The sequence below is a fragment of the Blennius ocellaris genome (assembly GCF_963422515.1).
Source record: "Blennius ocellaris genome assembly, chromosome: 10".
Lineage (NCBI taxonomy): Eukaryota > Metazoa > Chordata > Actinopteri > Blenniiformes > Blenniidae > Blennius > Blennius ocellaris.
In genome coordinates, this window is record NC_137659.1 from 2814553 (window position 1) to 2886437 (window position 71885).

At 42.8% G+C, this 71885-nt stretch overlaps 2 protein-coding genes across 6 annotated transcripts; both read right to left on the reverse strand.

The window, feature by feature from the left end:
* Positions 1–7629: 7629 nt before the first annotated feature.
* kctd1 (potassium channel tetramerization domain containing 1) lies at positions 7630–24087 on the reverse strand. 3 transcript variants are annotated; one of them, XM_080503915.1, is made up of 6 exons: positions 23778–24087; positions 16488–16589; positions 16222–16400; positions 14799–14943; positions 12536–12841; positions 7630–8590 (listed from the first exon to the last, which is right to left on the reverse strand). In XM_080503915.1, the coding sequence occupies exons 1-6, from the start codon at positions 23784–23786 to the stop codon at positions 8429–8431; spliced, it is 903 nt and encodes a 300-aa protein (XP_080360041.1). In that variant the 5' UTR covers positions 23787–24087; the 3' UTR covers positions 7630–8428. The 3 variants fall into 3 exon arrangements, with proteins under 3 accessions (XP_080360041.1, XP_080360042.1, XP_080360040.1); XM_080503916.1 differs by lacking the exon at positions 16488–16589 and having other exon boundaries at positions 23778–24086; XM_080503914.1 differs by lacking the exons at positions 16488–16589; positions 23778–24087 and adding an exon at positions 17570–18125.
* An 8261-nt stretch (positions 24088–32348) lies between these two features.
* Positions 32349–38393, reverse strand: aqp4 (aquaporin 4). Of its 3 annotated transcripts, XM_080503262.1 has the most exons (6): positions 38144–38220; positions 38014–38063; positions 35833–36250; positions 35579–35743; positions 34124–34204; positions 32349–33189 (listed from the first exon to the last, which is right to left on the reverse strand). In XM_080503262.1, the coding sequence occupies exons 3-6, from the start codon at positions 36214–36216 to the stop codon at positions 32941–32943; spliced, it is 879 nt and encodes a 292-aa protein (XP_080359388.1). In that variant the 5' UTR covers positions 36217–36250; positions 38014–38063; positions 38144–38220; the 3' UTR covers positions 32349–32940. The 3 variants fall into 3 exon arrangements, with proteins under 3 accessions (XP_080359388.1, XP_080359386.1, XP_080359387.1); XM_080503260.1 differs by lacking the exons at positions 38014–38063; positions 38144–38220 and adding an exon at positions 38264–38393; XM_080503261.1 differs by lacking the exon at positions 38014–38063 and having other exon boundaries at positions 38144–38323.
* Between the last annotated feature and the right edge of the window lie 33492 nt (positions 38394–71885).

Here is a 71885-nt window from a genome sequence, read left to right on the forward strand (position 1 = left end):
TACACTGTATGCCAAGGGGCCTGCAGCCACCGTAGTCCGGTCTAAAATTCCTCACTGCAAGCGCACCATAATTCAAGGCCTGACTGATAAATAAACAATGGGGAGCTCAGCGTGTTGTGGAGCAGTACCACACACTCGCCACATGGAGCGCTGTCATACACCTGGGGGAAGGGAGGGGGGGGTCGGGGGTTAATCCAGCTTTCATTAAATTACCAGAATGTAAATATTTCTAACTATACCTTAATGTTGCTCTTATGTCTCACACGTTCAAGAATGTGAATCTTAAAAAAAAAAAAAAAAAAAGAAGAATTCTGTTAAAAGACCTAAAACTGTTCAAACAAATACAACAACCAATAGCTTAAAAGCTAAAATGGTTAAAAGAGCGTTAACGGCTGAAACTGTTAAAATGCCTATAGCTGGTGAAAGAGCTCAAGCAGCTAAAGGTTCGAATGGCTAAAAGAGCTCAAATTGCTAAAAGAATGAAAAAAGTTCAACGTTAAAACTGCTAAAAGCGCTCAAATGGCTAAAACAGTAAAAATCGCGAAAACTGCTGAAGGAGCTCAAATGGATTAAAAGCTCAAATGGCTAAAAGAATGAAAAAAGGTCAAAAGGCAAATATTGCTAAAAGAGCTTCAAGCGCTCAAACTGTTAAAATGGCCATAACTGCTGGAAGAGCTCAAACAGCTAAAAGTTCAAATGGCTAAAAGAGCTGAAAGACCTACAATAGTTATAAAACTGAAATAGCTAAAAGAATGAAAAAAGCTGAAACTGTTAAAACTGGTATAAAAAAACCAAAAAGAAGCTCATATGGCTAAAAGACCCCAAAGCGGCTAAAAGAGCTCAAATGGCCAAAATAATGAGAAAAGTTAATAGTTAAAACTGCTAAAAGAGCTCAACTGACACTACACAAGGTTGAAGAAAATTAGAAAGGCACACTATGCATGGCATGACAGCAACCAGGGTTGCCAGATGTGACTCACAGTTTCCAGCCCAAACATGGTAAAACCCACACAACTCAATAAAAACTAAAATCAGCCCGTGTGGGGAATCATGTTAAAACCATAGAACTATTATGTGTGTCTTAAACAACAGGACATACACACAAATGCATGAAATAAACAAAGTTAAAAGGCAAAGAGAGTTTGGCTCCCCACTTGGGGGATATTGCCCTATCTGGCAACGCTGGTCAGCCTGTAGATTCATTTTGCAGTGGTTGTTAATTACAAGCCGAAAAAATCTAAACAACGGGAATTGTGTACAGATCTTTGCAGCGTGGGGCCTCGTATTGTCATGGTGCAACGTGAGGTGACTTCTTCAAGTATCATGTTTGACTTTTTGCACATTTAATGTAATGTATTACAAATTTCTGTGTACGTCTCCACATTTAAAGGAACTTATTACCCACCTGTGCACATTTTGTACAACTTCTCACTCATTTCATGTATAATTTATCACATTTTGTTTGAACTTTCTGCTAATAATATACGAATACCTGCACACGTTCAGCTCATTTTATGTGTATTTTGTGCACATTTGTGAGTATTAGGTGCAACTTGTAGCACATTCAGTGAAACAAGTTGCTCATTTCATCTTTTATTTTGGCTCATTTAGTGCAACTTACTAGACAGTTGATGTGTTTTACTGCATATTTTGTGCACCTTTCATCTGTTTTTATTTGTATTTTGTGCACATTCTGTGCAACTTATGACCCAATTTACATCTGTTTCAAAAATGGGGTAACTTTTTGCACATTTGACTGCATATTTGGAACTTTTTTTGAATACGTGCTCATAGATCAGTGCACTAAAAGGAAGATATAAGTGGCGCTCTGGTTATTTAAAGGTTACTATAATCTATATTTACTGATCCTGAGAGTTTTGGGGAAGTTTGTGTGGATTTCGATAAGCAGCAGTACGATTTCACTCAACGAAAAGGACGCCAATATAAAAGAAGCACCCGACTGATGAGTCCCATCACTTTTGGACCGGTTTGTGAATATCCACAAGTCTATGACTGGTTAATCCTCCCTCGACTGTCCGTTTGTGCTTTTTATCCCACCAGCCGTTGTCCACCCGGGAACAATTAAAGCGTTAATAGAGTGTGAAGGCATTCATCACGCAGGACAACTCATTTTTCCACGAGAAATAATGGCTGGAAAAATTGTGACCATTATATTATAATAAAGGTATTTATGAGCCTTCAATCTGGCAGCCTCACGATGAGATATCTTTGAAAATTTGAAATCAGTTCCCGAGGCCGAGGGAGGGAGAGAGAGAGAGAATGAGAGAGAGAGAGAGAAATGGCAAGGGAGAGATGTGGGAGTTGTGTTTTTGCTTTTTCGCCATAGGTTACATTTATAATTAAAGCTGCAAGCAGCATTGGTCGGGACCTCGAGATTGCCCGTCGGGGGGGTGGCTATGAACGGTTAATTAAAAAAAATATTATTTAAGCAAAAAAAAAAAATTAGTACTTTTATTTTGAAAAAACGGCGTCGGAACCAGCTAACTAGCTAGTGATTTGTGACCGCAGCACCCCCATTAGGCCACCTACCAAATTTCAGCTCAATCGAACAATGTTTACAAGCATGCTAACGGGCATGCTATGCCGCAAGCTAGTCGAGCTGCCTGTAAATGTCTGTTGGGTACTCCCCAGATGGCCCCGATCCTGAATCTGGTCTTACTTCAATTCTAGTGTGAATGACACTGCACTTATGGAACAATAAAGGTTTTTCAAAAACTTCCACCAACATGAATTATATAGCCTCAGGCCAAGCCTCCTACAGAGGTCAGTGTGGGACATGAGAGTGACCTGGTGGAGTGCCGGGCCTAGGAGGCCCGGCCTTTGTCGGCGTGAACGAAGGTGTGAATGATGCAGCAATAAAGCTTTTTCAAAAACTTCCACCGACTTCCATCGTACAAAGGTCAGTGTGGGACGATGGAGTGACCTGGTGGAGTGCCGGGCCTAGGAGGCCCGGCCTTTGTCGGCGGTGTGAATGATGCAATAAAGGTTTTTCACAAACTTCCACCGACATGAATTACATGTCTCAGGTCAGGCCTCCAACAAAGGTCAGTGCGATACATGACAGTGACCTGGTGGAGTGCCGGGCCTAGGAGGCCCGGCCTTTGTCGGCGTGAACGAAGGTGTGAATGATGCATCAATAAAGGTTTTTCACAAACTTTCACCGACATGAATTACATGTCTCAGGCCAAGCCTCGTACAGGTTTTGCATGTCCTCATGACAGGAGAACATGAGACATGAGAGTGAGGTCAGGTCACATGAGAGTAACCTGACCTGAGAATGACTGGTGAGGTCACTCTCAGGTCAAACTGCAGGATATGACAGGCTGTCAATCACACAGCAGTGATGAGCCTGAAGCTACAGGAAGCTGCCCATATATGGAGTGATGCACTGACCAATCACAGTGGAGAATTTCACAGCTGCGCCGAGCGCGGACACTCTGACGTCAGAGTGAGCCAGAGAGGATTATATTAGAAGATTTTGCGAACAACTGCTCTTAATCTATATTTATCGGGGGAGTATGTGGATAAAAATACCATACTTTTGTAGGAATTTTTGTCCTCTTTAAGATTGTGTACGCTTGGAAGCAGTCGGAGGTAAACTTTGGACACCAGGGTGCGCTGTTTGGCGACAACGCCGGATATCTCCCATCAGGATTCAATGTAAAAATGTAGAACGGAAAAAATGTTACTCTGTCGCTTTAACTCGTCATTCTGGGGACTTGTTTTGGAATTTTCCCCACATATGTTACATCCTCTTGTTCGGCAGGGTCTCGTGCGCGTGGCGATGCCCTCGGTTTGTGGCTGAGAGTCACGGTTTGCAAACAGTTAAGAGTAGTTCGGGGAGTTTAAAATCGTTGATTTTGGGGGAGAATTTTCCGTTTCCCCATGTTAATGGATGACAGGAGCCAAAAAGGCGAGTAGGGGGTGGGGAGCTTGGACGGCTAATAAAAATTAAACTGGACTAGGTAAGAAAAATTCCCTCTAAATTATTGTAGTAAACAATCTCCTCTATTTTTGTATATCTCAATTTAACCGATACGACCTTCGCCCTATGATGGTTTAGATTTTCCGTTTCGGCCTTTTTCTCCCTTTTTTGGGCGAACACCTTACTTTGAAAGGCAAATAGCCGGCTTCCTGTTGGAGTTAGGTCAAAAGTTAGAGCGCGTGAGTCGTAGGGCTCGAGTAGACGAAGAAGTTTCGTATTCGCGACATTTCTCTACGACATTCCTACGGACCGTGGCGGGCGATTAAAAGGGTCTAGGTGGCGCTAGAGAGCCATTTTGGGATTTTCATGGAATGTTTTGACATGATCTTCTGAAGGCTGCGACTTTTCACGAGCCTGCCAAATTTGGTGAGTTTTTGAGCGTGTTTAGGGGGTCAAATTAGAGCCTAACGGAGAAAAAAGCAGAAAAATAAAAAGAAGAAAAAACATTCGAAATACAATATACAATTTCGCCACCAGGTAGTGGCCGACGCCCCCTTCGGGGGCGTCGGCCACTCTGGGAGGGTCAGGAGAGGGCCTGGATGAGTGCGGGCCCTCCTTTGGAGGGCCCGCACTTTTGGCGACGACGAAATCCAAAAGAGACCTGCCGTTGGCTGGGCCTAGGGCCCAGCCGTTGGCGAGGTCCCTAATTATCTTGCTGGCATAAAATGGCCGAGAGGCTTTTTCCAATAAAGGTGGGAGGCACCTGCAGTACAAACTCTTACCTACAGACGAAGGCGGAAGAGGAGAGAAATAATAACAAGCGATAATCAGTGTGTTTGGTCAGGATGTTCATTAGGACGGGGCTGCGAAGCGCTGGCGATCTGGAGGTGAACGAGTCCGCGCGCTGACCTTCAGCTGGTGGTGAGTAAGCACGGCCCGGAGAGCGAGCGAGCGAGAGAGAAGACTTCCTCCCGGCTCCGGCTCTCTGCCTTCTGACGGCTGGAAATAATCAGCAGAGGGAGAGAGAGAGAGAGAGACGCAAGTGAAAGAGACATGATCACAGACACACCGCAGAGAGGAGGAGGATCTCACATCGCTTTATTCTCCTCTAAAGCGCCCCGCCGCCACCAGCAGCACCACCTCGTCCTCTGAAGGGACTGGAAGTCGGTTTTTTAATACCGCTCATCTTTTCTTCAACAGCCCCGTGTCCTCGGAGAAAAAAGATCTCTAATTCCTTTTTAAGTTAGTCTGAATGCAGGAAGCGTGGAGCAAAAAAGGCCTGGACAAGGTCTCATTAAGCTCCGGCTGCCCCACAGGGAGCCAAAAAAAACACAGGAGGTCCAAAAAGAGGGGTTGAATTCAAAGCTGAATATATGTTCATCCCTTCATTGACACGCTACAACATTTTAATATAATTGTGACTCTATCAATTATCTAACTGGCTTGTTAATGGTTATTCAACAGGTTTATGTCAATAAATAAGTTTCACCAATAGATATGAAATTAAAGCCATCCGTTGGCTTAAGCACAGCGGCTCACTGATCTTTCATAATCAACATTTTTACCTTATTTTTGTTTTAATAGACACCTGGCTGGTTTAAAAAAGTTTAACATAATAACATAATATACAGTTTAACATAATAATCATCATGACAGTTTAGTTTCGTCTTCATTGAATCTGTACTACAAACAAAAGTTATTTTGCGAAAGTGTTTTTTTTATTTAGCTTAAAGCATTTTTTTGCCTTGTGATAGATTTTAATAGTAGGAACGAGCCATTTATCTTAGCACACAAAAAAGTGAAACAGGTAGAAATTGGTAACTTTGATTTGGCAAAAATTCATAAATTCTGCCTCAAAAACTACTTCTATGGGGATGAAATTACTTAAGTTTGCATCTTGATCACTGTGTTTTGAATAGTAGTAAAATTTGTCTTTCTTACCAAATGTTAGAAGAATAACAAACATAAACAGCTAGCTGTTTAGCTTAGCAACAGCTAAACAGGTAGCTGTTTAGCTTAGCAACAGAAGGAGAAATATAGCCTGGCTGTTCATAAAGGACACTAATCATTACGTTATATATTTTTAAAGATTTGTAATAACTCGTTGAAAATGTAAAAACATAAAAAAAAAGTATTGTGATTTGAATTATGTTGAGCTCTGTTTATTTATTTATTTATTTATTTTTAAAGACCCTGCAGTAATTTTCTGAACGCAATCCAAAGGTTCTGACAGAGTTGATGCGTTATAACTACCTGCGCCGTGAATGCTTAATTAGGCCCGCGATCGTTTGTTTCTTCCATTTGCACGATGCAGAACAAAAGCGTGGCGGCGCACCACTCGGAATTGCACCTCTAGCCTGCGAGAACAACAGTCAGTCAAAAGTGAATCTGGGGCAAAGAGGCCTGAAAGGGAGACGTTCAGCATCAACCGCAGATCGCCAAAGAAAGTGGAGATTCTGCCAAAAGCGATGCAGACAAGACGACAGGGGCTCCGTGTGGGATTTCACTTTGGGTTTTTTTTTTTGGTTTTTTTTAAAGCCCCTGCAGGAATAAGTGGAAGCACAACTGACAGGACTTGCGTGGAGAAGTCGGCTGCATTCAACATAACTCAGTAAAGATGCGCCGGTGTCAGTCCTCCGAGGTGCGATAACTAGCCTTACCTAAAAAAAAACAAAAGCTACATAATGTAACAGATTTCACTCTCGGGTTGAATAAACCACATCGCACTCAAATGTGACGGATCGTTAAAAGAAAATAACTATAGAATATGATATGGAATTGTTCAATTTGAGTTTAAGTATTTTGCTTAGATTTGGAACGTCAACCAATGACGATGGAAGAACACCCTCGGAATATGTGAAAGGCAACCTACTAAGCAAAATACTTGCGATATGGAACATTAAGATCACACAAAACACTGGGAGGAGTTTATGCTGTTAGATTAATTTACAGCGCAATGCGATTTAAAACGTCTAAAAGAGTTCAGGTTGTTTTGATTGGTGCTCGCCGGCGCGAGGCGCCAGTGGTGAACAGATCGCAAAACGACACGCGCTATTTAACGTAGCATTTATTCCCGACAGTGCGATTCACAAAGTCTGAAAACGTCTCGATGATCGCGTCGGCTCAGGTTTTAGAGATGGTGGCTTTTATGGCGGGTTTTTCCGAAGATTGAAGATTTCGACCGCGTACCTCAAACTTGGACTTTGTGACGGATCATCTTCTATATTATGTTTTTCTTTTCGCATTTTGCTTTGACGCCCTCACCGACGTGTCGGACTGATGGGCGTTTCATTCGTTCGTTAATTCGACCAACGCCACCAAAGCAAAGGCGAAAGCGATGGTTCGTTTCTCAGAAAATAATCAAACGAGCAGCAGAGCGTCTGAAACGATTGACTTTTTCTCAAATTTCCCAACAAATGAGAAGTTTTTGACGTGCAATGCTTCGAGGAATTCAAAAGAAGTCAATTTAATTTATAAAGTCCATTAAACATGTGCAAAAATCCATCATCGGAATAATGTCTTTTATTATTCTTTGTGGATCGCACACAAACTGAAGTTGTAATCTATCTGTGTGTTAAATGCTAAATGCATGGATCTCATTTCTACTTTTACCCCCCCATGTCTTCTTCGCGTCCGTCTTGTCATGGATGTATGGTGGAAATAAAGGTGATCCTGGGAGTGGGGTGGGTAGTACAATAAGCTTTTAATCTGTTCAGTCATTTCTGAGGCAACAAATTCGCTTTAAAAAGATGTAAAAACACAAACACATATACGATGAAAATTTACAGGAAGATCACGATCCAATTAAATAATTCCCAAGGCAAATGGTGTAATAACTTATACACATTTTTATATTTGTCTCACTGTGTGCGTGTGTCTGCGGTCGTAGATGCTAAAATTTCATGATGCTAATGTCAAATCGTTAGTATTTATCGGCGCAAGCTTCATGGGCGTCATAATGTTCATCGTTATTCTTGAGAAAAGTAAATGAAAGTGAAGATGTGTGTGACATCTGAGACATTCGGTACTGTTAGCATGGCGCCAGTCACCTTTTTGGGAACGGGGGAGGGGCTCCGTAACACTACATCAGCAACAAAACGCGTGATTAAAAATCATATTTAACCTAATGTAGGCTCCAAGTTTTAAAACAAACTTTCTTTAGGGGGGGGGGGGGGATCCAGCATGTATAAATCCTTTTCCTTTTTTTTTAAATTGGTTGATGGAAGGGAAGGGGGCGGGGGCTTAGACAATCACAAATGTCCTCGTAATCTCAAACTGATCAAACGTCCTTCTGGCACCAAAAAAAAAAAAAAAAAAAAAAAAATCTCCTCTTGCACTTCTTTTTTTTTTTTTTATTCTCTAGATGGTTTGTCAAGTTTCAGAAACAAAAACATCAACAAGGAAATGAAGAAAAACAGAGTCCACGGAGCTCCGAAAAGTCCGGCGCCCCCTGCTGCCCCGGGGTGGAGGTTCAGGAGGCTCCTAGTCCAGTTGCTCCTGCTTTATCCTGTTTGAATTGGGCCCCCGCTGACCCGTCCTCCTCAGCTCCCGCCGCAGGACGTACTCGCTGAACTGGGACGAGTCCACGCCGCCGCCGCAGGAGCCGGCGATCTCGAAGCCGCGCTGTTGGAGACGCTCTAGAACCTGCGGGAGGCGGAGGAGGACGTGTGAGACATCGGACTGGAAGTGTCTCCAAAGTCTAAGACAGTCTGCGACAAATCATGACAGGTCATGTAAAGTGTGTTTTCTTTAATTTTTTCAATACATTGCTGCAGCTAGCCGCTTAGCTTAGCACGGAGAAGAAAAACAAGCGGAAACAAGGCTAGCCTGGCCAAACGTTCCAGCGGGTGTTTCCGTCATAGATATATAAAACACTAGATGCCGCACGTCGCCGCCTGTGATGTGCCTACAGTTCCACCATTTTGGGGCGGTCACCCACGAATGCTAAACATATTGATCCCAGGCTAATTAATCCACAAAAACATCCGTAGCTCGCTTGCTAGTCCACGTAGCAACACAAACAATATCTCATTTTAAAGCTCAGGAAAAGCTCTAACCCGTGGAAGACGTTTCCCTTCCCAGTAATTCCTCCATGAGGTTTGCACGGGATTGAGCTTACCATTTGTTTTGCTACGTGGACTAGCAAGCGACAGGCGCCGATAGGCCGTGCGGCATCTAGCTTTATTTTATCTATGGTTCTCGTTAGTATCTTGCTAGCTTCAGCTGCAAAAAGCTAATGGCATGTTTTGATTAATTTTTGAACAAATGCATTATTTAACATCAAGATAGACAAAGAACAGCAAAGAATGTTAATTATAAACGGAAAACTACAGTTAGCCGTTTAGCGGCAAGTGGAACATTTTCCAAAAAGTCCCACAACATTTACAACGATCAAAAATTCAACATGGTACCAATGCGACGGGTTGAACTTTCTAAAAACTTTTGAAGAGTTGCAGCATTTAAATAGGTGATTTTTCATTTCCCCCAAAATATCACACGAGAGAACAACGAATACAAACTTGTAGTTCAAATATTTTAGATTTGACGTTTGCGAGGCAAAGAGCGGCTACGCACTCGCGCAGAGAACTCGCTTAACAGCAACAACAATGGCGGACGACACGCTGCGGATGCCATTTGGATTAATAAGGAGAGGTTGGACTTCTAGAATATGAGGATGAGCAGGAGTTGTCTCCATGTCTTCCTCTGAGCTTTTGGTTCATTTCTGCGCCGCCTATAGGCTTGGCATATGTACTACATCGTTTTGAGCCGTGTTCATAGTGAATCATGACGTAGATCTTTGGGATTGAGCTGCAGTAACTCTCGTCCTGCGACGGGAATCTGGACGAGAGTCTCTCCAGACTTTTTTCCCTCTCGCATTGCCTCATTCCCATTGTTTGTGTGTGTGGCTGCTGCTCGCCTTGCAGACATCCACAGACGTGTCCAGGGGGTGGTGGTGGGAGGGGGGGGGGGGGGGGGGGGGTTTGCGGGAACACATTCCATCGAAGAGGCCCGGGGGGGGGTGGGTGGCCACTTGGCTCCCCACCTTCTCTCGTCTCTCTTACTCCCCGTTCCACCGCAGGCCCGAGCCTCCGCCAAAACTACAAAGGTCCCCCTACTGCTGGCAGCTCTCTTCTCCGCTCCCCTTCCTTCAACCCCCCCGCATCCACCCCCCACACCCCCACCCCGCCCTCCCCTCCATTAGCCGCAGATACAGCATTCACCGCCGGCGTGCTTTAATAACCAAACAGGATTATGGGCCCTGCCTGGGGACAAGCTGCCAGGGAGCGTGCTCACTCTGCACACACACACTTCAGAGGCGGGTTTGTTTGTGTGTGTGCGTGTGTTTTTTTTTTTTTTTTTTGGGAGGGTGGGGGGGGTTTGGAAGGAGGTGGAGATTGGACTTCCTCACAGTGGAGACGGAGTCCAGATCATTGTGAAATCTTTTCGAAAAAATGCTCGTCTGTGCTGACTTATTGATGCGAGTCTGAGGACTTCACCATCAATGAATCAGAGGGATATCAATATGTAATCAGGGGAAATGCCGGATTGCCAAACACACACTTGATTGCATCAGTCAAGTTGAGACAAAGGTGACTTTTGTCTTTTTTGTTTTCTTGTTTAGAAGAGCAATAATCCTGATAGGAAAGCTTTTTAAGTCTTGCACACGAGACGTGTAAATCTTCCTCGGACTTGCGATTGGACAGGGTGGATGTTCCTGTGTGCAGTTTGCATGTTCTCCCTCTTGCACATTTCTTTCCCACCTCAGTCCTAACAAGCCTGATCTACTGAGATCCTGCACAAAGCGAACCGATTTGCATTCTAATTATTTTTTAAACGAGAACAATCTGCTGGAAATGGTATCGTTTTTGTGTTTGTTTGCTTACGTTCTCGATGGAGTGATAGAACTAGTCTGTTTAATGGACTTTTTTTTTTAAAAAGTGGAATTTACTTATCTTAGTGCTATCTTAGTGTCTCAACGGGTTTAAACAATCCAAAACTTTTCCTCCCATTTATTTTTGTCAAACCTTCCAATTGTTGGGAAATAGAAATTACAAATGTGCTGAGAATGATGTGTTTGGAATGGTATCGTTTTTGTGTTTGGTTACTTATATTCTCCACAGAGTGATTGGATTAGCTTCTGTTTAATGGGCTTTTTAAGTAAAATGTACTTACTTTACTGCCCGTTTTCAAAAATATTTCCTTTGTCTTCTGTTAGACTTTTAGATGTTTTGGTCTGTGGAAGTTAAAAATGTGAAGAGAAAACGTCTCTTTTCCGTAGTGGATCAGGTTAGGCACCGTTGACTGGACTTTAAAAGTAGAATTTACTTATTTTAACACTCTAACAGTCTCAACGGGCTTCAGGTAATCCAAAATATTAAATGTAGTTTCTTTAGATTGCTGATAAATGGAAGTGGCAAACATGCTGAGAACAATCTAAAGAAGTGTTACCGTTTTTGTGTTTGCTTAAAATTCCAAATTACAATTGAAAATGACAATAGTTATTTTATCATCAATATTGTTATTGATTGCTACTATTATCGAAGATTCATAATATCATTTTAATATCTTAATTTTTAAATATATCCATTTATATATAACCTTTATTAAAAGTTATTTCCTATTGCTGTTTTATCATTTTGTTAGCCACCTTGTGTGTTTCCACATTAGACACATTATTGATTACCGATGTGTCAATATGATACTTTCATTGCAATAAATCGACTAAATATGAACATAAATAACATAAACTGCAACAGCATGTCATCAAACAACCAAACAGGTGTTTTTTTTTTAATGCAGCAAATTCTAACTAAGTTTCAAAATCCTGTCTCCACGTCCAGAAACTCTGTGAGTGTATGAGGGCAGTAAATGCTGAAGTTGCCAGAACATGGTGACAAGCTGGTAAAGAGTTAAAACCTTCCATCAGGTTTGGAGTGGATCTGCTTCCTTCCAGCTCAAAACTGTCGGCGCAGACAAAGATCTGTTCAACCTCAAATCATTTTCAGACCCAGCTTCCATCAAACATTCATCTTCTGTTCAGGTTGTGTTCAGAAAACCTCCCCAGAAAATGAGCCCAGCTAATTTGTTTGGCAGCAAAACAGAAATAGGTGCACAGACTCCGATTTTATTCCAAATTGAGCATCGATCGACCGACCGGCCGGCCGACCTCAGGGGCATCATCTGAGGTGTACCTCAGTGTTTCTCTACGCTCCCGATGTTCGTTCCCCCCCATCGGTCTGAAAGTGTCGGCACTTCCCGTCACTTCAAATCCGCCATTAAAGCCACAATTTCCACTTAAAGGCCAAGGTTTCAATCTAAAAGGATGGCCGTCCAGCAGCTCTGCGGACAAAAGCTCCCATCCCAGTCAGATGTTGTGCTCGTGTAAGGACGGTGTGTTAAGGCAGCGCTTTTAATGAACTCATCGCGTTTCTTGGAATCGGATCAGATTAATAAGGATAATCGACCTGACATGAGTTCGCACTGTAACTGTGGACGAGTGACGAGTCCTCGAGGCCCGACGGCTGCAGAGAGAAGCTGGTGAGAAGAAGAATTTTAAAAAAAAGGAAAAAAAAGGAGCAGAAGGGCTACCTGGACGGAGTTGAGGTGACAGTATCCGTTCAGGGGGAAGCGGATGACGTGCGTGGAGTCGTGGTTCCAGCCGGCATTCACCGAGTTGCACATGACGTCGCCGATCTCCGGGAACACGTCCTCGATCAGGGCCTTGTCGCCGCTGAGCGTGATCCTCTCGCCCAGGTCGGGCGCCACGCGCACCACCAGGCACTCGCAGGGGCGCGACACCCGGCCCACCTCCTGGTCCTGGCGCCAGCGCTCCAGCTCGGCCAGCATGGGCTGCAGCTGGAAGTACCGCGCCTCCTCGTACAGCAGACTGTAGTCCTGCCGGAGCAAACGGGAGTAGCGGGGCGTTCATTAAGATATTTACAGATGCAGGGGGGGAAAAAAATACTCTTCACTGTGGGTCAATCTGCTTATTTTCACTTAAAACCACTATTTTTGAGAAATAAAAGCATTTTTCAAAACACTGAGGCCCCGTTTAGACGACGTTTTCAAGTGAAAACGGAAAACTTCTACTACGATTTGGGTTTAGGCGCTCAGAGCCACTGAAAAGGAGACTTTTTTTTTTTGAAAACGACTCATTCCAACTCCTTTGTTTTCATCGTTTCTGCAGTTTCCATGTAAACATAAAACCCCCAATGCATTTTCACTTGAAACTGGTAGCCTAAATCAGAATCAGAAGTACTTTATTAATCCCTGGGAGAAATGAGAGGACAGTTCCAGCAGCGGATCAGCTCGGCAAAATTCTACTTTTTAAAAAAAAATCTGACTTATTTCACAATTTCCAGCTTAAAAATGTTTCTCGGGGAATTGCTGTACAGTCCTCGTCTCCCGTCCATTCCAAAAAGGGACTTTTTCTGGGTTTCTTTGACATTTGCAAAGTGGAATTCGGGCCACAAATTAATAACCCTGCAATGTGATGAGCTATTTAGCAAAACAGTAGCCGAGATAAGCCTCACTGGATTGATTGGTTGGTGTAATTGAAGACTCTTTTGCACAAGTTTCCAAAATTTACAAAGAAAAAAACATTTGCATGAGAAATGTCAACGTGTATAATGGAGCGAAAAGCAAAAGTCTCACAAAACGTGCACAAATACTCATGTGGCTGCTTGGCACAGATAATTATTCATGTATTCTGATCCACTGACTTATGACAGTTTGAATGAAGCGGGAAGGAATGAGGAAGTTACCTCAGGATCCAGGAAGCATCGACGTGAAGGTTAACGTCCATTATGATTGTTCTTTAAACAATATATTTCCGTGTGTCTGTCTTTAGTGCTGCTGTTACAATGAAGGTTTATGAAGCACATTTTATGATTCTCAATTAATCTGCTTTGCACAGTTGGCCAATTCAATAATCAAACATGTGTGTCAGTGATATTATTCAAGGTTTTTTAGCCTCTTATGTCTTTTTATATGGATTATCTGAAACTAATAGGAAAACCTCCTGCTGGGAAAAGGCACCCCCCTGACCCGCCCCTTTGAGAATCACTCTGTACATTTGAATCTTTATGCAACAAGAAAAAAAAAATTGTGTAATCCATATTTTGCTGTAGTACAAAGAAAAATGTCTCCATAAAAAAAATCGGATTTATTTTTTCTCGCTTGAATGTGAATAAGAGGCAACACAATGCATGACCGAGCAATAAAGCACAGTGGAGACACCATTCGGCGGAAATAGCCAAGGATCCGCAGGAGAGGAGATGCGGTGCGACAAGTAGCACAGGGTTTCGCGAGGGGCAGAGAGGCAGATCTTTTACCCGCAGGGCACACAACTGCACCACATCTTCTTTTTTTCTTTTCCGAAAACCCACCAAATGCGAAACCCCCGGACTCGGCCTGAACTTTTGGTCTTTACTTATCCCTCCCCCCTCCCCCCCCCCCCCCCCCCCCGTCAACATATTTTTTCCCACCGACGGAGCCGCCGCAGCGCAGCCGGACAAGCCCATCAGATAAATGTGGCTATTTGTTTTACCCCCGGGGGGCCAACTTCAGTAATTACTGAACTAAATGGCACATATGAAACAGAAATGCTAATGTGTCACATACAGTGAGAGTCACTCTGGATGGAGGCCGGGGCCGCGGCCCGTCTGTTTGTTTGGTTTCCTGGACGCTGGAGGGAATCGGGCCGAGGGAAAACGTCTTGATTGAGCTCTGTGTCTCCAGATATTTGGGGGGGGGGGGGGTCTGGGCGTGCATTGTGTGTGGCGAGTCGCCGGATTGCTGACTGGGGCCCGACGCGGCGTCACAGCGTGGAGGACGGAGGACGTGCACTCACTTTGAAGTCTTCTGGGATGAGGAGCTTGGACGTCCTGAGGAAGTTGAGGATGTAGCGGAACATGTGTCCATCCCTGTCAATGAAGTAGTGCTGCTTCAGGCTGTCCAGGACTATAGGCTCTGTGCCATCAAAGAGACGACCGATTCTGCCCACAGAGAAGGGGGAGGGAGGGGGAGGGGGAGGGGGGAGGAGGGGGGGCAAGAAACCAAAAGGAGGGAGGGGGGGAGAGAACATGAGGAGATTAACAATCACATTCATTATTTATTTTGGTAAAACGTTTCATAAATAAATTTATTAAAAAAAAATAATAATTGAAAACATTTGGAAATAATAAGGAAAGAAGAGTATGAAAAAGCAAAAAAGAAAAGAAAAACGAAAAAGATAAAAAAAATTATTAAATATTCTGAGAAAAGAGTAAAGACCAAAAAACGCTGGCTGAAAAAAGAAAAAGTAAAAAAAAAAAAAAAAGACAGAAAATTTCAAAAAATGTATTTAAAATAATGACATGGAAGAAAATTGAGAAAAATAAAACAAAAAATTTTGAAATATAAAAATACTGAATTTTGAGGTGGAAAAAAAACCAAAGGATACAAAAGCAAGTAAAGATGAATAAATAAAAACACCAAAAATTGACAATTTAGAAAAAAAAGCAGAGAAATGAAAAAAAACAATACAAACATATTACAAATAGACAAAAATGAAGAAAGAAGCATAGATCACAGTAAAGCAGAGTAGGGTCTAGTACAGCACAACACAGCAAAGAGAGTAAAGACTACAAGAGAGTAGAGGATAAGTAGAGTCACAGTCTAGTAAAATAGAACACAGTAGAGCATATTATAGTAGAATCACAGTATTGTCAGTAGAGCACGGTACACTAGTGTAGAGCAGAGCAGAGTCACAGGGGAGTGGAGGTCAGGTCCAGCTGGTGCCGGCCAGCCTCAGGCCGCCTGCCAGTCACCCTGCAGCCGGCCTGGGAGCGACACTCGGGCCTCGCGGCCTCCAGATGGCTCCGTGCCCTTTGGCTCTTTACTGCCACTGTGACATCTGTCAGAATAACCAAGCTGCTTTTGTCTGGGCGCTGCACTTCCCCTCTCCGAGCTCCTACCAATTGTTTACAGCTTGAAAATAGCTGTGAGCTCCACGTCATGGGATCGCACCTCAGAAAACCCCGCCGCCCACCAGACACACTCGCCGTTTGCCGACGTCCCCCCCCCCCCTCCTCCTCCGAGTGCATCCGCCAGACGCTGATTTGACGAGATGTGACATTTGACTGTCACATAATGACATTAAACATTAAACAGGGTGACATTAAACTGCGAGCAGATTTTTTGACAGCGCACCAAAACACGTTTTTGGGCTCGCCTCCCGAAGACAGTCGGCCACAATATCCGGGAAAGAGGAAAAGGAGCGCGTGCAGACTCACCGGGATTCTGGGTATTTAGTTAAGGTGGCCAGACTGCTGGTGTACATGTGTCCGCCCACATCGATGTGCACAGGGGCGTTGGATTTGGTGAGCTGTGCAGGTGTTGGGATGCCCTGGTTACTCAAGGGAGACACTGGCGAGCGTGTGATCATGGGCCTGGACATGCTGGAGCGGTTATCCTGAGAAACGAGGAGACGCAGGATCAAGATGCTGCTGCTGCTGCCGCTGCCAATACCAACTTAAAGCACAAATCACGCAAAACCCACAGATTTAAGGGCTTTATGAAACACAAACGTATCATAACCGGAGAAAGAAATCTTGTTTTCCAGTGCCACACTGCACGGAAACAAGTAGAGGGGCTTCGTTTTCTGCAGGAAAAAAAATCACAATTAAAAGGGCGATGCGTGTCAAAAATATGCAATCATAATGAAACACCGGAATGTACTTGCATAAGCATAAAAACACACGTTTCTGCCGGAAATCGACTCAATGTGGACCGATGCATCGATGGCAGTAAATCATAACGACACACCAGAATCTGCTTTTCGAGTGTTGGAGTACTCAAGAGGAAAGGGCAGAGCTTCAGTTTCTGCTGCTTAACTGGAAAACTGGATGCAGCATGTGTGAAAAACATAAATAAATCATAATCTGCTGCTTCTCTGACACACTCTGAAACTTCTGTGTCTGCTGCAGATCCAACATAACTGACAGATCCAACACATTTGATAATGCACAAGAATATGTCTTTCATTTTTTTTTTGGACTTTACATTCTGTGGAGTGAAGAGTACGAGCGTTTCAAATGAGACTCCCATCAGTAGTGGGCAGGCCGACAAGACGTCAGAATGCTGCCTTCTTACAATAGCACACTCCAGAGTGAGGAGTCGAGAACGAGTTTTGTTTCTGTCTTTCTGTCTGTGAGATGGAGCAGCCTGACCTTGACCTGAATGTTGCCACAAGCATCCACTCCTGTGGGCCATAATCTTACCAAAAAAAAAAAAAAAAAAAAAAAGGAGACAAATTAATTTGGAGCATCAATCTCAGTCTTGGGGAATATGAGCAACAAAGTGATTTGAATTCTAGTAATAGGATTTGGAAAAGACTTGCCTCATGTTAACCTACAAACACCGATTTTTTTTTTCTGGAGGAAGAAGGAAATGAAATGGGATGTAAAAGTTTGCAGATGTGAGAGGAGGAGAAGTCACAGATCCAGTGAATCAAAGTGTTGCAGAAAGTGACAGATCGACCCGGTTATTCTTCTGCACCCCCCCTTCTCTCTCTCTCTCTCTCTCTCTCCCCCCCCCCCTCTCTCTGCGCGCACGGCTCCGGACCTGGCGCGCGCGCCTCACCTGCGCCGGCATCACGGTGGTCGGGGAGGACGTCACCGCGTGGTGGTGGTGGTGCTGGTGGTGGTGGTCGTTCTGCTTGAGCGACGCGCCGTGGACCGGCTCCCCGCGGACGGCGAACAGCAGCGCGGGCTCGCGGCACTCGGCGCCCCGCGCCGGCAGCCGCTTGAGGGACGCGTGCACGGACTCGTCCGCGGAGCCGCCGACCGGCCGCGGCCGCTTCCGAGCCTTCTGATGCGTTAAGTCCATGATATCCGTTTCGTCCATGGCAGCTCAGTTTTTTTTTTGTTTTTCCACCCCCAGAGCCAAAAAAATAAAATAAAATATGTTGTCTTTCCCCTCCGAACGCACGTGCCAGATGTGAAGACGCGCGCGCGGAGCGAGTGAGGAGCGGCTCGTCGCGCGGAGCAGCGTCTTTGCAGTGGTGGGAGAGAAGTCAAAGCCCCCCGACAACACGAGCATTGTAGCGCCCGCGGCTCTTTTGGGGCTGTCGCTGTTTCAGGGGCAGGTATGTGTGGCGCATTTCTCTTTTCTTCACCCCGGAATAATAAATGGAGAAAAAAATAAATAAAAAAAGGAAAACAAATCCTGCCCAGGCGTCGAGCGTGCGTCAACGTGCACATCTGGACTTCTGCGCACAGCTGGCTGCCCTTTGCCCCAATCAACCCCCCCCCCCCCACACACACACACACTATTGTTCACAATCCCTCTAACTGCAAGTTCAAAGCCTGTGACGACCCACAGCTCACGTGCACGAATAATCCATTGCAATATTGACAAAAAACACAATATCATATCAGATTTGACTCATCCCATCCCGTCAAATACACCGAAATCGTCTTTTTTTGACAGAAATCCACCAAACAAGATCAAACTTTAAAGGGTTCATCACGGAAAATGACGCGTAAATGTCATTTGTGACAATAAACAAGCACGTCATCCCCGCAGGAGTCTCCATTCATGTAGTTTTATTTTTTTTTTAAAATAGGTTTAGAAAAGCGTAGATATGAATGCTTTCAGTTTTGCTTTGTTTTTCCATATAGGCTCCTCACGTCACAAGTTCAATGCATTTCTAGTCCCCCCTGGTGGTGCAATGGGTTTAGTCTTGACCTTGACTGTGGGGGGAATCGGGAGTTTAAATCCCAGTTGCAGCAGGAAGGAATAGAGAGGGAGACATGGTGACTTTATGTGAAACTGCCCAGGTTAAATCAATAGTTTAGTGTTTGGGGAATTACATTATCTACTGAAACTTCAGTTACTGATTTCATGATCGTGATCCTTCACATTTCCAAAACTATTAGTGTGAAAGTGACGTGTTACTTGACTCGTCAGAGGGGAAATGAACGTACATTCCCAAAGACGTTTCAAGTCTATTTAAAGCATCAATGCTTTCAGTCTTCACTGCATAAAGTCCATGAATTATTTAAGCTTAGTGAAATAGTGACCTTTAAGGTAGCACTTTTTACTAATAGTTAATCAGAAAAGAGAGAGAAATTCACACGTCAAGCTCACTGAACCTCAAGTACTCACTAAGTAATAGTAATCAGTTCCTGGTGCGAGGGCAGAGATCCAATGTTGATGTCGGGCGGTGATAAGCTCACATTTCCAGTGTGCAGGGCTTCACAGTAGACTACTATGGAGGTAGACAGGCTAAATCTGTACATACAAGTTCACATAAAAGATATTTTTGGTGTTTTAATCTAGGTTATGGGTCTAAATACTGTTAGCTTACAATGCACATATTGATAAATTGATCTAAGCTGAGTGAAATAGTAACTGTTTAGTCAGTTAATGCTAAAAGTGGGCTTGTATTTCTATACTACATTTCAAAGTTTTTCAACATAGGGCTCATATTTTCAATGGCAGGAACGTTTCTCTGTGGCATCAGGAGGAAAGTAAACAGAACAATCATGCAGATTATCAGTTATGGAGAGTGGCTCTTTAGAAATGGAAAAAAAAAAGTCAACAAATGTAAATGTTGCCTCTGATGGAGCAGTTCAGAGGCCTGAAACGACCATGTTTCAAGTGAAAACGCATCGTTTTGGAATTGTTTCGTTTCAGTTTACTTTTGTATTTTCACTGCGACGTTGCGAAAATGACGTACGTTTTACACGGAAGCTGCCGAAGTGCTGAAAACGATGCAGTGAGCACGTCGGGCCACGAGTTGGCGCCGTTGCTCATTTTTGTAATGAAACCCACACACACACACACACAGGCGGATAACAATATGCCACAACATTGACAATTGCGAAAACGCAGACATTCTCGTGGGCAGACGACCAAGTTTGGATTGTTCTCGCGGTGACTGTCAAAATAAAAGTACCAAGTCCCAGGAGAATATGGACAGGGGAGTCGTGACACTCCGGAGGAAATATCATCATCGTCCATCTACTAATCATGTGCAGAAGAACTACGTACTGCGGCCGTGGGGCGCATGCACGGTCGCAGAATCTCCGAAAAGTTGCGTTTTCTCCCGTTTCCACGGAGACGGCGTCACAAAGTTCCACATTGGGAGTAGTTTTCAAAAAAAGTTGGGTTTGCCAGTGGCTCTGAGCACCACTGTCACGGAGACGGACACCCAGAACGCAGCGAAAGGTTTTCGGATTTCCACTTGAAAACGTCGTCACGTAAACGGGGCCACGTATTAGTCAGTATACGGTAATCTATTACTTTAGGAGCGGCGGCAGAAGATGGCGGGTGGGCGCGAGAACAATCATCCACGACGGATGATTAGATCTCTGCGCTGCTTCACAAAGTGTTCCGTTTTTAACATGATGTAGTTTTGAAGTCAACTACTTTCCCTGAATAATACATCGAGGGGGATAATTATCTGCTCTTTCCAGTGAAGTAAGGGTCCAAGCCCCCTTGCCCCCCCCCCTCCCATTTTTTGTCTATGCCCTGGTGAAAACATGAGCTCTGGCAGAGTGTAAACACCACCGATGATATCACGGAGCGTAAAGCCCGACCGCAACACGTCCGACTGGGCTTTGAAAGTATCCCGCCACATGCGGCGCGCACCCCCTTCACAAAAAATGCAGGGAATCCACAATTTTTAATAACATTCAGATTAAAATTAATTAGTTCAACCACTGGCCTTAAAACATCCACACTCCCGCTTCTCATTGGCAGTGTGAGTTTCACACCTAGATACCCAATTAGCAATTAAGCTTGCCTTTGAGTGCAAGGCCTCCAATGCGGTGTGTGATCCTGGTCTGATTTGCATGCCACTTGTGCACGCGCTGATAAGCGCAGGCAGCAGCCATACATAGTTTTAAAATTCAACTCCAGAATCCCTCGCAGAAGGCAAAGGGGCCTGCGGGGCACGAGGGAGAGAAATCACATGGCTGCTCTTCAAAAGGGGACCTGTGTAAGGCAGCCGGCAAAGTGCGTGGGATCACACTCAGAATGCAGGTAATTTGTTCCCTGACTAATTTGTGGAGATGGTGTGTGCGTGTGTGTGTGTGTGAGGAAGAGAGAGAGAGTGTGTGTGTGTGTGCCTGTGGAGAGTAAGTTCTGAAAACAGCTTGGTGGAATTGGATTTCCTCAAAGCCTTGTCATCGCAAAGGTGGATTGAGTGTAAAATCTGTAAGGCATTATGGAAAATTGCAGGGGAGAAAGAAGAGAGAGTGAAAGAGAACGGGCGGATGGGTGGGTGGCGGTGGGTGGGAGGGTGGAGGAGGGGGTGGGGGTGGGGGTTGGCGAGCGAGTTGAGCTCTTATATCACAGAATCTCTCTCGGAGTTGGGAGGGAATAAAGATCTTCAAACCTCCACCGGAGGATCCGCCATCAGCGAGCATCGCACCGGCTCGTCCTACCTGTTGCTGGGAACCGAATCAAAAACCTGTGCGCTCGGCGATTTTCTCTATTGCCGCACAAGCAAACCAACAAAAAAAAAAAAACGGGCCTGGAAGCTCCTTTTTTTTTTTTCCCCTTCCACCAGGCAAAAGACCAATTAAATCAACTCCCTCTGCAACTTTAAGAAACAAACCGCTGCACATTACAACCCACAAAGTCCTCCTGTCTGACACTGTAATGATCAAAAGGGAGGAGGGGGGGGGGGGGGGGGGGGGGGGGTTGCAGGAGCAACTTTAAATTGTCCAATCCCACAATGCAACTCTCCTCACTGTTTCGACATATCGTGCAAGACACAATTAGCATTTCAGATCAGAGCATTAACATTCGGTTTGGAGGCGAGCAGAAGAGTATTTTACATAATCTGGAAGGGTTGTCTCTACGACCCCCCCCCCCCCCCCCCCCCCCGGCCATTTGTTTCAAATGTCCACACAGGCAGATCAGACTGTGGGTGAACTTCAGTCACTATCATTAATCCTTCTAAGGTTTAGAAAAATATTCAAAATTGATATCGTGAAAATAGAAATGTGATAAATTGACCTCAGGTGCTCCGTGAAATAATACATTTCCAATATTCTTGCATTTAATTCAATAAAACTCCATATAATATCCATATAACGTGCAATGAGTAGATCTTTATATCATAATTTATTAGTCATGTGACTTTTATATACAATATACACTCAATTTACACAAAAACTTGGATTATTTAATCTGCATAGCCAGGCTGTGATATGCTTTGTAAGTTTAGAAAGTCTATTTTAGTATAAACATAGTGGGGAAAAGTTCAAATCTGTGCTGCAAATAAAAGTTAGAATGATCAACTGGGAAAGAGAGGAAAATCAAATTCAACCTGATTTGACCATTAAAAAAGAAATCTCAGCATGATATAGAGCAGAAATATCACTTCTAATGATTCTCACTCGATTGGAGTAAAAACCTGCTTGATAAAGAACTTGCAACTTCTAAAAAAAACGTGAAGATTTTACATCCAATGACTCACATAAGAGTCGCAGTTCAAGTAGAACCACATGTCTGCTTCAAAATATTTATTAGTGAGCAACAGAGAACGTCACAGCAAAGGAGGTGACGTCCTACGAAGAGACAAGAGCCGCACAAAAACACCTTTTTTCAATCCTCTCAGATGCGTTTAAGTGCAACTTTTTCCTAGGAAAAAAAAAAGCGCACAGAAGTTGCACGTGCAGTGACGCGCTCTGGTTTAGTTACAGCGCCATCAGGTGACCAGAGCTGACAGATCATCCACCGACCCACTGAAACTGGTGAAACTGGTTGCTGGGCTTTTGTTTTCCCCTTCTCTCTTGTCCCATGTGACCAAAAACATGGAGGCTTTTCTATTTATCTTTTAATGTTATTTTTTTTTTCCAACTCCTCTGCTGTTTTACGGTGGAAAATGTTTTTTAAATAAAAAGTCTTTTTCTGGGTTTTGGCCGCACAAAAAGTACATACAAGAGCTGAAGTAGACGTTTGTATGCATAGTGTTGTAGTTTTTTTTTTTTTTAAGGAATTAAGTACACAGTGTTAGTTAAGAGCTACTTAAGTTGAATGCGTGTTTGCCGATTCGCGTCCGGAGCTTGGAGCAGATTACGCACGGCGCAGTCAGACATGGAGGAGGAGGAGGAGGAGGAATCGGGCGAAGAAAATAAAAGAAGAATCAGCTCCCAATTCCTGTCTTTATTTATTTATCTTTTTACATAAATGTGACTCTCCTAACGCGGTATTAAAAAAGGATGATTCACGGATTCTGCATTGACGTGTGTAGAAAAGGTACATCCTGTCATACAGAAGGGAGAAATCCGCCCGCGGCGAAATTACTCCACAATGGCGTCTTTCATTAGGAGATCTGGGGCAAGCCAGGAAATGGAACTGTTCACAAAAAAAAAAAAAACACACGAAGTGGGCTCCGAACGTCTCCACGGGGAAGACGCCACAAAACACACGACGCGCGTTTTGAGTAAGTTAGGAGCAAGTTGTGCGGCGACGGAGGCTGTTTTTTTCTTCCCCCTTCCTCTTCTTCCTCCCGGAGCTCGAAACGCGCCAGGAGCGAATTCACACGGTGGATAAAAGTGGAGTGTTCCTGCTCGCTCGACAATCCGCGTTTCTCCGAACGACGCACGAGAGATACGAAATAATAATAATAACCCTCCTATATCACAGACACGTACAGTAAGCAATGAACAATAGCCAGGAAGTGGTTAAATCTCCCTCTCTCTCTCTTTTTTTTTTAAAAGAACTGTACCGCTCGAATCGCTTTGGCACATGCGTAAAAGCTGCTGCGCCTCAACGTCCCAGTCCATCCAAGCTCGGAAATAACAGCAAACCAAATAAATCTTAGGCTTACCTGAAACATGGAGCGGCACAAAGTGATACCCTTTTCTCTCTCTTTTTTTTGTGTTTCCTTTCCGATTTGGCCCCACGGTCTGCTTGCTCTTCCTACACCAGTGAGAAATGCAATAGCTTGGCTAAGGTAGACAGAACAAAATACAGAGAATACTTGCTCCGGGGCTCCGAAACCCCTCAAGGCAAAGATCAGGATACAATTAGCTCATGTCTCTGCCCCAGTCTAAACCAATCTGCAGAATAAAACTGCCAGCAGAAAGAAAAAAAAAAGAGAGAAAGAAAGAAAGAGGGAAGAGATCACAGCAGCAGCGCCCCAGTCTTTGTCGAGTTTATGTTTTTTTTATAAAATCAAATAAATAATTGTTGTTTTTTTTTTTTTTTTTTTTGCCTGCATTTACAACACCCGCAAACCCCTCCTGCCTCCAACTTGCCTCCTTCTCGGAGAGGAGCTGATTTTAATCGTTATGATTAGTTTTGATGTAACGTTCCCCGGGGGCATTTCTACAAATGGATGGAGTGTTTCTCTGCCAGGGAGGAAAAGCAGCAGATGATGATAATTATATAGATTGTTGGTGGAGCCCTTTGATTTCTCTTCCTCCTCATTTTCTTCCTCAATATAACCTGTGTAGTCTTCCTCTTCTCCCCATTTAAAAACAACAACAACCCACAAATGCACTTGTTGATGAGTCTGGAATCAACTTATAATGCAATAATCCGAGTTTTTCTCCCCTTTTTTCTAATCTTTTTTTCCCCCGTCTCCTTTCCTCCCTTTGGACAGCCTCCAAATGACGTGGTTGTATAAATAAGCACTTGCAGCTTGCCTTGCCTCAATCAAGTCTGAATCAGTGCCCGAGGGTGATGTGCGAGCTCATTTCAAATGTTCAACCATGCATGATTTCAGGAAGATTGAGGCACTTCTGAGGCTTTTGAGAATGACTTTGGGGGATGCGCACAAGTGAAGGAATTACACGTTTCAAAGGCAAGATTTTTTATTTTTTTTGGGGTGGGGGAAACAATCACACCACCTGATATCCTGTGCACACAGAAACATGACAGTGACAGTTATTCCTGTGCGTTTCTCTCTCTTAAAAAAAAAAAAAAAAAAAGTTATCTCCGTTGTGCACAATGGAGGGAACGCCAGAACGCCTCTTGCGCCCCCTACTGTCTTGAGCGCGCAGTTTGGTTTTTTTTCTGCACACACACACACGCAGCTGCAATGGAGGCAAATGAGTTTGTTATTGTAACACAAGACGACATGAGAAGCAGAACTATGAGAAAAGGATGGCGAGAACATCCACGTGAAGCAAATATTTACTTGTTTTAATCCAGAGGGGGAAAACCAAAACACAAGTTAGGTTTTTTTTTTTTTTTTTTTTAAAGCACGATGCCACGTTGAGGTTTGACCGAGCCTTTTCCAAGCTCCCCTCATCAAACCCACCCTCCCCTCTTTCTCTCTCTCTCTTTCTCTCTCTCTCTCTCTTTCTTTGAGCATCTTCAGCACATGACAAACAAACATTTTCCTTTTGAGGATCGGGCCAGTTCTCCCTTTTGTGTCCGTCCAATCCAGTCATTAAACTTTCCACTGGGTGGACGTCCCAGCACAGGGATTAGCGTGTGTGTGTGTGTGTGTGTGTGTGTGGGAGGGAGGGAGGGGGGGGGTGAAGTTCTTCGATGTTTAGTGTCACACAACCACAGCACATTTTTATGCCATTAGTCCGACAAACTATAGCCCCCGAGGCCCCGCGGTCCCATACGTTAGCCATTTTCCACCCAAATGGGAGCCATTCCTGATGTTGACCCTCTCGCTTCGGCATTCCAAATATGCATCAGATGTTGCTGAGACGAACCAGAGGAGGGGCTGCGGAGCGCATGTGGCGCTGGGAGCCGACCGTCCCACTGCATGTACCCGGGTCGAGACCCGGCCTACTGTACCGTGTTTCAGAGGACAAATGATCCAGATTGGTTGCAGATGTGAACTCGCCCGGAACACAAAAAGCCCCCGATGACTTCACGGCGTTGTATACGTTGGCGAGAAGAACCAGGGGCGGGGGGGGGGGACCAAAAAAAAAGAAAGTTAAACCAACCGACTGCGGTCGTGTTTTAGAAGGTATCGCAGTTATTATTAGTCTGGCTTCAAGTGTTTTTAGTTTAACCCTTCGTCAGGGTATCAATTCTAGTGACAGTGAGGACGTCTTATCGTAAAATAGTGCTTCTGATTGAGAGTTTCTTTATGAAAAAGGAGATAAATGTGTGATTTAGTTCAGTTGTCGCTCTCAGTTTTAGCCTGAGTCATCGTCAGTTTGGCTTTCTGCAACAACCTTAAACACACACGTCCTCCGTTTTTACTTTTTATTTTATTCCAGCCAGACTTTCCTTCAAACCATCATTGATAAACTGAAAAAAAAGTGAACTCACGTTCTCATAAACTGAGAAAAAAAGTATTATTTTGTGTTTTTTTTTATTGATACTCAGAGAATACCTGATAAAATAACCGTGCTAAACCTAAAAGTAGTTGCTCCTTCTTCAGGATTTATAATCTGCATGTGCACAGTGCGAATGAAAATAGTCACTGTGATTCCGGGTAGTTTTGACTCATATCGATGACAAAGAAATGATCACAAGTGATGTTTATTGATTCATGGTTACTGTTTAGTTGGTAGCGGCTCCCATGATGCCTTTTTCTCCGGATCCTCCAAAGTTTCGAAACAAACCCCAAAAAGAGTGGAAACAAAAAAAGTTATTCTTAGTTTACGTTTTCTGCAAAATCTTAAACAGACAAAACTTCTTTCTAACACATTTCCTCCACAAAATTTATTTATTTATTTTTTTTTTAGACAAACGACTCACTTCAGCTCGTTGCTCCTCATCAAAGACTTTGCAACGTCCAGACACTGACTAGAAGCGTTGTCGTCATTTTTCTGCGTTCATCTACTCTGATTCAAGCGCTGATCTATCAACAGTTCTGGTAAAGACGCAGCCAGAAACCATCTTTTGGAGCTGATAGCTAAAACGCCTCTGTACACTGAATGCGCCCGCCTGCACATCACGGTGGACCGAGAGAAATGTTGCCTCGGCCTCGGAGCATATTAATAACTGCTGCCGCGCTCGCCACGCCCGGGTAATGGCCTGTGGTTATGTAAGGGAGTGGGATGGAGAAGGGAAAGTGCTGAAGCGGCTCCAGCTCCTGACTCAGCCTGCCCTGCGGGGTTGCTCCGGTTCAGGCCCCGACTGCTCATCAAATATTATCTTTGGCACGATGGAATTTTGCTTCGGAGGTCGGTTCTTTTAAAAAAAAAATTTTTTTTATTTTAGCTGCACGCCGTCGTCCAGGTCGCACCGTTAACGAGTCAGTAACTGATTACTGTGAGGAAACCAGAGAGTCTCTCTCTTTCTCTTTCTCTCTCTCTACTGCTCAGCGAGCCGACTGCTAGCATTAGCATTGCCCTCAAACAATAATTGCCCCCCAGTGATTGGATGCTCTGTTACTATTTCACTGAAGTCCCGTTTACCCGGAGGCTCATCGCATCGCGACCCCGGTCCTCCTCACTTGAAAGTATAGCGTTAGCATTCTCTCAAGCTATTGTCCAAACTGTTGCCATTCCACTAAACTCCTGTTTACTGGAGAAGGAGTGTCCAATTAATGCGATTAGATAAGATGATGCTTTATTCATGGAGAAATGTAGAAGTTACAGCAGCAAAAATATAAACAAAAATATATAATATACCCTACACAGAAAAGGCTAAACACTCTGCTATAAAACATTCTAAAAATATACACTAAAGTTAGTATAGGCATAAGTAAGTGTGCAAAATAAGATATTTTACAGCAGCAGGTTTGGAGATATTTAACAATTGAAGTCATTATTTAACAAGAAAATGAACAACCAACAACGGGCCATCGGTAGAACGAATACCTCCGCCAACGCCACATTTGTCACCGTGGCAACCAATGGATTACAAAGTGATTTGATCCGCGACAGAACTCCATCCATCATTTGTCAGCGTTGATCCGACCTTCTGCAGGTCGGATGTTTTCAGTTCAAAAAGTTTCGGCGAGCGGGGAGACAGGAGGCTCCCTGCTGTGCGGCTTCCCCCCCGACTTTGTCCACTTGTTGGCTGACCTGAATGCTCCCGTCCTGCCCTCGGTGGTCGGAGGAGTCGGCGACAACAGAGACAAGAGTGGGGTGGTGGTGGTGGTGGTGGTGGTGTGGGTGGTGAGGTGGTGGTGAGGGTGGGGGGGGGGGCGCTGCCTGGGTGGTGCTGGGAGGCTCTAATAAAATGTAATCCTATTATATGGATCCCACTAGAGGGCAACAATAATAAAGGTTTCCTTAATAACATGAACAGGCCAAACCCAAATGGAAAACAGCTCCTGCGGTCAAGTCCCGCACTTGTACATATATCCTCTCATTAACCCGATCGCTGGTGGGCCGCGGCGCACCGGCAGGCCTTCGAGATTTGGCCACGACGGCGCGGGAAGAGTTAAGTCAAACAAATGTGTTTCATCAAACTGCAGTTTGGGCTGCTCTGCATAAAGGAATTGAAGGAGGAGGAGGAGGAGGCGATGGAGGAGTGAGGGAATGTGGAAGCGGAGCCCCGAGGAAACCAATCACAAGTTCTCCTCCCTCCCTTCCTGTGCGGAGGCCACCGGGGTCTCAGGTGTGTGTTACACCAGCTAATACCCCCCCCACCCCACCCAAAAAAGAAAAAAAAAAACCCTGGATTGTTTGTGTTGGGAGTAATCAGAGTTTTCTAAATTACCATTCTATCATTGGTTGAGCGAAATCACAATATAGTGGCGAGACGTTTGTGGAAATCGCACGATAGCCAAGTTTATTTCTACCTGGCGGGCAAAAGATGTTAAAAAAAATCGAACTCCTCCCGTGACTAATTCCAGCGAAAATGACAGGAAAGGACGCAAACTCATATTTATACGACGCCATAACGTAAATGAATGAGTTATTCGGCTTCCTGTATCTGGAATAAATGCGGTAAAATATTCATCATAAGTGACAAGGTGAGTGAGAATATCAATCATATTCTCCCGACAGCTTGAGTTATTAAGTGAGCCAGTGTAACAGTATTACAAAAACCCAGAATAACAAAGTTATTTATCTCTCAGTTTCTGTGTGTGTGTGTGTGTGTGTGTGGGTATGTGTGTACGTGTGTGTGTGTGTGTGTGTGTGTGTGTTTGACAGCATCAGACGGAGAGAGTGTCGCATGCCTTCCTGTTCCTGTACCACCCTCCAACCCCAGAGCCGCAGACTCAAGGCAGTTTCCAGAATCAAACAATTTCACGCAGCTACTGGAGGAGGAAATGAACTGAGCCCAGAGCAATAATAAAATTATACAAATGTTATTACAGACTCGCCTGCTACTGTCCTACTTTAATTCAAATTTGGGCACTCCAGGCAGCGCTGGTGGCAGAGACCTTCCTGAATAAATCAACATTAGCTTACGTCTAAATTATTAAGGAAGTGGGAGACTTTCTTGTTTATAGTATGAATTATTAAACAAATGTTTAACGCTGTTTTTCTTCACGAATCCCCCAAATATTAATTGCTAATGATCTTTAAGGTGTGTGTTTTATCTCGTTGCCGTTTTTCCTCTCACAGGCTAGGAACTGAGTGGGGTTTTTTTTGTTTTTTGTTTTGCGGGGGGGGGGGGAGTTGCAAAGAAATCTGTTCCCAACTAGATAAGATGCACTCTGAGATATAGTTTTCTGGCATGTGTATGATGTGCAAATGAGTCTCTGGCCTCCCACAATGGAACCAGCATATAGCCATTGTTGGTGGATGTAAAAGTTTGGATTGTGGAGGCATTATTGTCGTTCTGCATGAAGAAAAAGTCTGGCATTCACCGTCACCTGGTGTCTTGCACACATTTGACTCTTGCATGCTCCCGCTTTGATTGGCACGTCGCTGCATCCCATCATTTATTCAAAACCGTCGGAAGGTGTCTCATCGGCAGGAAATACTGCAACACGTTGGTATGAAGAGCACAACTTTTCTCCTCCTCCTCCTCCCCTCCCCTCCCCGCTCTCCTCACCTGTCCTTTAATCTGCAGACGAAGACATTAAAATCTAAGTGAGCTCCGTCCCTGGTGGCCCTCCTCTGCAGGAGAGAGCCAATGCATGCAGTGTCAGATTTATGTACTCATTTATTTGGGCGATGAAAATGATGAAGAGCAGCTGAGAGGCTGCTGGCCTGCAGCCGCAGAAGCCTTAAAGCTGTTCTGCAATCCAGGTCCTCAGGGGCGGTTAACGTGTGTGTGTGTGTGTTGTGTTTTTGTTTATTTATGATGTATTGTTCATGTAAATATTGATTATTTTTGTTATTTAATCAGGATGATCAATATTTATTTATGTATTTATGCATTTATTTATGTATTTATGTATGTATGTATGTATTTATTTGTTTATTTATTTATTTATATCAATGAACTTTGACTGCAGTTGTTTTTTCTCTCCATTTTTGCAAATTATTATTTTGTGGTTATTTATTGTGTCTTTATGTGTTTAGCTTGTTTATAAATCTCCTGAGATGTGTATTATTTCTGTGTTTATTTATATTTAATGGTTTTTTTTAGCTTTGTGTTGTTGTGTTTTATACTGTTGGTTATTGTTATTATTATTATTTTTAGTAGTAGTAGTAGTAGTAGTAGTAGAAGTAGTATTAATATTAGTATTATTAGTATTAGTATTGTTGTTGTGCTCACTTTGTGAGCATGTAGTGTTTGTATATTTTCAAATTGTTGTGCCTGCCTTAGTGCCAAGGTGCAAAGATTACAATCCTCTGTGGCCTTTTAATTTGATTTCATTTCATTATGATTATTATTCTGCTGTTTTTTTCCTGGGAGTAACCAGTCCAGCACAGTTGGGAGCATGTACACAAAAAAAACAACACATCAAAACCTGCAGAAAGTTCTGGAATGTGTTGCCATGAATGTTGTTAATGAGTCAGATAACCATTTCCAAATAAAGGAGATCAAGCTGCACAAAATGTCCTCTGGAAATGTTCCAGTTTGACAGTTTGTTGTTGTGTTTTTAGACTTTATGTGTGTGTTTATGGTTTCATTTCATGTTATTTATATTATGGTGAGTAATGAGCTATTTATATTTGTTGAGACTAGACTGAAGACGGCGCTCATCAGGTTGAAACAATCTCAGCAAATGATCCGCAGTGTGCTCAGAGTGGGCAGTTTAAGTGAAGATGTGAACTTTTAATGAATGAACTTTGAGTTAATCCTCCTGTGCAAGAGCTGGATTAATGACCTGGACCTCCCTCAGCACAGATTGAGGGGGGGGAAGTGACTTGACTCTGCAGATGTGAGGCTCATGGCTGCCCTCTAGTGGACGAAGCTGGGCTTTGCACAGCGCTGAGCTCATGTTGTGGCCACAAGGCGTCGCTGTTGTCACATTCCAGGCGCTGCAGTGGGGCGAGCGGCTTTATGTTGCCGGTGAAAACAGTTTTGATTTAGTGTGTGAATTACAACATCCTTGCAAGTGCAATAAAGTTGCATCGTGCTGAGGTTGCAGCAGGATGGGCGGGGAGCTTGTTTCCCCCCTTCACGTTTACGTTTAGAGATTGAATAGCACCTGTTCTTTCAGCTGAAAAGAAATAAAAGCCCGGGCAAAACAGATCACCTCCGTTCCCCATCACAAAGTGGGATCATTTCCCGGGCTGTCTGTTGATGGAATGAGATTACCCGGGCCTGTTCGCAGGGACTTAACTCACGAGGGGAGACACGCCGTGGACATTTATCTGGCCACGGGGAGACATAATCCAAAGGTAGATGAGCCGATCCATCACTGATCCCAACCTCTCTGCTCTCCCCTCGTTGCACAGCACCCTCGACGAGAGCCCCCCCCGGATGAGATCTCAACACCGGATGGAAAACGACGACGGGTTGGGATCGGCGTCGTCGTGTGAACAGGCGTCCAAAATGCTATGGGAGTTTTTTGTATTTACTTGAAATGGATCAAATCTTCCTATATCAGGCCCTATATTGGGCCTGATATAGGAAGATCCTGCATAAAACACACGCCACACTCACGCCTACCTCATGGCACTTTCAGTTTGTGTGAATAATACCGGGTGAAATCATATGAAGTTCTTGTCAGGTAATGTTTACATAAGATTAACGTCACCTGCCGGGAATGTTTCGGTTTTCTTGTGGAGAAGAGCAACAGAAGAAATTCAGGGACTATTGAAAGACCTCAAGAAATTAGTTTACATTTCTCTTTATTGCTTTTTAAATGTACATTTATTAGATTTAATCTTCAAATGTGACAATTTGTGATCAATTGCAGCCACAACAACTCTTTGATTTGATTTGTGTTTTAAGTATTATTTACACGTTTTTCATGATTTACATGAGAAATTGTCTGCTCGAAATGATTAAAGTAACCCGTGAAACTCAGACTGTAATGATGTTTGTTTCTCGAGTGACAGAGAAACAGGAGAAATATTTAATTAAAAAAAAAAAAAAAACCCTAACTATTACAACGTCTCACACTGGTGGCTTGCGAGAACAGAAACAGAAAACTCAGAGCCGTTTATATCCTGTAAGTGAAATAAATACTTCAGTTTATTATACAGGAAATCACGGAGAGAACTGGAACCAGAAGCTACAGAGGTTGGTTTTTTTTTTGTTTGTTTGTTTTTTGTTTTTTTAAATACAAAACTACCAAATAGAACAATTTATAAAACAAGAAAAGAAAAGTCATCATGTAGATGCTAAAAAGCAGTAAAAAAAAGTAAAATAAAGAAAAAATAAAGCAGCATTTGAAGATTCCCTGGCTAAGGCGGCGCTGCCGTCGTACGCTGCCGCCGACGTGTGATGTGCTTCGTGATCACAAGGATAAAAGATTTCTGCTTTTATTACACAAACAGAACACGGACCGACTGTGACACTAATCCAAAAATAACAAGGCTGAATTTTCTTCTTCACTTCTTCAAATCGCCGCGGTGACCCGGTATAATTGGTTGACCCCCCCCCCCCCCACCCCCACCCCACACACACACACACACATACACACACACATTTTTCCTTAACATTTGCACCGTTTGCCGTGTCTGTGGCGTGCTGCGTGAGACGGACGTGTTACTTTTGATTGTGGTGATGCACTACAGGTTGGTCTCCACTTCCAGTGCCCGTGATAGTCATACGGAGGACAGCACCTCGCTCGGCGACTCGTGGAACGGGTCTTTCCTTTCGGCCTGCTCCACGTCGGCGTGGCGTGCCGAGCCCGGCTTGACGGCGACGTCGTCGGGCTCCACCTCCCTGTACTTCCCCGACGGGTCCTTCCTGAAGACATGCTTCAGCGTCTTCGTCTCCGGGTCGGGACAGTACAGGTACTCGTACAGGCCAGCGGCCAGGATGCCCCCCAGGATGGGCCCCACCCAGTAGACCTGTCGGAGGGAGGAAGACGAAAGTCACCGTAGGTCTTCACCGTCTTTTTTAACTTTTTTGGGAGGGGGGGAGGGTTTGAAGCAGGAAGTGTCAAACAAGTTACCACAGGAATAACTAGCTGAAGATATGTTTTTCACAGTTTTTTGGGGGATTTATTCGGAAACGGTGAGCCGTTAACGTCCCGAAAATCTAATCGGTTGGTCCTTGGATGATGATAACGCAGAGCGCACACCTTCGCCATCGCCACATTTGATTGTGGTACCTAGCTAGCATTGCTAGCGTGGTAGCCGTTAGCTCTTATCGATGCCAACTGGGTAGGTCAGGGTAGCAACATCACTGTGTGAAACACTGAGCAGTGGGCATCTCCGTGGCAACAGATGAGTCACTGAGGCGCCTCTCCCATCTGCTTTGTATGAGAAATACTTGTCACACTTTTTTTTTAACCATTCGGAAACAGTTAGCTGCCGACCGCCCAAAATCTAAGCAATCTTTCCCTGGATGATGACAAATCATCCCTGAAAATTTTGTGAAATTCGGGTGAGCAGTTTTTGTGGAAAGTTGGTAAAATACACGCATAAATAAACCACGAAATTAATAGACGCAGATGAATACAGTACTTCTGACGTAATGAAATGACAGAGATGAACACAGACTATGGATGCAATTCTTCACAGCTAAAACATGTGTAACAGAGATTACTATTGTGAAGTTTGTAATCAAATTACTTATTCTTCTTCTTGCACGTGACAGTCACTGAGCCGCCACGAGGTTCAGCTTTACCCAGAGGTTTTTGTCTTCATGCGGGAATGTATTTCTATTAATATTGCAGCCAAAGTGTTATTAAGTAAAAATCTATTGCATCACAACTCCGTTGAGATCAAGAGTGGAATGATTAGTGAATAATCTGCTCTGATAATCTGCTCCATCTCTTACCCAGTGATCCTGGAAGTTCAGTGTGACCATCGCGGGCCCGAATGAGCGAGCCGGATTCATGCTGGCTCCAGTAAAAGGAATCTACAACAGAAAGAACAGCATTGGGTTTTTTTTTTTTTTCCAATCTCCAGGATGAAGAATCACCTCATGTCTTATTCTGCCTTATGGAATATTTTTAATCTGGAAGAATAGAGAGTATATAAACCGTGTTATATGAACACGCTGTGTGCGTTTGCAGAGCACTCAGAGGAAGAAATTACACGAGCTGTATGAGAGATAACATCTATTTCCCTGCACAGTCATTTGCTCCGCAGGGTTTGGGGAGCTTCCTCCCAGCCCCCCCCCCCCCCCCCCCCCCAGAGAGATTGGTTGCCAGGCGATGGCTGCCTCTAATAACGATGCACTTGCGAGTGTGAATCGGTGTGAAGCACACGGTGTCACACATGGAGGAAGAGACGCTCGGCATCACCTACTCTTTCTCAGCTGCTGCCGACTCCAGCCTCAAATTCGTCTCGGCTCGTTCTGCTCGACCTCCATTTATTATGGAAACACATGGGGGAGAAATTCTCCTCTTGTAAAGTGGTGCACCTCAATGATGCTGAGGAACTTCTATTTTCTGCAAAAAGAAACCCGACTTTCTTGCAGAGTCACATGAGAATAGATTGATTTCATGCATGTGATCAGAGGTGCATGAATGTCTTCATAGTCGCCACTTTAAACTGAGTTCCGCCCATTGATTTTGCATTTTTTTTTTAAACGATGTGGTTTTCCACGCAGGGCCATCAGTGGAGGCTTTTGTGTTTGCGATGAAAACAGCAACACTCGAGAGGCAAACGTTTTTTGTTGTTGTTACTGTCCATCTTTTTTGCCATCTATACCAGTGCTCTCCAAACTTTCTTGCACTATGGACCAGTTTGAAGCGACAGAGTCTTTCACCAGAAGGGTGTATTAAAACGCCTGAACAAGGGTGTAACAATGCATGAAAAAAAAAAGAAAAAAAGCTGTAAGGCGGATGGGAGCATTATTGGAAGTTAAGTGCTTTCAAAATAAGACACAATGCAGACTAAGATTTAGTTTAATTTAGTTAGATTTAAGTTTAAATGTACATTTTCAAAATAAAACTTTGTATTCTCTGTTTGTGGCCCAGTACATAACGTTCCGGTGGTTGTGGACTTCGGTTCTGGAGCTTGAGCGTTTTCAAAACGTTTGCGTTTACAGTGACTCCGAGCACCGTTGTCATGTAAACGGAGGCTCGAAACACCACCCACCCAAGTAAAATATTTCAGGACAGTAGTACTTTGAAATAAGGAAGGATTATTTTGACCGGAGTCCATGGAAAAGTGGATTTTGTGAAGATTTATGGTTGAAATTGTAAAAATATTTGTGGCATTAATCAATTTAATTCTATAATAACAGATTGAAACAGGCTCAATCTGACTTACAACATCTACTTACGGCAAATAAGTGACCTATCGCCACGGCGAAGCCGATGGCGAGGCCGGCGGAGCCGCCCAGGTCGCTGCGTTTGGGGTCGCAGGTGGCGAAGACGGTGAAGACGAGCTCGAACGTGATGATGATCTCCACCAGGAAGCCGTGTCCCAGCGAGATGTCCGAGTTCACCTTGGGAACGCAACAGTTTGTCCGATCAGCGAGGAGAAGCAACGATGGTTTCTCGCGGTGCCCGCAGAACGTGGGTCGGGAGTGCTCACCGTGGTCACGCCGAGGGAGCCCCGCTTGGCGGCCGGCGTGATGAAGTAGAGGATCCCCGCCCCCGTCACCGCCCCCAGACACTGAGCCAGGACGTAGAACAGAGCCTTCGCCAGGCTCAGCTTCCTCGTCACCACCATGGCGGCGGTGACGGCCGGGTTGATGTGCCCGCCGCTGATGTGGCCGAAACACTGCACCAGGGTGGCGATGCTGAGGCCGAAGCACAGGGAGATGAGGACCAGGTCGGCGGGCGGGGGCTTGTCCTCGCCCGCCGCCCAGTTGATGGTGGAGCCCAGGCCCAGGAGGACGAAGACGAGCGTGGCCAGGTACTCTCCGGACACGGCCCGCCAGAAGTCCTTGGTCCAGATGCCTTTGAATGCCGCCATTATGCTCCGACAGTTACACCAGGACAGGAACCTCCTGGCGAAGAGAATAATGAGAAAAATGATTAGCCTACTTGCGTATTCCTGGTGCGTGCGAGTGGCTGCAAATGTACTGAACCCTATCAGAACAGCCGCCCGAGGCCACAACATTTATAACTCCACCAGGGATTACAGCCGCTGACTTTCCATCACAAAGTGCCACGCGGAGCTTTCTTTAAACATTGTGTATGGGGGGCAAATTATCACACTTACTGTCAAAGTGTACAACATTTAATGGCTGCTGCTCATTGAAACCTGCCCAGGATGAAGGGGACACACACTTTTTTTTAAAAATTATTTTATCATTGATATATATTAAAAAAACTAAAAAGAAAACAGGGATAGATCAGGTGTGTTCAACTTAATTTGAGTCGATGATTGCAAATAGACAGAATAATAGCACATCTTTTTGTTGCTTTAGTGGAAATAAGTCGAACGACACTGACAAAGCCTGTAGTTCTTATACAATCATTTTACAATACCAGAATGACCCGCAATTTTACAAAAGGCAATTAAGGGTTAACATCATGCCATTTTTTATGAGGCTTTTTAATATTTAAAAAAAAAAACAAAGTACTGTGAACAGTCAACGGAAATTGCAAGAATGTGCTTTATTGCCTTCCAAATCTATCAAGAGATCTGAAGTTTGACCTGCTATTATGTGTTTGACGCTAATGCTAGTCGGCTAGCTTACATGCTATAGTTTGCTGTTCAGCTCTGGTTGCGTGTTATGCTATGGTTGCATCTTTTCTCAAAACTTTCAATGGTTAACCAATGAAAAAGATTAACCCCTTTTATATCTAATAACAATAACATTTATGTAAAAAAAAAAAACAGTTACTTTAATTCAGCTTTTTTCAGTGGATGAGTATAAGCATGCTTTTAATGTGCCCAGTGGGGGAAAAGGCGTAATCATCATTTTACACCACCGTGAAGGAAGTAGGAACTTCATTTTGTTACTGGTTGCTCCTCAACACACCACCTTGTGGTGGAATTTAGTACTGCAAGAGTAAATGAGCTTTGGCAAGTAATTTTCTGACTTTAATAGAAAAACTAGTAAAGCATCACAAACTTGTATTCACAGTGACTGCCCAATTTAAAACAACAGAATCATAATATCCGATTAAGGTGTATCAGCACCCATTTTAAAATGAAATGAAATATCAAAAAGTGTAAAAAAAAAAAAAAAAAAGAATATCATAGATAAATCACTTTTTCTAGTTTGAAACATTCTAGAAATGACTTACATTTCTCAAAACATGCAAATAATTACACTTGCATCAATAACCCGGTAACCTTTCACATAATCCTCCCAACAACAATGTTACATTAATGACAGTCACAGAAATCATAGTGAAAAACGTTTTGTTTTTAAGTCGGATCAAGTTGTGACAAGATTTCATAACATTTTACAAAAACAACAATGACAAATGCATTGACTTTAGACTTTTTAATACTTCACAACAGATCTTTTTTCATATGAAATGAACATGATAGTTTAAATTCACTTTAAATTCACTTTAATACATCAGAAATGTCACATATTGTTCAGTTTCAAGTATCACAGAGGGCACCCTATCAAAGCTCTATAAATAAGACCTGTTGCATTCATGAATACACACTGCCACGCGTGCTTATTCTAATCTAAGCGCATCAGGTCGGTGCACCGTGCAACGGGAAGATGCACAAACAACAATTGCAATCATGAACAGCAGAGTGCAGACACGTCATGCATTTGTCCTAATCTGACAGGTTTCTTACGTCCTACTGATTCAAATGCAGAACCCAAACTGTCCAATCTTGTATTCCCCCTGGGAGGAAAACAGGAAAGGATGTGGACCAAACCTCCAGAACAACACAACACTTGCTCTCAGGACTTCTGTTCTCTTACCTAAAGCACCGTGCTGTCTGCCTCTCTGTCCCCGCTGTGTGCGGTGTGTTTTCATTCATGCGTCCTGGTGATTCACTCAGACCTGATCACAACCACACGCTGCTGGAGCTCAGTACTTACAGGAGAGCAGCAGGTTGAGGGAGTGCAGCAGTGCAGCAGAGAGCAGGTCTGTCAGCAGTACATGATCCACACATTGTGCCCTGGGACTGCATCCAGCAGCTTTATTAGGTTACTACCCAGAGCATCCCCCCTCACAGGAGTTAAAGCGGCTGCTCGGGGAGGGGGAGGAGTCTGCCGACCTGCTGGCTGTGCAAGCAAGCGGCCGACCTGCAGGCGTGGGAGCTGCACGGCGGCTCAGTCAGCCTCAGCACCATGCGGCCAAGGGAGTTTAGAAACACGCGGGTGGGAGGCCGTCTGCAGAACAACGCAGTCAGGAAAGAATAGGTGGCGTCGTTATTGTAGGTTATTGCTACTGTAACCCCCCCCCACTGTAGACTCACTCTCTAAGAGTGGTAAGGATTAGACACCATCTCCAGTGTCTGACCTGCCAAAACATTTACACACTGCAGGACACACACACACACACACACACACACACACACACACACACACACACACACACACACACACACACACACACACACACACACTTTCACTGATACACAAAATGATCATTCCCTTTCCATATTGTTCCTGCCCCTCACTGATCTCTGGAGGGGTCAGTAGACCTTCAATCCAGGTCAACAGGTTCGTATCTTTAAATATTGAAGAATATTCATGTATTTATTTCTCAGTTATTTTCTTTCTTTCTTTCTTCTTTTTAATTTAGTAGCATTGTTTAAAAAAAAGTTATTTCTGGATTTAATACTTGAAAATATAAATTAAATTAAATTAAATTAAATTAAATTAAATTAAATTAAATTAAATTAAATTAAATTAAATTAAATTAAATTAAATTAAATTAAATTAAATTAAATTATTTAGTTGTTCGTGTATTTATTTTCTATTTGATGGCTTGATTTATTTATTTATGGGTTGAATTATCACCTCTTTACTAACTTTTTTTTCTCCTCTTTCTTACTTAATTACAGTAATACAGGCAGTGTTGAGGAGTCAACCAGTAAACAATCTTTGAAAAAAAAGAAACATTTTCTGATATCAAATAAAGTTGTCTGTTTTGGGGATTTTATTCAGGTTGTCTCCAATTTGATTCAAATCCAGTTTTAATCTGTCATTTAACAAAAACGTGACTCCCTGAAGAGGTTTATCACAGTATTGACCCTTACCGAAGTAAACTGGTGACTCCAACACATTCAAGATTTCAATTATGTCACATTCTTGATCATATTAAAGGGGATGTTTAGGGTTGGGTTATTTTTTTTCGAGGAGGGGGGGGGGGGGGGGGGGTGCTTTTGGATTCATGCTGTCACAAAGAATTGACCCCCGACTGAACACACATAATGATTTAGAAGCTCCGCTCATGCAACAATGTCATTTATTGAGATCCAGCTAAATGATGCGTTCACTGACCATGAGAGTGCCCCTCTTAGAGGACGTTCCCCTGAGGTTCCTTCTGTTTTTGTACTTCATGTGTTAATATTTGACTTTGGTCCGAAGCAGGAAAAAGGTCAGGGACAACGGGAAGGGGATTTTTTTTTTGAAATCACAGGAATGTGACCAGTTTATCTGCAATTATGACTGTTTTGACTTTTTTTTTTTCACCTTTTCCTGTCGCGTTTGGTCGTAATTTGACTTTCTGCTCAATCTGAGCCGCGGGATCACTTGAGAAGTTGTGCAACAACGTAAACAAGATAACGCGACCTCCGTTTGTCCTCCGTGTGAATGTGACCGAGTCACGCACTCATGAGCGCAATAACGCAATCTCCTTTATTACTCAATAGGTGACTTATGTCTGAGGACAGACTAATGTTTAACCTTTGCTCTGCGTGTGTCGCCGGAGGTTTTTAGACGTGTTCACCGACACTGGCCAACAGAGGACTTCATAAAAATACATTTTAGAATTGTATTAAATAACGGTCTCTCGGGCGATCATTGTCCAAAGTGCTTTCTTCAGTGATAGTTTTCAGAAGTGTTCATGGGCGGTGGTTTTCTATGTGTTCATTCTATGTGAGAAAGCATTCTCAGATGATAGTTCTCACAAATGTTCCCAAACGATGGTTGTCAAAAGTGCTCTCAGATGATGGTTTTTAGAAATGTTCTCAGACAATGGGTTGGGGAAGTGTTTTTGGAAGCGTTTCCATATTGCAGTTTTCAGATGTTTTTCATATAAAGGCCTTTAGAAGTGTTCACAGACAATGGTTGCAAGAAGTGCTCTCAGATTATGGTATATAGAAGTTATATAATTGTTTTTCTGGAAGTGTTCTCAGACAATGATTGTCAAAAGTGTGCCCAGATATTAGTTTTTAGAAGAGTTTGCAGATTGTTTTTTTGGGGGGGGGATCACCATAGATAATGATTATCAAAGTGTTCTCAGACAGTGGTTGTAGGAAGCAGCCACAGGTCCATCTGTGGATGAGTACATGATTGCGTTGTCCACATACATTCTTCAGAAAAGTGTTCCTCGGTGCATGCAGTGGTTCCCTCAACAGAATAATTTCCGTTTTTAGTGCAGTGCTGCCTGAACAACTGAAATCATCAACTTCTGACACTTTTTCCATGTAAAATCCTTCACAGATTCTTAAACCACGATCCTCTGATCGTAACGCACAGTTTTGAAGTTACATTTCTGCGCGATGTGCAATTGACCTTCGCTCTGGATATTTCACCTGCTCCCTTTGGGAAGGGCGCGGACGTGGCAGACGTCGACGTCTAGAGTTTCAGCTCACGGAGGTGCAGCGAGGATATTATGGAGGCATACTGCAAACAACTTCACATCAGTCTTGCAGTAACGCGACCCTTCCTCTGATATCAGAAGTTCCAGGAGGAAAAGATCCTCGTCTCCTCCCCTAAAGGAAAGGCTGACATTAGACGTATAGACATGCCGCCGTGAAGGCTGAGGAAGATTTATTTTTGTCACTCATCACTCCACTCAAGTCAGTATCTTGTTGCATTTCAAGTCGAAAAACAAGAGTATTTTGTTTAATTCCTTTCACATAAAGACAATTATAAATCTCTACATTGCTTAATGGGACCATTATGCATGCATACAGTTCTATTTACAATGGTAAATATGGCCAGTAGGCTTGTCTTGCCTGTAAATTGAAATTTAAATGCACACACTATACATACTGGAATATTAATGAGCTACATAAATGGTTTAAAGGAGTGACTCGGAGTACTTTTTCCCAGATCCTGTTCCATTGCTTCCTTCAGGCGTCACCACGCTTCAGAGGGGTCCCTTCTTTACTAATTAAAAAAAAAAAAAACTTGCCTTAATTCTTCAGATTTGCATGCGTTTGAATTCAAATCGGAGTCAAATTCATGTTTGTTGATACGGTTTTGCAGTTCTGCTTGGTTAAAGGACTTTCCCCTGGACCGCGCCACTCAAGAGCGCAGCGCAGTTATTAACCAGAGTTGGTAGTTTTGTAGTTGAGTCACCGCCTTCATTATGAAAACGACCAACAGCACCCACGGACATGCTAACTACACCATTTTCAGCATTACGGCTGATTTTCGGTAGCTTTCGAAATGTTGTAGGAAGAAACTTCTGAAACAAAAATCCACAGAAATGATGCGTTTTCACTTGAAATGCTGTCGTTTAAAATGTCCTGAAGAGACGCCGGTGCTGTCACGGGGGAGAGGGAACGCTGTCTGATGACACTGTAGCCCCCGACTGGCCAGTGAAGCAACACGCAAATGGATAAAACAGAAATTCCTATTTCTGCTGCCGGCTCCACACTCGTTTGTTTTTGAAGCCTGAAAACTGGTCTTGGATGAAAACCACTTGATTCACCAAATCGTTTGTGTATATCATGTAACAGAGACGACAATAACTCAACATTTTCCACACGTCTTCTCCAAAATATTTTCTTTAATTTGCAAGAGGGAGCAGCAGATATATTTGATTAGCTTATAGCCTTCGTGTCATATTTCTGTATTTGATATTAAGCCATTTTGTCTTGCACTCGCATAGCCCCCACATCACCGGACTCCAATCTCCATGTCTCTGAGTTAATGAATGCAGTCAAGGCCAGGGTCTTTTTTATTTATTTATTTATTTTTTATAAGCTCATTCATGCAATCAGCCCTAAATTGAAAATCCATGTGTAGCCACGTCTGCTTGCAGTGCTCACATGTGAGATCACTTTTTTTTTGCACTGGGCTTATACATTAAATCAAACACCCGTCACTTCAATTACTTCACAGTTTTCTGTTGTCGCGTGCTGCGTGTGCTCGCCATTCATTTATGCCCATCATATAGCCAAAGACTAATGGAGAGCATGGCAGCGTGGCTCGACATGCAGTGATAATCCAAACCCGGACAAAAATTACAAAGACAAAAAAAAAAAAAAAAAAAAAATCTTGCATATTCAGTTCCAGCTGTAACCCTCGGGGATTCACCGAAGGCAGGCTGTTTCTGGTCGCAAACATGTTTTCCTTGCAGAGTATTACTGCCATGCTTAGTTAGACACAAGCACCCGCCTTTGTTATCGCTGCACCACGCCAAGTTTTCTACATGCCGCAGCGAAGAAGAATCCCAACACCGTTATGTAATCACGGACTTGACAGGGAGCCAAATTAGTGGCCTCCTCTTGAAAGATAGGACTTGTGAAAGGGTTTATTCTTATTGGAGTAAATGAGGCAAATGGGAACAATCTGCCTTTGAAAGCTCGTTTGACCTTTGACACTCGAGAGGAAAACCCGCTGTCAGATTGTAAGATTCATTCGGGGGCGTGGGGGGGCTGTGAATGGCGAGCACACGTGCACGCAGCGTTCGTGCAACTCGAAAGAATTCCCGACCATTTTCCTTTTTTTTTTTTTTTTTCTGTTTTGTTTGTTGCGGCTTTAGCTTCATATCTGGTCATGGCCTCGAAGTCCTGTTTCCATGTAGCTCAACGTTCTTTTGCAACCTGATCGAAGGGACGACTGTTTGTGTAAAGAAAGCTCCTTACCATTTGTATACTGCGTGAGGCACCCGGGTCGGATGCAGGAGGCTTTTCTCACCGTCTATTTAAAGACGCGATTGAGCCTGATGGCCTCCTGGTGCATGCGCACTGTAAGTACTGGGCTTTACGGCTCATTCAGGCACAACACAGGCCTGCAAAGGTCATGACCCCCAGTAGTCAGTGATCATTCTTCTTCTTCTTCTTCTTCTTCTTCTTCTTCTTCATGCATTGCACTCAACTATTGATCCCAATGTCATTATTTATCAGTGCTGCTTTGTTCTTTTTTTATAACTTTATTTTTTGACAAATGTCATGCAGAACATCAACAATAAAAAAATAAAAAAATACATAAATATATAAATTCGTAATGGCATACATACATGCATACATAAATTAATGAATTAAAAAATAGAAAAAATACATACATATAAATAAATAAATAAGAAACAATGAAATACAACAATAAAAAACAAGTCTGTAGGAAAGAACTAATTCGGATTGAAAAAGAAAACCAGTGAAAAACAGTAATTCCTTTATAATTCAGTGTGGCCACAGACTGTGGACCATTGTCTTTACGGTGTCTTTTGATAAAGGGTCCATTTCTGCCATTTCTTCGTAAATGAATCTTCCCTCAGTTTCAACATAAGAGCGAATCTTTCTATTGTCTTTATTTCTCCAATCAGACCAATCCATTGTTAAACCACTTCTTAGTTATAGTTGTTTTTCTTGCTGCTGTTAGAAGAAGTCTTAACCAGGTATTGGTCTTCCAACTGGCAAAATGTGGCCAAAGTACAAAACATTACATGAGAGTGGGATGTCATAGCCGAGTACAACAACCAAGACAGAAAGCAAAATGATTTCAGCTCCATCTTTACAGCCACATTAGAGCAAAGAAAATACCTTAAAACTTGTCCTGTTTGACTTAAATGCATGTGTCATAATTTTAATCACAGGGATTATTTCTTGTGAGTCCTCCATCCTCCATTCCTTGCTGCTTTGCTCTAATGTCCTGTTGCTTTTGTGGTTTTCATTCCAACATCGTGTAGTGATGAGAGCAGGTCACCTTCTTGACCGGAGGCCAACACGGGAGCCCCGGCTGTTCTGCAGCTCTGCAGCCACAAAAACAACATAATGAGCTGTCTGCGTCGCTTTCAGCTGCAGATTTTCATTCTTCTGAGCAGTTTAGATCAGGACCCCCCTCACAACACCAGCAGGTTTACTGATGTTCTGACCCAGTCCTTGTCAAACTCTTAAATTCCTTATTTTCTCTAATGTCAACTGCAGAATTGCAGGGTAACGTTGTATTTCTACTTTGTGGCAGCACTTTGATAGATTTTGGCATAATTTGCCTTCTCAGAGTTCTACCTGGAGACAAATCTGAGTACTCTTGCCTGGAGCCAGCTGCAGCACTTGTGCAGCAGCATAGCACGCCGTGATCGTATAGTGGTTAGTACTCTGCGTTGTGGCCGCAGCAACCCCGGTTCGAATCCGGGTCACGGCACTTTTGAAAGTTGATCTCTATCTGCCAGTTTCGAGCTTGACCTATTCAACCATGATGAAAATACATTCCTCACATGCTATGAAGGCGTGATGATTGCCGGTCACTTTGAAAACAGAATAATTCAAGCGTTGTAGTTTTCCTGTCAGTGTGACGTCAAGTTCTGCCTCTCTCAATGACTGAAGGTTTTAGTGGATTATTACATTTTGGGATGAATAAAGTTTAATCTACAATGAAAAGATCGAAGATGGTAACATTTATCCACACTGAAGCCAAGATAAATTATTTAGTTACATTGATACTGGTTGAATTTGCTCACGTCGAGCCAGAAATAGTTTCTTTTTTTTTCATAAATTTCAAAAGTTTTTGAATTTTTGACTAAAACTAAAATGAAAAAATGTTGCCGATGATAAAACTGTTGTATTCATTCCCTCCATGAGTAAAATATGTGAGCACATTCAAGATTCTCATTTCAGTTTCCTGGTTTCCTCTTTTGTTTTTTTTTCCAACGTTTTCTCCTCATGCAGTGAAAACGTCATCACTGTGTCTTTTTCATTCAGTAATGGCTACTTTTACACGTACCTGGGTTTTTACAAAAACTACTATTTCCCCCTCTACCGTTAAAAAATAAAAAATTAAAAAATGTACACAGACCGCATTGACACCTGGTTTAGAGCTGCTATGTGCATGCCAAGCCTGTGGGGGGCAGTGTAGCGAGAAGCGTGAAGCCATAATAGCCAATCACAATGCTTGAAAAAAACACTACGTCACTAATTAGGATGTAAATATCCGCTTTTAGATTCAACCGAAGACGCGGAGTTTTCAGGAATCATTGTTTGTGGTGAGTCATAGCTGCGTTTGTGACTAAATGTGCAGCTTAAACACAGAGAAATATCAACGTTTTTTTTCAAATACTTGGGTATGTGTGGCCTCACATTGAGCTAAATTCTTCCTCCTCTCCTCCTGTTTGTCTGGTCCTTTTCTCCTTCATTTAGCTCCCTCCCTGATTGCACCAGCTGTGTCTCGTTGTCCGGCTCGGGGCTAAAAAGGAACTCCCTCCTCTCTGGCGTTGACGTAGTTGAAGTGTGAACTCTGGCCACTGACGCCCTCCTGCATGCCGAGCGAGTCTGGGAGGAGGAACCGCAGCCCACCGGAGGACCGTCCAAACCGTGGAAACACACGACGTAAGGTCACAATGTGCCTGGTTAAATGTTATGAGTGAAAAAAAAAAAAAAAAGTTGCTAAAACCACAAGAAAAAAAGGGTTTAACTTCAGTCTAAACCCTTTTCGGCCTGTAAAATTATCTCAATTTATTTTGTTGACCACTGACCGAAGAAATAATAATAATTAAAAAAAGAAATACATAATAATAGTGATGCACTTTTTAAAGCCCAGAAATGGAAGGAAAAAAATGGTAGAAAAAAATTCTTTAAAAAGAGAGTAAAGATGAATAAAACAGCTACAACGTCAAAATTGTCAAACAAAAAAAAATGCTGAAAATGAAGCAAAAACTACAAAAATATGGTGCAAAACAGCTGAAAATGAAGGTACATAAAGCTTGCCATCCTGCATTTTTGCTGTTTTTTTTGTTGTTTTTTTTACACACATCAAATTTACATTTTAATTGTATGTGCTGCATCAGCACATAAAATTTAATAAAATTTAAAGGTTAAATATGTTTTGCGGCTCCACTTAAAATTTTATTTGGAGGAAAGTCACAAAAGCGGCTCTTTTGGCCATAAAAGGTAAATATAAAGGTAGCCTGAGTGTTTTTGATTAAAAAAAAAAAAAACAAAGCCTCCTACTCCTCCTCCTCCAGACAAGACATAACGATCAATTTACTGCAATTTGAAACAAAGCAGTATTTCCAACTTTCTTACATCTATATCAACAGTGATACTGACTAAAATTCTCAAATTACACAGACTTCCTATTAAAATATTTTGTTCTCCACAGCTGTTTGGATCCAAATGGAAGAGGAGCGTCATCAGGAGACATGCAATTGGAAACCAGGTAAGCGGATTCTTTATACGTAGACCTGCAACCAAAAATGCATTTTAATTATATTTACATCACATCCAGTCTTAAAAAGTACATCCAAATATAATTGTATTCCATTCCTTGTATTGTAATTTATTAAGTTTGGAAATCAACCCCCAACCCCATAAAATCTAGTTTTGAATAACGGTCATTGTTAAAGTATTTGTGCTGTTTTACTGTTCATTATTAGACTTTTCACTTTTTCTCCCTCCATATGAAGACAAACAACTTCACTTTCTCCGGCTCATTCCTTCTTTAGAAGATGATTAATTTAAGAAGATTTAAGTTAAATCCCATGATGTACTTTTATTCCACATGCAGTTAATTAGTGTCCGAGCAATGAAAGGGCAGGAGTATCCTATTGGTATTGTAGGGATTATGTTATATATGGAGTCCATAAAGTGCGTTGGGGCTGTTGCCAATTCTATTTTTCTAGAAAATAGCTGAAATGTCAAAGCTTTGATAACATTTGTGTGCTGATCTGTATCATTGTCAATGATTGAACTCATGTTTCTGTGTAAAGCAGTTATAACAGGAAAAGAAAAATATTTTCTGCATAAAAAAACATACATTTCTTCATCATAATTTTGTAACTCTTTAAATAATCTTGAGTTCTGAAAATAATTACCAATATATCGGACTAATCTCCACATGCAAAATATCAGTAAAAAATGATGTAAGTATATCAAATTATAACGTGACGTGCACAAATTAAAACAAAATGAACTGCAATGATTAAGACTATTCAAAAATGCCACATAGTTTCCTCATAGGCTGAAGAAACTGATTTGTGGCACCAACTACAATCTTCTTCACAAAATAGTACATTCATAAATGGAGGCATTTAAAAAAAATTTTTTTTTTTAGATCTTGACACTTGAGGAAAGTTTGTTTTAAGAAGTGTGGGGGTGGAAAAAAAAAAAGGCTTCATTTTGAAACTCTGGTTTTACAAAGCAGACTCTGCTCCCCTGCAGCACATAATCGATAGACTGTTTAATCTACAGGAGCTTGGAGCTCTTCTTCTGCTCTGACAGTCCTGCGCTCGCTCTGCGGCGAGCAGCCCTGCAGCATTTATCAGCCCCGCCGCCCCCACGGGGGAAGAGATTTGTACAGTCACTTCTGAGCTATGTGCTGTAAATGTATCCTGCAGGGCGCGATGATATCGATGCTAAATATTACCCATATGTGCACATCGATGCAGTTAATGTCACCTGGCTAAAATACAGTTTATTGAGCTGCAGGGACAGTGTTTTCTTTTTTTTTTTTTTTAAATGAGGTCATTCCACTTTCTACCACCAGATGGTGGAAAAAAATCTGATTTTCATACTTTTTATATCATTATGAAAGTTAATGAAGCAACTAAGAGGACAAATACCTTGTATCACATGTTTTTGGACTGTGGGAGTAATTGAGAATCACCAATTCATGCAACCGGTGATATTCTCATCATGTCAACACTGTGACAAAAAATTTGAAAAATTGAAAGTGATGGGCTCGGGGCCCCAGTTTCAAGTGAAAATGCATAATGCATGCAGTCGCAGCGTTTCCAAAAAGTTGCACTTTCCTTCCGTCTGCACCGAGGCCGAGTTGACGCTTTTTCAAAAAGTTGCACTTTCAGTGGCTCTGAGCATCGTTGTCATGTAAACGGAAACTGAACGCAACTTTTCTGTTTTCTCTGCGCTGCACTGAAGTTCCATTGCACGAACTCTTTTAAACCCACACAAATGTATAAACGGTGGCACGCAGGCCAAATCCGTTTCTCTCCCTCGGTGTTTCTCCTCGAGGTGACGCTGCCGTTGGACACAAACGCGACGTGAAAAGACCTCAGTGTTTCCCGCACATTCCATGTAAGCTTCATTACTCCTATTCAGTCATCCACAGAGCGCGCTGCCGTCTTCTACGCCACGCAACGCGGAGCTGAGGCCGGTGTGTCGGCCTGTGGTGCGTTTGTACCTTTTAAAAAAAATGCGTTCTGCCGACTCGTGACTAATCGAAACGCCTCTGTCACCGTGACTCATGCGCCGCTGCACTGCTGCACCTCGCTTAAAAGCTCCACCGCTTTCGTGGCGCGTCCTGCTTGAAGATCTTCAGAGCGCCAACAGTGTGAGCATTGTTCCCTCCGCCCTGACAGCGGTGGGCATCACGAGTCCCGGACGAGGCCCGGCCTCATTTCCAGAGCATCAACATGCAAATGTTCATTTTCTGGAGGGGCTCTTCCTATAATCGCACAACTACAGTTACATATAGAACAAATAGGCGATTGTACCCGCGTCCAGCTTAGCCTGTAATCACCATGATGCTCATATTCAGGGCAGGAAATGGCGAACCTCAGCTGAGGTCTAATGACAGAAAACAAGCATGAGGAAATATAAAAGCCAAACAAACAGCCTTTATTTCCCTGGTTTTTATCCGCCTGAACTCGGATAGCACTCATGCCGTGTGACATTACGTCATGGAAATCATCTTCATCATCACCTGCTTAGGATTTTATGGTAAGAGCCCCCACCGCCCCCCTCTCCCCCCCCCCCTACCTCCCCCTGTCTCATTCACTTTTCTTCACTTCAAAGAGACTCAGAGGCTCGATAAGAATTTTCCACAGCTAATTCCTGAGTGGAGTTACAGTGATGAGTAGAAATACCGGAAAGGAGACGGATCCAGAGACTTGGAGATCCTCATCAGTCTCCAGTCGCTCAGCGAGATGAGCATTAGCTAAGATTTCTCTTTTCGTGGGCAGCTTGCCGGCGTGGAGCCAGAGTCCTCTTCATGTGACACTGTAATCAACGTCCTCAAAGCAAAGATGGACGTCTGCTGCGCCTCATTCCCCGGACCAGGGGTCTGAAACCTTTTTATATTTACCTTTTATGGCCAAAAGAGCCGCTTTTGTGACTTTCCGCCAAATGAAATTTTAAGTGGAGCCGCAAAACATATTTAACCTTTAAAATCAGGCTGATGCAGCACATAAAATTAAAATGTAAATTTGATGTGTGTAAAAATTAAAAAAAAGAAAGTAAAAAAATGCAGGATGGTAAACTTTATTTACTTTCATTTTCAGCTGTTTTGTACCTTATTTTAGTGGTTTTTGCTTTATTTTCAGCTTTTTTTGTTTGTTTGTTTGATAATTTTGACGTTGTAGCTGTTTTATTCATTTTTACTCTTTTTAAAGAATTTTTTTCCACCATTTTTTTTCCATTTTTTGGCTTTAAAAAGTGCATCACTATTATTTCTTCGGGTCAGTGGTCAACAAAATCAATTAAGATAATAATAATTTTACAGGCCGAAAGGTTTTAGGCTGAAGTTAAACACTTTTTTTCTTGTTGTTTTAGCGACTTCTTTTTTTTTTTTTTTGCATTCCAGTTGTGTCTTTTATTGAAGCCAATTTAGCCCAGAGACAAGAGTCCTTTTTGAAAACGACTCAGATGTGCAAATAAAACAAAGATAAAATGTTTATTTTAACATTTCATTTTGCGAAAGCTTCAGGGTTGCCGCGACATTGAGTCGTCTGTGCTCTCCAAAACACTACGAAGGTTGTCCGTTTTCACTTGTCGCATGAGCGGAGTCGACGCGAAGTGTTTGCCGACGTTGCTCAAAGGCTTTCCTGTGCACAGTTTGGGAGCGAAGCGAACGGCAGCGCTGCAGGGGGAAGTGATATCGTGGTTTCATCTCTCCGCTGGAAAACTGAAGCCACAGAAACTCCCTCACCGAGGATCTCCTCCGGTGCCGCATATTTTAAGACGTGACAAACATAGTGGCGCTGTGAGTTTTCAGCCGTCTGTCAGACAGTCACTTTAAACTGCAGGATGAGCTGCACCTCCCCCCCACCCCACCCCACCCCACCCCTTCCCCTCCACCTCAGTATTGCATATCTTCCTTCCAGCCAATTTGTGAACTGAGAGTGACTCTTCCTGGAAATAAAAGCACCTCGCTGTTCTCCCGGTGATCCGCCACCCGGCCAAGCAGACATCATAAATACCTCACTTTCGCAGCAACGCTGCACTGCGTCGCCCTCTTTCTTGATTTCTGCAGCACGCAGGCTCATTATTGTTCGGGGGCTTAAACGGCTTTATGACGGCATCCATCCACTTTATCATAAAAAAAAGTGAATCATCCAGCCTTTACTCGGAATTCCAGCCTGTCATTTGACACTGCGTGTGATTGATAAGTCACAACTGGGGGGTGTAAATCATCTTTTTCTCCCCCCTCCCCCCCCATGCAGACCCACAAATGCTCGTTTTGGGAGCAGCAGAGTGTGATGGTATTGAATGTACTTGTGCAGCACAGCGACGCCGTAAATGACTTGATTTACAGCGACACATCAGAGCAAGTGTTTGAGGTGTGGATGGTTCACATGAAGGTTCCAGGTCTGGTTTTGATTTGCAGTGAAGACAAACGCTCGGTGGACCAAACGCACAAAAGCATCATGTGGTTTCGAGTCCCAGGGTGTTTCAAAAGGATGGACGACGGTTTCGTTTTGGGCCACCAGTGGGTGCTGTTGGTTATTTTTGTAATGGAAGCACGCTATAAACCTTAACAATGGGAGTACACAGACATTCATATGGACAGACGATGAAGTTGTATTATTTGGTAATTCTCAACTGTAAAAGTACCAAGTCCCAGGAGAACATGGAGTCCCAACACTTTGAAGGCCGCCATTATTATATGTTCCATATGTGGAAGAACTATTTATTACGGCCGTAGCAGCGTTTCAGAAGATTTACGTTTTCTCATTTTTCAAAAAGTTCCACCTTGAGAGCCATTTTCAAAATGTTGCAGTCGCCCGAAACGCAACTAAAGTTTTCCATTTTCTCTTGATATTGTTTTTTGTGCAAGCGGGGCCTTACTCGCGTCAACAGTCTGCACCTGCTTCCTGCTGTTCGGAGGTGTAAATGACTCGCTGCACCACCTAGTGGTACAAACTGGTATTACAGGACTGACTCTGCTGTTGCTCGCTTCCTAACTGGTATATTTTCAAAAACATTATTCTTTGCTTGTTCTTCAGACTTTGAGTTTTCTTTTTGGCTTCTCGTTTCAGGAGCTGCCGAATTCGAAGGTTTTCAATGTTCTTGTGTTTGTCCTTTGACTCAGGGGGGGTCCTAATCCCAGACCCCTCCCCAGGTGGGAAACCACTGACAGGAATGACTTTAACCAGGCAGACATATGTTGTAGTTGTCAAGCCGAAGGCCTGGCCATGAATATGAAATACGATGCAGGTTCCGCTGCTGAAGAGGACGCCGTGGATATCTGACCTGCTCCTTTTTTTTTTTTTTTTTTTTAAAGTGTGAGCTGCAGTTATCAGCGGTGCGTCGTGTCGATATTAAACATTAAACCGGCTCTCCATAGGCGCACGAGGAGGGCAGGAGTTTGAAATTGTGGCTTTGCCTCCTCCGGCAAAGTGCCTACTCCAGCTTTAACACCGAGCAGCAACCTGACCTTTGTGAAAGTGCTGACTAATGAGAAGGCTTTCTGTGTGGCGGGGCCACGTCGGGACGCCGAGGAGCCACCGAGACGAGCGCTTCCACACAGTCGCAGCCTTTATTTCCAGGCTGCCTCAAGGCCATGCATATTGTGAAATCCATGTGAAGAGCACAGGCGGGGGGGGGGGTTTCAAAAGACACTTTTGTACCTTCTTTATTCTGGCGTTCTGTCAGGTTTTAAATGAAAATAACGATAAGACGGAAGCTGACGTCGGATATATATAAAAAAAAAAAAATACAAAACATGAAAAACACTTGAGGGGGCGCTTTGTGAGAGACAGAGAACAGGATGGGGGCTTTTCTTTTGCTTCCACCTGTTTTCCACTGGTTCTCTTTGTTTTGGGTTTTCGGGATTGATCAAAGACTCATTTCAGTTGAAAGGAGCAGTGGATTTAATACTCAACTGTGAACACAATTGCGGAGAACCACTACAATTTGGAAGTAAAAAAAACCATAATGACAATTAAAAAAGGGCTACATTTGAAATGTATGAAGACGGAAAACAAAAAAAGGAGATAAGCAAGATAATCCTTGTATTTATTCCTACAATTTTACATTTTTCACCTTCTTTTTGAGTCTGTTCCTATTTGAGCCATTTTTAGATATGTCAATCTCCTGTTCTCTCTTTAAAATGATTCATCTGCTCAAGCTGCGACTTTAGCGTCTTTGAAATATTCGACAACTAAATTAGAATAACATAAATATGTTTATTTACACTTTTTCTTTTTAAGCCGCAGAGGGGCTGAAGAAGCTTTTATCTGGAAAATGTTCAGTAACTTCTTTCCATCAAATCTCATTTTGAACTGAAACCTTCATAGAATACATAATTATATTGCGAGAGCTGCAGCTTGCATGATTTGAATTTGTTGTTATGAGCCTTTGTTTTTCCAGTGAAAGCACCTGAATGATGCTTTTAAAATATTCATAGCGAGGAATGAACTGTGCACATTAAACTGCTGCAAGTGTCTGTATGAACATTTTAAAAACGGATGAGACCAATACAGGCTCGTATTCAGAGCATGTTTTTCCACTATATGTGCTTTAGTCTTTTATAGCCACAAACTATTAAATATGTGTGAATTAAATATGTATTAACATATTTAATTACACATTTATGGCATATTTATACATATGCACATATTTACTGTACCTTCAATGGGGAATCAAATGTTCAACAAGCATTTCGATGATAAAAGTATTTTGCATGTTTGTGCTGTGATGGTCTCATTGAGGCCTTTTTCAGTGTAAAAAAAAAAAAATGTAATTCTCAAAATGCATTTGTTTATTTAATGTTTCTACTTACATATTTCTACTTTTAGATATTTATCGACTTCTATACATCTGTGTCCCCTTCTACAATCTGTGTCTACTTGTATACGTCTATATTTCTACTTGAATATACTAAAAGGCAAAACTTTGGACACACTTTCTCAATGGTTTTTCATATATTTTCTATTACATTGTAGATTTTCAGTCAAGGAAACAAATCGACGAATAAGCACAAATGGAATCATGCAGTTTTATGGCAAATCCCATTTTTTTTTGGTGCAGTGACTCTCTCTCATTCGGAAGGTTGCAGGTCCAATTCCTTGTCGGTCCCCGTGTCCACTTGAGCAAGACACTGAACCCATATTGCTCCCAGTGGATGGACTGAGCGCCTTGCATGGCACGCGAGTGAATGTGAGAAACTGTGTTAAAGCGCTTTGAAAACCATCTACAGAAAAATAAATGGCTATTTGTGTTGGAAAACTTGATAACCAAGTTGCCGGAAGTTGCCTGGTGAAAATGTTTGGAGTTGGAGATCCCTCGGCTGTGAGCTGTCTGGAAGGCGGATGAAGTTTAAATGAACTCCTCTTCCGCGCGCGTGATGGGAGAGAAAAAAAAAAAAAAAACAACTTCCCCGCGTCTTTGTTTGCAGCCATTACCTTAAACCTTGAAGCACTTTGCTTTAACCGCAGCCCGAGAAGCGTTTGGCATGTTTACCACACAACTGTCACCTGCGAGAGACAACAATTACGCGGCATAAAGCCTGCGGAGGAGATACCTACAAGCTGCCGATCACAACTTCAAACCCGGACAAATAGTCGGTGCGGATGAGACGCCGCAGCGTCGTTACTGGTATTTGCTTGCCCGACTTGTCAGGCATTGTTAAAAAGAAAACCACAGTGTACACAAGCTCCAAAAAGAAAAAAAAAAAGAAGAAAAAAAAAAAAAACCCCACTTGTGCATGTGTCATCCTGACACGCGTCGACAGAATGAACACAGTCTTTCTCATTACCAGGCCTTCATGGAGGCAAGCTGTCAGGTTGAAACCCACAGGAGCCTCCTGCAGATGCTGCAAAGCATCAGCGTCAACTCCCAGAGCGACGGGAAGAGGACGTCTGCTAGCATCAGCGTTGGACGGGGGGAAGAGAACATATTTACGGGAAAAAGGCATTCAAACTGAATTTTTGATTATAAACCGGTTCCTCCTCGAGGTGCGAGTCCGCTGGGTTCAGCTGGAGTTTACAATCTGCTGTCAGTGCTGCCAGAGGAAGGATTTAACTATCGCAGTAATGTGGCTGGGGAAAAAAACAAACAAAAAAATAAAATACACACACACAGGATGTGTCAATGCTAACCGCTAGCGCCGCTGCTCAGCTTTGGTGTTGCGTTCTTACCGGATCTGATCTGAGAGAGGAAGCGTCCGTGGACGATGTCCAACCTGACCAACCACATCAATGTGGGTTTTTTTTCTTGTTTAGTATCTTTCCCTCACTGAATTGATCCACGTGTTGATCGGCCAATGAATCGTGCAGAATAACAAATGGTGCCATTTAACTAATGACCCGCATGACCCGCTATAAATCAAAGTGAAAGAAATCCACACTTTTGATGCCTTCGATTCCTTGCTGTCACTGCTATTTGTGTTTTGCACATAAGAACGGCAAATATTTTTATTGTCGGTTAGCAAGACGAGCGATCAGTTCTGTTGGAATCGGTGGGTTTTAATTGGAGGTTTCAGGAGCTTTTGAGTGGTGGATTTAGCTTTTCTCTTCTTTTTTTTTTTTTTACACCAGGGGCCTTCAGTGGTTTGTTTTCAAAGCAATAATAAATAGAAATTTGCGCTCAAAACATTCAAGTACCCCGTCAAATATCGGAAAAGAAATCGTGTAAAGCCATCCCCATCACTGTCTTTACTGATGTTACTCGTCAATAAAGCACCAGCTCACGTCTAAATGTCGTTGGTTCAACGGGTCCATTCTTAAAGACGGGCAGTGAAAACTTTTTTGTTTGTTTTGTTTTCTAGCTTAATTTGATTCACAAAGTGTTTTTTAAGTGTCAGAAATCTATTTAACTCCCAGGCTTGTGACGTTTTCGACTTGCCACCTGGAAACCTTGTAAATGCTCCTAATATTACTTTTATTTATTTATTTATTTAATTTTTTCAATGCAATCAGGAGTAATGATTTGTGAGTCGTGGACGTGCCACATCGATACTCGTTCAACAACAAGTCAGAATCACAGGTATCGCTTAATAAATCACCACTTCATGATGTTTTGGAGGTGATCATACTTTGCAGACAGTCTTCATTTAGTTGCTCTGGAAAGTGTGGAAAGACCAGCCTGTTGTCATCTGTGGTGTGCGAACCGGAAACAAGACGTGCGCATAATATTTAGTTTTCAATTTGATAAGGAGCCACAATTTGTATTCAAGGCACCAAAGTGCCCCGTCAATACTCCTTCATGTCTGGAATTAGTGAGGCTTGCAATCAGATTCACTCATTCTTTCAAGAAAGGCTCGTAATCACACTCATCACACACGCAGACATGCACATTCACACACACACTCGAGCGCGACCATATGATGCCTATCTGTGAAAGTTTGTCCTCGTTTAGTCGCTTTATCTGCATCAGAAGATCCGGTAAGATCCGCAGTGGATTATCACGTCGCTCCACAGCCTGTTGCCAGTCTTTGCCGACAACCTGGAAATCTCTCCAACTTGCAAATGCACAAAATACTTTCATACTTCTCAGGCATTATTTAAAAAAAAAAAAGCCTGCAATGCACAAAAGCACCTCGTATTATGCAATGTGAATAAACATTTAGTTTTAATTTGATTTTTGTTTGCATTTCACACTGATTTTATTTGAGGACATCAGTGGTGGGAAACAATGTTGATAGATAAAACCAGCAGATGGCGATAATATAACTTTATGGATGCTAACTGTCATAAAACCCAAAAGATGACCAAGAAAAATGGCGAAATGAACTAAAACAGCCGAAATAGGAAGAATAGCTAGAATTGAAAAATAAATGGATGAAATGGCTAAAACTACTCTAAAAAAAAAAAAAAGAAATACGGGAATAACTGTCAAACTTGATGAAATGAATGAAGAGATAAAGAAGAGCAAGAAGGACAACACAAAAAAATGGAACAAAAAGGAAACTATCAAAAAGAAAAAGAGACAAAAAATTGAAAAAAAATGAATAAAATCCAAAATAATTGCCAGGATAGGTGAAACTGCAGAAACCATTAGAGGAAGCGCCGCGACTTTAAATAGATAAATTGCTAAAGAGGCTAAAATACTCAAGATGCATATAGTAGCTAAAACAGGAACATCCATTAAAAAATGGCCACAAAAGCTAAAATTCTAATTAAAATCTATCTAAATTGTAACCAGGACACCTTGTGAATACAATCCCAGTTTTTGTATGCATAGTGATTTTTAATTTTTTTTAGTAATTTTTAGATAATTAACATGTTTTGTGGCTAAAGACAAACTTCATTTGGTGGAAAATCGTGAAAATGGCTTTTTCCCCCCCATAACATTTGCAGAGCGCTGACCTAGGTAATGACCCAAATGCTTCTTTATGTCGCAAATGAGTAAAACTATCACTCAGTCACTGACATCACTCACTGCTGCACCTTCTCATGGTTCTTGTCTTCATTAAGGGGGGACGGATCCTTCACTCCTCTGTGAATTAACATCCAAATAACATCCTTTTATTGTGGTGACATTTACAAGAAGAGGTGGTTGTACTACATCGGCGAGGCAGTGCTCGGTGTTTGTTTCTCCTCCGTATCAGAACTGGGCGGATTATTATGCCGCGCCACAGCCTGTCGTCTGCAACTTGTAGTGGGAAGTCTGCAAAAACTTTGCAAGTGCATATAATATTGTCGAGTTTTCAAGGCAATCAGGAGTCATGATTTGCATGCAAAGCATTAGTGCAAGATTTGCAATAACATTCATCACCTTCATTTTGTTGTTGTTGTTGAATTCAGAAACACAGTTGTCAGTCAATAAGGGCCTGATTTATTTATTTATTTTCTAGTCGATTTTGGTTTTCTTTTGCAGGAGTGGGATCAGACTGCAGCCCAGCCTCTGTAGTTGCTTTTTGCTCTTTCGGATCGGGCGGTTTTATAAACATGGAAGACTTGTTGTGCAGCGTATTTTCCCACCAATTAAATGAAATACTTGGCGTCCCTGCGCTCGGCAATCAGTGGCGCAGCCCTTTTTGTTGATGCACTTGCGATAATGAATCCTCCTCGATTGGAAAGCTGGCGACCGTTGCATCTCTCCCCCCCCCCACCCCCGCTCACCCTGCTCACCCCGACCACTCACTCATTGGCCCAGACCAGGAAACATTTCAGTCCTCCTCACTTTCCAAAAATAGTCTGGAGTTGGACGGCGTCCTGCAGGAGGGAACGTATCACTTTGCTCTTCTCGCCTGTCGGCCGGACGGCGGAGTAGAGAGCCGCCTGCTGGTCTGACCCGACCACACCACGCTCAAGATTTAACAGAAATAAAACCAAATCGCATTGTCACTTCCGTGGCGGACTTCATGAAGGTCGGCACGAAACTTGCACACAAGCGTGCGGAAGCTTTGTATGTTTACCGAGCAGAGAGTCCGTAAAACTGAAACGAATGACCCTCATTATGTGGGGGAAATTACAGTTTTTACCTCTGTTGGATGAGAAATTATATTCATCATCCCCTGGCAGCGCAAGAGCAGGGGTAATGGGAATCCTGCGCCATGTGATTCATGCACGCCGTCTCACGTGTTCTGTGTTGTGTCCATGTTAATGTTGTGTCGGAGCATGAAGGTTTTCCGTATGCATGCATCATTTACCGTATAGATTCAGCCCCCAGTCTGCAGAGCCAAGCTCATTATTTCTGACTTCTCGACGTGTTTACTGTGTACACACATCAAACTTTTCCCATTTGAAGTGAATCCAAGATGGCATCGCTTTTGAAGTAATACTCTGGTCTACAACCCACAGCTTTAGAGTCACATGTGGCTCTTTAGCTCCTCTGTAGAAATTCACTTTTTATTATTTTTATTTTATTTGCTCACAAAACTACCCTCTGTGGTATTATCTCACAGGCCAAAGTGTCAAATTTAACATTTAAATTACAGAACGGTTCAATAGTTCACATCCCACTGAATCACTGTGGGAAACAACCCAAAATATTGTGTGGGAATCTTGAACTATTAAAACTATTAGAAACAGAAGAAAGTAAAAATGACTAAAACTGCTAAGACTACTTAAAAAGGGATAAAGGAAATAACACAGCTACAACAGGTTACATCACTTAAAAAGGCAAAGAAAACCAACCCTCAAACAGCAAGAAGTGTAAAACATCAAGCATAACACCAAAAATAGAAAATAAAAACTGTAGTGAAAACTGCATCAATGACTGAAACGGTTAAAATTTGCTTATGACGATAAAATGGCTGAAATGGAGGGAAATGGCTAAAAGCATTGAAATATTGGTCAATTAAAAAAAAAAGGCTTTGGATGGGTTAATAGATATAATAGCTAATATCACTTAAAACAAATGAGACAAAAATGGTGATGAAAATCCATTACAAATGGCTAAAAACGCTCAAGAAGTGGAAACGTTTGTGGGGTGGGGGGGGGGGGGGGGGGGGTGGGGATAGCAAATAGAAATAGCAGTGGCCTGAAAGAAGTAAAAGTTGCTAAAATGGATAAAAAAAACGGCTAAATCCATTATAAAAGGCTTAAAAGATTGTCAAATAGAATTGCTAAAAGTTGGTTAAAAAAAAAAAAAAAGGAAAAACTCAAATTGCTAAAAAAAAGAAATGGTTCCAATTGGTATTAAAAGGTAAAATAGCAACAATTTAAGGAAACTTTCTTTTTTGATAAATTCTCTCAAAGTGAAAAAAAACCTGCTCAAATTTAATAAAATACATATGTATGTATATTTATTAAAATGTCATTCAATCCTATACAAGAACACTGGCATATTTTCCATAATACATTGAATGAAGACGGAGATGTATTTAAGAATATAAACAGACGAGCTGTTATCAGCCTCATTCCCAACGTGACCCAAAGAGGAAATTAAAAGCTGCAATCGTCAGTCTTCACATCAGATCATCTCCACGTCCATGAATCTCCTCCTCCCGCCTGGCAGCTCCATCTCCGACATCCAAGCCGTCCTCGCCCCGGCTTCGTCTCCAACCCGATCCATCTCGGCACAACATCTCCACCCGAGCCTCCGCCTCCATACTTGCATCACAGCAGCTCTCACTCGCCGTGTGGTAAAAAGCCCGCCGCTCTCGTTCTGTCACACATCAGCCCTGACACTCGTCTCCGCCCACTCCAACCACGGGGGGCTTTGTTTCGCACACGCGGGCAGGAGAGCTCCCTGCAACAATCGGATATGCAATGCTCATAATAATAATAATAATAAGAAGAAGAATAGGAAGAATTCAGAGGTCTGTCCGCCCTCCCTGCTGCCGTGTGGGCGATGCAGGAACCGAGTGGGGCCTCAGGATGGAGCCAGTGTGCTGCGGAAGTGGTGGGGCTGCTGGCCGTCTGCAGATCCCACTCAGACCCTGGGCTCTGCAGCCTTGAGTGACAGCCCTGGTGGCATTACACAACATTAACTTAATGGTGGATGCACGGACACAGTGTGAGCTCACTGGCAGCTTACCCGGGCTATTCATACTTCTATCAGTCTTATCCCCGCTATTAACAGGATGAGGACTTAGTGAAAGAGCCTGGTTATGAAATTACTACCGAGGCTTTGCGGTCTTAAATCCCCCCCTCCCCCCCCCCCCCCCCTCTAAAAAAACCCCCCCAACTGTACACACAAATATGATGGATTTAGGAGCTACTTGTGTTTGAGTCTGTGCTAATATTGCACATGTTTGGCTTTCCCTTCGAATGTACTCAACATTCAGCAGCAGATTCAAGTCTAACCAGTCGGAATAATATCAATCTGACAAGCTGCTGGGTGAGGGGGATTGTTTGGAGGAAAGCAATAACATCTATCAATGCAACTTTTCTCCCACGGGTTAGGATCCCTGTGATGTTGCCTTTAAATGCTGTGGCCAATAGACTGCATTAAAGGAAGACTCTGACATTTTGGAAAATACTGATTTGTTTTCTTGCTGAGCGTTGGATTAAGGGATCGATGCAGCCAGTAGCTTGTTAACCCGTCTTGGCTTATAGACGGGCTGCAGGTGAACAAAGAAGCTGATGTTTACCTCAAAGTCATGCTGGCGTGTTACACCTACCAAGATGACCCGGGCTTCAAATGCTAATTTACTGTTTATTTTCTTGCTTCAATGGAGAACCTTCATTAAAGACAAGCCCGGCCCAGTATGGCGTCCCGACCAGTCACAAGGAGGTCTTGTATTAACTCCAATGTATTCTTCAATGTACAGAAATTTTATGCACTACAAAAAAAATCACCAATTATATTAATGAAATACTATAAAATACAACCAGTAACTTTATTCATATAAATAGATTCAATACTGCAATATATACCAATAAAAGCTCATCCAATTAAACCAATATATTTCCCGATACACACAAATGAACGTCTCCGTACAGTACCACCAGTAATACCTGCAAAAACACTATGTACACACGCATGCATGCAGTATATAAAATACTACACAATAACGCCACTATATACAAGGTAAATCTATACCAAGCAACATACTCATGAGTATATACAGATCAAACGCTATACATTCGAAGTACTATATCTCCCAGTGTATACAGAGTAAATACTACGCTACTATACATCTTAACCAATATTTGCAGATTTATATTCGCACATTGTTTGCATTTGGATTATAAATTAGGCTTAACGGCAAGCTGGAGTGAGTGCATGACACACAGCAAGCAAGTTTGCATGTAGCATGTAGCATGTAGCTCGGCTTGGAGTAAAATCCTCCTGGATCCACTGTGAAACTAATCAGCAACGTCGCGCTGGTCCAAATGCTTATTAAGTTACTGGTGTTATACGAACTATCTCATGCCTCCTCTCGATATTTTGGCAGATTACAATTTAGTCTGTCTTACTTTTGTCATTATCGTTAATATTAAAGAATCTCCAAACTGCTGACATCAACTGTGGTGACGCATGACATCACGCAGTACTCGCCGGGTTGTATTGGGGATCTTTTATGAGTACACCATGCAGTATCAGCGTGTCCATAAACCATATATATATATATTTGCAGTATGTACAAAGGTTACATGAAGAAAGCGGGAATCTGAAATGGGTTAGAAGAAATACCGTTTACTGTATTGAAGCAACGCAAGGTTGTTAAAGGCACACATGCAACAGGTAAAATAAGTATTGAACACATCACCTAACTTGATTTATAGAGTTCTGTGCTTCAATGGGTTTGTTTTTTTCTTTGCATGTGTGGATTACATGGGTTGTTGCCAACATCTGGTGAAAATTTCATGTCAAGAAAACCTTGAGAAAAATATTCACTGAGGAAAACGGTGACTCATTCAGTACTTATTATAACCTGCTGTATTCGCGAACAAGAGGCTGCACATTTCAGACCGTTGCTCTGAAACTCGGCTCTCCATGCCGCTCGGACAGACATTTTATAAAACCTCTTGTAGAGATGGACGGCTGGAGAACTTCTTGTTTCTAGTTCAGTGGTTTCCAACCTGCAGTGTGAGACCCCTTGCTTTGAGGTGGGTGCTCGCATTTGTGTGTGTGTGTGTGGGTGTTCCCACCAGTGTTTGGCTTTACTGTAAAGCTTTTTGCAAATCAGAGATGGGGGAGGAGGGTGGCGGGGGGGGGGGGGGGGGGGGGTCAGCAGCCTTTCTCAGAGGCAGCCTGCAGGGCTCCGGGGAAAAATAGGTTGGAAAACCATTGTTCCAGCCAACAGTCAAAGATGCACTTCAATGAAATGCGTCTTCACGATTTATATACAGCCGTGTGATTGCCCCCCCCCCCCCACCCCACCCCCATCCTTTTGCCCCGCTTTCCTGCCCCGGGTTCAAAGTGCATAATTGTGAGCCGGCGGTGGAGCATCAGAGGAGTATATTCCTCCGGTGACGTACAGTTGATGGAGAACAAAAATGACATTTTCTTCCCCACATGCCTCAACTGCCAAGTGCAAAGCACAGAGGAGAACTTCTCAGAGCTGAGACGGCTCTCACAGCACAAAAAGGTCTTCACACAGCTCCCTCAAACACACAAACACTGTGTGTGTGTGTGTGTGTGTCTGTATGTGTGTGTGTGTCCAAGCTGAGAGCCAAGATATCCTCCAGACATCAGCGCATGCAAACCTGCATCTGCGCCAGTTATTTTTCCCACACATTTCAATCCTCCCCAGCAGAAAAAGTTCCCGATGAACTTTACACGTTTTTTTTTTTTTTTTGTTATTTTATTTTGCTGGAGAACATCCGTGCACAACACAGTAGGGGAGACTTTGCAGGGAGCAGACAGATGGAGGAGGTTGAACTGAAAGAAGTGGCCTATTTTTTGTTTTTTAGTTTGTTTTTGTTTGTTTTTTTTAAAAAGGCAAGGTGCGTTTAAAGAAAGCAGTGTTCCCTGGTGTAAGTGGATGTGACAGATTCTCACCCAGGAGAGCACTTGTACTGAGCACACACGAGAGGCCAGCAGGACCACCTGTCACACAGATCTGCCACTAAAAGAAGTCTATTAGCAAACAAGCACCCCAGGGTAACACACACACACACACACACACACACACACAGACACGCACAATCAATATGCGAATGAAGCCGCAAATGTAGAGTGATTAGGTCGGAAGACAATAAATGCAGTAAAAAAATGGGACAAGAGTAGATTGAGAGCTCCATTCAATATTAATGCACATTTTAATGATCCCATTCTGAAGATTATATCTTTCTTGTCACAACCGGCTGCGATATCATTGCTCAAAAGGGTGCATTTCCACCCGCTTTGATTTACAGTAGCAAGGAGGCCACAAATTGCCACAAAGTTCTCCTCGCGGAGTGAAACGTGTCGGTCGCCAAGCCCATGCTTCACTCAGTCTGCGCTCCTCCTGGCATGTGACAATTATCAAGATGGATTCGCACGAAGCCGCATACACAGGCAGTGCAACGGAAAAGATGAGCGTTAAAATCAAAAAATGATCTATACTGCAAATGGTGAGAGGCGCGGCGCGGCCCCGGCTCGCCTTTCCTTCCATCTCGCTGTCGGAAGTAATTACCAGTCAAACACTGTTTATACATAATATAGGTTACTTAATGTGCAGGGATACCCTTCTGGAATCGAATGGCCAGAGGAATTTTCTACACTGTCACTCGGTTGCGGTCAGGAAAAAAGTAATCGTATTTGACGCGGCCACATCCTCTGGAACGCGGCTGCCAGCGTCCCCTCGCTCGGCTCCGCACCCTCGGAGCCTTTTTGTCATTTTTCGACTTCTTCCCCCTCAAAGAGAGTCATGGCGATGTTTGATTTCTAGAATGGTTGCAGGAACTAAATGCATGAAATCATAAGGCGGGGGGGGGGTGGTGGATGATTGACGCTGTCTCACAAGCCACTACCCCCGCCATTACTCCCACCCCTCCAACTCCCATTGTTGCCCCTCACGTGACGCCGCCGAGCTGATCTGGGGAGAGTAAATTTATTGGAACAGGTGGAGCTGTGGACCATATCCCATTAGTGCGCCTGCCAAAGGGCCGGTCCCTGTAGGAGCGAAAAGAAGAAAGAAAAAAAAAAACCCTCGTCTTCATGCACCATAAGCACAAGCTACTGTATATAGGCAGGAATTTATGAGGTAAAAACCTGCTTCTTAGGTAAAATCGCCGCGAGGGAACGACGAGGCCATTGAACATCACAGCTTTCATCACTTTATGGAGAATGATGTAAACTCCCTGGTACGCCGGCATGCCGCCGCCGCCGTCGCCTGCAAACATTCAGAAGAGCCCTCGCCCGCAATGAAAGTCAGCGGCTGAAAATGTACCGTGGGCTTGTTGATGTGTGAGCTGTGGGTGAATGTGAAGGGCGGACGCCGCTCTGACTTTGGCTCCGACCCACTTGGCTGTTGGCCTCTGGCTCCGTGACTCTTCCCACATGGCAACGCATGATGGCAACTCTCCTCATCCCATGCAATGGCGGAGGGGAAAAAAAAAAGAAGAGAAAAAAAGAACGTCAAAACAAATGAGGGTCGCCGGGCGCAGAGATCTGATCAACCCGGCTCCAGAAAAGAAAACACTGCTAAATCTAAATGAACATTTCAAATAAACATTTCAAATCAGACACAGGCTGCCTACATATGTGGCTTTACACAACCTCTATAAATAAATCAAATGAGTTACAATCCTTACATATCAAGATCGCATTCAAACTATGGATGAAGATACTCCCGATCTCTTTTCTCCGAGTATCACCGATATCGATACTACCAGTATTCTGGGTACAAGTAACCGAGAACTTATGTTTCAGGATAAAGTAGTTTAAGGTATTTTTCTTCAAATTATACCTTCGAAAGAAACATTTGAACATGTCCAGCACATGTTGGACCTTTATACAGATATGTTGGCATTGCCAATCTTCCAGTCGCTTGGCAGCTTGTATCGCGTAAACATATCCCAGTACATATTCATAGTGCAGTTTATATGAAAACCCTTTTTAAATTAAAAATAGTGAAACATTGACTGTGAGTCTGAGTTGCTGATGGACCTCTCCATACTGCCTGGGGTGCATGTAACTACACTACCAAACACTTATTTTTGTCTTTTGTGCAACAGAATGTTTGTTATTTGTGATATGACAGGAGTACAACACGAGTCTCATGAAACACAAACTTTGGGTCTCGGGTATTATAACCCTTCATTTCCCTCCTGAAACTCAGACTGTTTGCTTTGATGGCGCCTGCTGACGGTCACATCACAATTAGGACGTGAATAACCACATAAATGCCAGCAAAAAAAAAACTGATTAGAATAGAGCGTTAAAAGACTGGAAAACCTTGGGTGTGAATGTACACTATGACTCCAGTCAAAATACTTCATTACTTCATTAAAAACACTCTCAAATGAAAGCAAGGACACTTAGCTGTTGTAACCAAAGTCAAAGAAGATGCTGTTTGATGAAGTGAAGAGCAGAATACAGTGTTTTTAACATTTCCCAATGCCGTGTTTTGATGATATGGTGTGAATCTGAGCTGAGAGGATGACTGATGCATGCGAAAACATGCACGCTACAGAGACTGCATCTTTGGAACATATATTTTATAAAGCCCCTTGATATTTTCCAACATTGACCCTGCATTATCTTTGCACCTTTTAAAGATCCTATATTATACAGTTTTTCAACAATTTTCACATCGGTGTCAGAGGTCCAACAACATTGTATTAAAAGTAGATTTCCCCAAAATCCAGCCTCAGTCCCAAAGTCTAAAAGTCCTTCTAGTGACCTCTACTGAGAAAAGCCTGTTTCTGTGTCTGTCCCTTTAAATGCTAATGAGCTGTGTCTGTCAACACCGAATACGTGCCTGTTTTACAGTAGTGTCTGAGGAGAAGAAAATGTCACCCACTCGTAATTTTAGAAGGCAGCGCTGTGGGTGGGACAAAGTGAGTAAGCACTACCAGAGGGAGTGGTTATTTCCCCTCATGATGTCATGAAGGGAACATTTCTGAATCACCCGTGTGAGCACACGGCAAGGAAGTGGCATTCTTCACTTCTGGGGGCCTCATACCCAGGCTATGCGGATAAATACTACTGTTGGAAAACTATTATGAAGTGAATTGTGCATAATGTGGGACCTTTAAAGGGTTAGCGATCTGAAATTAGCATGGGAGCTACATCCTCTCACAAGCAAAAAGCTACCAAGAAATTTGAATCTCTTCTATTTTCTCAGTGATCTTTGTAGCAGTTAGTCACCTCCCAGTGAAAAGATCCCATGTTGGAGTGTGGGATTGGGATCTCTTCCTGTGTGGAGCTTGCATGTTCTGCCTGTGAGTGCACGTATTTGTTTCTGTCCGAAAACCTGTTTGAGGCTAGTCGTTGATTCTAAATGTCTAATAGGTGTGAACTGGAGTGTGTGTCTGTGTGTCCTGTCCAGGTGGAACCAGTCTCCACCTGCGACCATAATGTGGATAAAGCAGGAGATTAATAGATAAAGCTTTTTTCCACATAACGTACAAGCATGATATGTGATTCTTTGATAAAGAGAGGAAAGTAGAAGAAACTGTTTTGAAGCCTCTTAAATTGTACAAGTAAACATAAAAAAAAAAACAACTATCTTGGCTGCACTTGTGTGTATTTGAGTGTTTAATTTGTTAAAGTTATGATTCTTCCAAGGTGAATTCAATCCATCACCCTGAACCTGCATTATTTTATCCTGGAGCCTGTCACTTAAAAATATATACACACACATAATAACAAGCTGTGATGTTACTGAGCCTTGAAACAACAATTTTTCAACTTGACGCATTTTATCTGATGAATACAAGAGGAATAATGCTTTATTTGTATTTTTTTCCGCTTTTGAAGCGCACCTGAGATGGCATTCATTTGCAGAAGACGCATACAATTTTTTTTTTTATCAAATTCAATTTAAATGACAGACCGATATAAAGAAAACCCAGAAAAATAAGAAAATATGTAACCGTGGTGAGTGTCGCTCAACAGAGGAAAAACAGCAACAGCTTGTAATGTTTTTATCCCTGAAACAAGAAGAACCATGAGCAATAAACTATAATTTACAAAAGGGATGCCAAACATGTGGTTTGTGGGTCAAACGTGACTCACCCGATGGTCAAACGCAGCACATGGGGAGATATTGTCGATTACAATGAAGACAATAAAGGAGTTGGTGAAAACATGCAGAAATTGTGCAGTTTTGTAAAAGCCGTGGTGATGCAGTGGAATAAGTCTCGACTTTAAAATAAATTAGCATTACTATAAATATATAAAAGTATAACTACCTGTTTTAAGAAGACACATCACAACAAAACATTATGAAATATGTATTTGTTCGTATCAATAAGTATTTTGAGTGAAAGTTGTTGGACTCGATAAGTTTACTCTTTATTTTGGGTCATAGTGTAATCAAATGCATAAAGTGTGTACCAGCCTTACGTGCACCAACTTTCCAATCCCCCATGATGCACTACTCTGCAGTATCTATGAGCCAGATTGCCTATTTTGTTTTCCTCATGATGACAAAGCCATGAACCTGCATGAGGATCGACGAGCCAATCAGAGGCAGAGTAGGATGAGTCATTATGAAGCAAATATTGCTAACCAATAAAGTATAATGGAATTATGTGATGACGAAGAAATGAGGACGGCCGTTGACTAAACAGACTTTTTTTTCCAATTCTTTTTCAGTGAACTTGTTTTGTTTTTAGTGTTTATATGTTCATAATAAATAGAAATGGCAGCCAGTTGCTCGCTATAGTTAATTGCTATGCTGTTATTTTTCATAATCTGTCGTTGTATGTTGAAATCTCTCTGCTAGCTTTTGTATAAGCATATTTAGCCAGAACTTTACATAAGATAACCCCCGGGCGTTTGTGCGGGTTGCGTTTGTGAAAGCGCGAGCGGGAGCTGCAGCTTTTTGCTCCTCTATCCTCCCTGTTGGCTTCAGTGTCTGAACTCGGCTCTTTCCTGAGGTAATTTGACAACTTGTTGAGAGATTGCAGAGTGAGAAGAGGCAGAAGCATCGTGGATGAAGCAGGCAGACGTGTTGCCATGGCACGAAAGAGGGAAAAAAAAAAAAGAGAGAGAAAAAGGCAGGAGTGGCAGATCCTGTCTCTTCAAGAAAACAATACGAGCGACTGGCTGTGTCCTTCTGTCGAGCCGTGCACGCAGGCTGCTGTTTATTTAAGCCAGCTAAGTATCCAGTTCCTCCCATGTCGGTTTCTGCCGGGCCGGAGCTGAAAGATGTTGAAAGGCTATGAAAAATGGATCCAAAGTTGGACTCCTGGGTCCCATGCTGAGCTGGAAAGCTGATTGAAGAAAAAGCAGCGTAATTATCCTCATCAAGGAAGGAGCCCATTCTGTATTTATATTCCAGAAAGCAGCTTTACCAAGCGGGCATTAATCCCCCTTATTCGCCTTTTTAGAATGTCTTCTTTCGTTTTTTTTTGTTTTTTTTTAACTTTACAGCAGAACTTCTCTCACATTGTTCTCACTCGTGCACGTTATTTGTCCCCGTGTTGAATCGCAACGGTCAAAACCAACGCAAGCGCCTCTGCTGGTGAGCGGAGAGGAGCGCCTTTGCGAAAGTGTCTCTTTTACTCTCGTGGGAGCCGAAGATTCACGTCCTCACTTTACATAATGAGGAATGTCAGGAACATAATAACAAAGTTCCACCCCCCCCCCCCCAAACGACCTTTTCTTTGAATACTCCCTCTAGAGTGTGGACTCCACTGCAAAATCAATACAAGTGTCATAGCGCTCTTTGTTTCAATACACAGCAACTGCCAGCGGCTCCGAGACATTAGCATCCCATTATCAAGTCATTTATTTACACCGGCGATGACCAGGTGGGGCCGAACTATTGTTGATTTCACCTCGGGCTCGAGAACTTAATCAATGACGCTCGTGAAAAGTTCTCAACCTATGTGCATTTGCGGTAGCGGGAAGAGCGAAACGTAATTGGAACAAGCGGGGCAGAAAGTGCTGCTGAAAAGCTTGTTAATAGTTAATTCAGTGCAGGAATCCGTCTGTGCATTTGTACGCATGCTGGGGCCAAAGCCAATGCAACTATACCGCCGTGCATTAAATCATTCATCCCCTTGTTCCATTTCATTTGTCACTCACATGCTATGATACCATTATAGTTCACGATCAGGGAGAAGATGCAAAACCTGACAGAAAGGCTCCAAAAAGTCAAAATACCTTTCCTGCTTTAAGGCTGCAATGACGCACTGTTGTGTTCAATTCATGCACTGTCGGTAATATTTTCATAAAAGAGATCGGTGGTTGTTTTGAATGCCAGACCATGGATCTGGATTTCGTCAAATTCCATTAATCTCCTCATTAATCTGGGAGTTGTGAGTCAAAAGCTCGGTTAATTATCAATTATTCTTAATTCTGCCATTTGTTTATACAAGGTTAAATTTCACCGCGGTCAAACTATTTCCAAAAGCTGCCAAAAAACACGTCAGCCCCGTTGAGACAACTTTTTGAAAGGTAGAACTTAAAACAAACAAAAAAAAAATGCTCTAACGATCTATGGAAAGGAGGCAGCTTTTCCAAAATGCTGCCGCACACCGTGGCTGTGGTAAATAGTTCTGCACATGCACGAGTAGCAATAATGGTGGACTCGAGAGTGTCGTGGCTCCGAGTCCATGTTCTCCTGGGACTTGGTACTTTTAGTTCGAAAGTCACCCGTAGGGATCTAACTTTGTCCATAAGAATGTCTGCGTCCTCCCATTAATAATGTTCCAAGCTTATTGTTCTCTGCGTGCATGCGCTTATGGGTTCACTACCAAACCGAAACAGCACCCACTAGTGGCTCAATGTGAAAACTACATCGTTTTCCAAACGTGGCTGCGTGAACTTTTCTGCAACAAGAATGCAAAAATGATCATGAGGGAGGTTGTTCCAGTTCTGGTTATTTACAGTAAACTGAACCAAATGAGGACGGATCCAATCTGATGACACATCTCTGTAACCCGTTTAAGCTTCTCTTAGAGTCTCTACTTATTAATGCAGGCCTGGAAAAGCTCTATTTTACTGAGATCCAGTAACAAATGTGCTAAATTGAATCCTCACGGAAAAGAAGTGCTTTCTTGTTGTTGTTGTTGTTTTTTTGTGAGAACCAGGACTGGGAATCATGACACAAGGCCGTGGTGCGCCATTATGCACTTGCAGCGTTTTCAAAAACTTGTGTTTTCAGTTGCATGGGGCAACGTTGTGGAGTAAGTAAAAAATTAATATTGTCGAAAACAATGCGTGTCCGATCCTTTTAAAACATTTCCTCAAATCTCAACCAGCGAAGAAGGCCGAGGTGGTTCTACTTTTAGAGCCTGGCTGTGTGTGTGTGTGTGTGTGTACTGATGCAGCAGTTTGACGTACAACAGAAACACTTGTGTAAAGAAATAAAGGTTTAAAACATCCCAGCCTTGGTACATTCGGTGTCTATTTACTGTAAATATCCACCGCAAGTACTGTCAATAAATGACTTGTTGAAACTGTCCGTGACATTCTTCCGCGCTGGCACGACCGTCGGATTCCAAAACATCGTGAAAGTGAGAAAGACTGGAATCCGATGTGTCGTAGTGCCGTGAGCATCTTTTCAGTGTGAGGAATGTGTATTAAGGGTTTTTCGTATTGTTTTTTTTTATCGGTGGGAACTGCACTGTTGCTGCTTCCAGTGCAGCTTTTCCCCTCAAAGGTCCACGAAGACTCAGTCAGACGGGTCCCGTCTGCTCTTCAGCCCCGTCACGATGCACAGCGGACAGCCGTCACTCGTCAAACCTGTCGACTCGGCGCGTCTTCAGACGACGACTGTCCCCACCACTCGCCTGCTTCCCAACAAAATCCAGCCGTAACGAGGGGAACTCAGGATTGCTCTCTTTTTCTTTTTTGCTTTCCAGTGAATCTTCATCTTCGTCTTGAATCAATCAAGGAGTTCAAATATAATTCATTATCAAGCTATTCATGCAGCTTAATACAGTCTTAACATTCTTTTTAGATGACTGACAAAACGAGCAAAGACAAGAAAATAGTCAATATGAGAGTATGTGGAGAAATTACGTGTATTCAGTGAGTATTACAAGGTTGTGAATTAAAAAAAAAAAATTTAAGAATATAATTGAGTTAAAAAAAAACTGCTTGAATTCCAGATAAAGCAGGAATTCATAATATATTGAGATAAAATGCTAAAAAATTACCAATACCAGACAGAAAAAAGTGCTGATTTAAAAAAACAAGAAAGGACAGAACTCACCAAGTCTCTTGCTTAAACTTCACCATACTAGCAGGGCAGGATTGGCGTCGAACCCACAACCTTGTGACTTGGAAGCTCCATCAGCAGAGCTTCAGCCGCACAGTGACATTTGTTCAATATTCTGCCGTTCAGAACAATGCAAGTCTTATCAGAGGGCTTCAGGTGCCTGCCGCTTTAGAAAATGCAAACCGACATCATCCAGTGCATTTTGTTGAAGACTGAAGCAAAAACCGTTTCCAGGATTGGGAAATGAAGCCGGTCGTTCTGCAATAACCCCAGAGATGGTGGAGGATGCTGAATAGTTAGTGATCATAATTAAAGATGATCTCTTCGGTTGTTGAACAGAATGTGGCTCTAATAAGTTACTGTACAAACCTCGGGGCGTTCATGTTCTCAAATGTCTGTCATACACATTTATTGACGTCATTAAACCTAAATCTGAGTTTCAGTGTCTCGTCTGTCGGCAGATCGAATGCGTTGCACTTTCAGC

Coding starts and splice junctions, on each gene's coding strand:
- aqp4 (XM_080503260.1), bottom strand. CDS start 38,355: ATGCAGTCCCAGGGCACAATGTGTGGATCATGTACTGCTGACAGACCT. Junction 35,744..35,832: donor GCTCCCTCGGCGTGACCACG/GTGAGCACTCCC, acceptor TGCGTTCCCAAG/GTGAACTCGGACATCTCGCT. Junction 33,190..34,123: donor TGAACTTCCAGGATCACTGG/GTAAGAGATGGA, acceptor TCCCTCCGACAG/GTCTACTGGGTGGGGCCCAT.
- kctd1 (XM_080503914.1), bottom strand. CDS start 17,833: ATGGACGAAACGGATATCATGGACTTAACGCATCAGAAGGCTCGGAAG. Junction 12,842..14,798: donor TCATCCCAGAAGACTTCAAA/GTGAGTGCACGT, acceptor TTGCTCCGGCAG/GACTACAGTCTGCTGTACGA. Junction 8,591..12,535: donor GTCACCTCAACTCCGTCCAG/GTAGCCCTTCTG, acceptor CGCCTCCCGCAG/GTTCTAGAGCGTCTCCAACA.